The 72089-nt window shown below is 36.3% G+C and overlaps 4 protein-coding genes across 37 annotated transcripts in view; 1 reads left to right on the top strand and 3 right to left on the bottom strand.

Annotated features, from left to right (window-relative positions):
- The window catches only part of dlgap1b (discs, large (Drosophila) homolog-associated protein 1b), a 235535-nt gene extending 231588 nt beyond the window's left edge, over positions 1-3947 (bottom strand). For all 23 annotated transcript variants that reach the window (XR_012399713.1, XM_073941562.1, XM_073941556.1 and 20 more), the window contains exon 1: positions 3740-3947. The gene's annotated coding sequence lies outside the window, so the exon portion shown is untranslated. The remainder of the gene's footprint in view (positions 1-3739) is intronic.
- Positions 3948-23209: 19262 nt separating this feature from the next.
- LOC101886891 (ADP-ribosyl cyclase/cyclic ADP-ribose hydrolase 1) lies at positions 23210-38931 on the bottom strand. 11 transcript variants are annotated; one of them, XM_073941500.1, is made up of 9 exons: positions 38460-38931; positions 33572-33658; positions 33332-33452; positions 30808-30934; positions 28754-28892; positions 28520-28602; positions 27031-27104; positions 24479-24571; positions 23210-24232 (listed from the first exon to the last, which is right to left on the bottom strand). In XM_073941500.1, exons 2-9 carry the CDS (start codon positions 33576-33578, stop codon positions 24136-24138), a joined length of 741 nt encoding a protein of 246 aa, XP_073797601.1. In that variant the 5' UTR covers positions 33579-33658; positions 38460-38931; the 3' UTR covers positions 23210-24135. The 11 variants fall into 11 exon arrangements, with proteins under 11 accessions (XP_073797601.1, XP_073797598.1, XP_073797599.1 ...); XM_073941497.1 differs by having other exon boundaries at positions 33533-33658; positions 38688-38812; XM_073941498.1 differs by having other exon boundaries at positions 33533-33658; positions 38460-38739.
- mppe1 (metallophosphoesterase 1) lies at positions 37696-60282 on the top strand. Of its 2 annotated transcripts, XM_073940380.1 has the most exons (10): positions 37696-37736; positions 37954-38048; positions 39935-40043; positions 43556-43659; positions 43854-43934; positions 47759-47867; positions 50756-50824; positions 50975-51097; positions 55587-55727; positions 59463-60282. In XM_073940380.1, the coding sequence occupies exons 3-10, from the start codon at positions 39945-39947 to the stop codon at positions 59643-59645; spliced, it is 909 nt and encodes a 302-aa protein (XP_073796481.1). In that variant the 5' UTR covers positions 37696-37736; positions 37954-38048; positions 39935-39944; the 3' UTR covers positions 59646-60282.
- A 5727-nt stretch (positions 60283-66009) lies between these two features.
- Positions 66010-72089, bottom strand: part of gnal (guanine nucleotide binding protein (G protein), alpha activating activity polypeptide, olfactory type) — a 69696-nt gene continuing 63616 nt past the window's right edge. Inside the window, 2 exon segments of the mRNA NM_001007339.2 lie at positions 66010-66580; positions 70860-70927. Of these exon segments, the coding sequence (NP_001007340.1) occupies positions 66434-66580; positions 70860-70927 (215 nt within the window). The 3' untranslated portion in view covers positions 66010-66433.

Here is a 72089-nt window from a genome sequence, read left to right as displayed (position 1 = left end):
ATACTATAGGATTTTAATGACCACAGAGATTCAGATCCTTAGTTGGTCCCACTTTATATTAAGTGTCCTTAACTACTATCTACTTACATCAAAAAATAAATACAATGTACTTACTGTGTTTATAATGTATTTAAGAACACTTTTGGTGCTATTGAGTTGGGATAGAGGTTGGGCAATGGACAAGTTTGGTGGCATGGGTAGGTTTAAGGGTGGGTTAAGTATTAGGGATGGTCAACAGTGTATTTACAAATGTAATTACAAAAGTTAATTACAGATGTAATTACATACATGTATTTAATCAAGCATAAGTACACAGTAAATACATGTAACAAACTATTAATTCCTGTGTAAGTACATATTAGTTAAGGCCACTTAATATAAAGTGGGACCCCTTAGTTTAATACCTCAGCGAAAGGATAGTAATAATATGGAAAAAGCATCATCAAACTAAGGCATTAAGACCCAGCCTGACAAAGCAAGCACCACTAGTAGCCTCAAACCGACCTCTTTCAGCAGCAAACTACTGTATAGTGTTCCCAGGAGGTCTCCAATCCAGGTACTGACCAGGCTCAACTTCAGTGAGCAAATCAGTCCTGGCCAGCAGGGTGATAAAAAAATCAATGGGAAGCTTATTTGATGATAGTGAACATGTGTTCTTGTGCTTCTATTTATATCCTTTAGGACCCTCTCATATATTTTATTCATTTACTTCCTCATTCTTTCAGATCCATTTTCCATAACAACCATCTACAAAGGAAAAGACAACGCTACTCCATAAATCTAATTCCCAATCCACATCTTTAAAGCACTATCGGGTACATTTACACAACATACTTTTTCTTCACTATAAAAAAGGCAAATAGTTGGTGATGTCACTTAAAGGGCACCTATTTTACCCCTTATTCAAGATTTAAGATGAGTCTTTTGTGTCTCCAGAATGTGTCTGTAAAGTTTCAGCACAAAACACCCATCAGATACCTTTCAGAGTATTGGATTTTTTTTTTTTTACTCTGAACACAATGTAGTTGTTTTTGTTGCCTGTGCCTTTAATGCTGGTTCTCCCCGCCCACCGTTCCCCATTTGCCTGTCAGAGTGTGCCTCAATCTCCACCTCGGCTACGTCAGATAAACAACACAGTGACAGACATGAAGGAAGCAGATCTCACAAAACATTAAACAAGAAATACTACAGTAAGAACTTTCCCAATGATTATTTGATGTATTTGTTGTGGAGTTAATTCAAGTCTTTCTGCAATGATGAGTCACACACAATGTTGTCACAAAGTTCATGCACATGCGCACACACACACACACACACACACACACACACACACACAGTGTGCACTTTCAACTTTGCACTGTTTTAGCATGGCAAATGTGACAGGATACATGTTAATATCCACAGCTGTATGGATTTACATATACTGTAAGGATATATATGCTGTGAACACAAAACTAACCACAAGGCTATTGGGGCCGACATGCACTGTTTTAAAAACTTGTAAACTTCATTCTTGATTACATTGGATGATGATTGATGATCACAGAGAGATGAACAGTTAATTTTCCTGGTTGCTTTGCGCACGTCATGTCATGTTGATACAATTATAAGTGTGTGTTACTACATAGACATGTTATTACACAGTTGTCAATCAACTCGGTGGGTGGGGAACAACACTCCTATGTCACATTGCAGTCGACCTTGAAATGGGAGGGATTTGGATCCTATTTTAACATCAGGACATAAAAAAGGGACTTATTGTCTTTATATCATATGTCTGTGGACATGCTACAGGGTGGGCCATTTATATGGATACACCTTAATAAAATGGGAATGGTTGGTGATATTAACGTCCTGTTTGTGGCACATTAGTCTACTGTATGTGAGGGGGCTTGTAAATAACTCATGAAAGATAAAGCTACGTTTAAAACCAAGCACACCATTGTTTTTCTTGTGAAATTCCCAATAAGTTTATTAAGGTGTATCCATATAAATAGCTCACCCTGTATATTTCCACAGTTCTGTCTAAACAGCTTACAAAAGATGATTTATGGAGCCCTTTAAAATAAAATAAAAATTGCATGTGCACATCCACTCCACTCCACTAGTTTTGCTATTTTCATTTTTGTCGTATAAACAAAATTTACCCAAAAACTATATTATAAATTGGCCAAAATGCCTAACAATCAATACTCAGGAAGCCCTATTCACTGCCATACATCTATTGTTTACAATAGTAAAAAAAAAAAAATACATATATATATATATATATATATATATATATATATATATATATATATATATATATATATATATATATATATAAAAAATAAAAAATAAAAACCTTAAAGGGAACGTTCACACAAAAATTTACAATTTACTCACCAATGTTTCCAAATCTTCATGAGTTTCCTAGTTCTGCTGAACACAAAAGAAGATATTTTAAAGAAACTAGTAACCACTGACTTCCATGGTAAGAAAAAACACAATGAAAGTCAAAGGTTACCATTTCAACATGTTCAAAATAATTTCTTTTGTGTTCAAAAATAAATTAAAATTAAGTCAAACAGGTCTGTGACAAGTAAAAGGTGAGTAAATGAATTTCCAGTTTTGAGTGAACTATCCCTTTAAAGAATGTTGACTGATAAGACCGCTTAGGTTTCCAATCTCAGTGAGTTCATGCATGCATATTGCACTTTATATTTTTGTAGCTCCTTCACTTAAACACAAACAAAATTATGCTAAAAAATAAACTCAAACAGGTTTGTGACAATTAAAGGATGAGTAAATGATGACAGAATTTCCAGTTCTGAGTTAGCATTTCAAATAATGTTGTCCTAAACTGATAGGACTGGTTTAGATTTTTAATGTTACTGAGTTTATGCATGGATATTGCAGTTTATGTATTTTTAGTAGCTCCTTCAACTAAATCACAGAAATCAATTCCAAACAAAATTGTAAATTATAAAATCCACAAATCATTAAATGTTGACTTATTGAAATGTTATTTGTGGTTTTTAGATTATAACATTTATGGAAAGGATATTTACTATTTAAGCTTACATGTGAAGTTTTGTCCATTGTTTATTTTTATTTGTTTATTTTTTTGAATATATGAATAACAGAACACATGCAGTTTATTATGCATTCACACACGCATCTCTGCGCATTTACGCGCTACAAAACAATACTACGTTACGTCATAATTGACTTGATTAGATGCAGTTCATGTGTTCTAAACAGGACGATTTATTTACCATGACATGTTATGTTTAGTGCACTCGTATCGATCCGTGCGTAATAACATCCATTTGCCTGTATATGCGTGAACTTGTAAAAGCGTAAATGAAACCCGATCACTTCAAAAGTCAATTGTTGTGTTTATTATAACACATCCATGCTGTTCTACGTCTAAAATTAAACGCCAAGACTCAGGCAGCCTCACAATCAACAGTTCACTGTCGCACCTTATGGTCACTTGAGTGCGGTCCAATTCCCCGCAGCCCTAGGATCGATGGCAGTGACATGTTGAGAATTAAAGCGCTTCCCACAAGATAAAACAGTGAGGGATGAGACAATAACACATAATGACACAACTGACACATGCTTTTAATCTACGTTGTGGAAATCATCCTCGCAGTAGCCTACGTTCAAACCGGCGCGCGAGCCAGGCAAAGCACACACCGCGTCCAACAATTGCACATGAAATTAAGCTGTCAATTACGCGCACGCTTCTTACCTTGAGAGTTTTACGGCGCAGATAAACACAGTTTTCTCGGGGAAACAGATTGTTAAATGCATTTAATCCGTAACCGTGCGGGTTGTGTGGATCTCAGCGGTGGACTCCGTTGGGGTCTTGCAGAGAACGGAATTAAAGCCCTGGTTGCGGTGGGTAGGAGGTCCCCCTGCTGCCGAGTCCTCTCACTGCCGCGCGCGCTTCACCGTCTGCGCGCACAGTCCTGCAGTAGCATCAGCGGCGCGGAGGAAAGAGCCGGACACAGACAAACTGCGGAATGGATTCAGGAGGTCCAGTTGGTCCTGCGCGCAGACTACATTCCCACATTTGTCCTCTCGAGAGACTACAGCGTTTTGAATTATGATAATCTTCCACTATGGTGAAAATAATAGAAAATAAAATATTTCAACCCTCATCCCTCAGTTTGTCTGAATGATCTGTACATTATATTTTCCTCACTAAAGTCACACCTCTCGGTGAAAAAAATAATCAACAAGAGCTTTCACAGCTGTTATAATGTATTTAGTATTCTATTATGTAGTATTTTACTGTGCTGTATAAGCTTCACATAACAGATGATTAATATTGTTAATTACCCAGTTCGAAAGTTTATATATCGTGTTTATATACCGTATTACACGTGTTTTGACCTGAATGACCTACAGTTATTATTATGTTTTGTGAATAAAGATGACATTTATTTTTATATATATATATATATATATATATATATATATATATATATATATATATATATATATATATATATATATATATATATATATATATATATATATATATGTATAATTATTTCCTAATTTTCTATCAAGTCATTCATTTTAAAAATAAATAAATAAATAAATAAACAACTTAAGAAATAAAAAATATGCATATTTTCCTTTGGAAATATTGATAACAGCTTACAATAAGAGTACATGGATAGTGATGTAATAATATGTCAACTAAACATTACTTTATAGGGAAATATATGAGTCAAAGCATGTACTAATCAAGAACTAACATGAGTTCATTTGTGAATATAAAGTGTTATGGAAATATCATTGGACAAAATATCTTTCCAATGTCTAGTCCATTGATTTGTGGCTATCGTTTTCAATAATACTTTGAAATACTTTGAAGTGATATTTCACCCAAAATGATAATGTACTCACTATTTATTTACTCTCCCTCAGGTTACAAACTTTTTTGAGTTTCTTTCTTTTGTTGAACACATTTCAAGATATTTTGAAGAAAGATGAAAATCATTGACTTCCGTAGGTAAAATAAATACTACATTATTTATACTACATGCATTTAAAAAAAAAAAAAGAGTTTATTTTGTGTTTAACCGAAGAAAGAAACTCATAAAGGTTTAAAACAAATGGTAAATGCTGACATAATTACATATTTATTTGGATGAACTATCCCTTTAATTTTAAATTCTCACTATTAAGTGGCTTATTTCTGATTATTAAGATCTTGGTTATTTATTGTTAACATTTTCAAATTTTACATATTATTTTTTTTAAATTATGTTTTTATTTCACTCTTTAACAATCAATCATCTATAACAATTTTTTAAAAAGTTGTAAAAACAGTGCAATCACTAAAGAGAATGTTTTCTCTTATAGCTGGAATTAGGAATTTCAAATTTGATTTCATGGTTGCTTGATTCCCAATTTTGGAGACCCACTTCACGTTTTGCATGTCATCTTATTTAATTTTTTTTTAAATCATCGCTCAAAAGAAACACATTAGTTCTTCTGTCAAAGTTTTAAAACCTGCTGCTCTTTTCCTAATCCCGATCCTGAAGATCCGTTTCAGGTCTTGGAGTTTCTACTATGAAATTGGTGTGCTGAATTTGGTGTGTATAGTCAGGGTGCAATTTGCAGATATGTACATATTTTAATATAACTTTATTCTTCATGTTTGTTTGTTTTTAACGCTTGTTAGAATTTTTTTTCTGTGTCTGATTATTTAATAAACCTATATTTAATAATAAATAATAATAATATTATTATTAATTAATATTAGTTAATATTATAATAATATTATTTAATAATAAATAATAATAATAAACCTTATTTAATAAACCTAAAGTTTAAAACCTGCTGCCTCTTTTCCTAATCCTGATCCTGAAGATCCATTTCAGGTCTTGGAGTCTCTACTATGAAATTGGTGTGTTGAATTTGGTGTGTATGGTCAGGGTGCAATTTGCAGATATGTACATATTTTGATATAACTTTATTCTTCATGTTTTTGTTTGTTTTTACGCTTGTTAGAGTTTTTTGTCTGTGTCTAATATTTAATAATAAATAATAATAATAATAATAATAATAATAATAATAATAATATATGTTAATATTATATTAGTTCATATTATTATTTATTAATAAATAATAATAAACAATAAACCCTATTTAATAAACCTAAGGTTTAAAACCTGCTGCTCTTGTCCTAATCCTGATCTGAAGATCCATTTCAGGTTTTGGAGTCTCTACTATGGAATTGGTATGTAGTGTCTGATTATTTAATAAACTTATATTTAATAATATCTAATAATCAATAACAATATTAATTAATATTAGTTAATATTATAATATTAGTTAATATTATAATATTATTATTTATTAATAAATAATAAACCGTATTTAATAAACATGAGGTTTAAAATCTGATGCTCTTGTCCTAATCCTGATCCTGAAGATCCATTTCAGGTCTTGGAGTCTCTACTATGGAATTGGTGTGTTGAATTTGGTGTGTATGGTCAGGGTGCATTTTGCAGATATGTACATATTCTTCATTCTGTGTCTGATTACTCAATTAACCTTCTTCAAATCATTGTTCAAAAGAAACACATTAAAACCATGTCGTTTTTCTGACAAAGTATAAACCCTGCTGCACTTTTCCTAATTCTGAAGATCCATTTCAGGTCTTGTAGTCTCTACAATTTAACTGATATGTTGAATTCGGTGTGTATGGTTAGGGTGCCATTGAAAATATCTACATATTTTATTATTATTTATTCTTTATGTTTTTATGTTTGTCAGGGTTTTTCCTGGGTCTGATGAGGCTTTTAGCAGAGGCTCTTTCAACTAAAAAACTTACCCAGATGGAAGAAAAGTCAAAAAGCCTGGAACTGTATCACTTTAATTTCCTAATCAAACTGAGCGGCGTTAGAAAAGCTGAAATACTGAAATTAAATTATACACACACCTGCGCATATTCATATCGATGCTGCCCTAGATTAAAGTATTGACAGAAAGGTGTAAAATTAACCACACACACACACATGAATGCAGATCTCAAATGCACAATATATTAAAAACATAGCATAATAGCCATTAAAATCAATAAAATAAAACATTTAGCCAATTGTGTCTAGATATTTGACTGCCACTGTATGTATTTCTGCTCCTCACACACACACACACACACACACACACACACACACACACACACACACACACACACACACACACAGATAAATGTGTTAAGGCCACTTCATCATCATTATAAGTGTGTCAAGCTGCCTGGACAGTGTGGGTGTAGCGGTGGCCAGGCTGATTTAAGGGCCAACTGGGGACACAAGAAACATCTTTCCTGGGGGAGATGATAAATGAGCCGGACTCATTTTAGAGAAGGAACAGAAAAGCCCAAGACTCACCCTGTCCAGCACACCAAAAGATTTACTAAAAGCGTACTCTCTAGCCACTTTATTTGTTCAACTGCTTGTTAACGCAAATATCTTACCAACCCATCACATAGCAGCAACTCAGTTAGGGATGCTCAGGGGTGATCTGATAAAGGTCAAACAGCATGAGGAAGTAAGGCATTAAAATTGAAGGATGTGGCATGGTTGTTGCTGTCAGATGGCTAGACTGAGTATTTCAGAATCTCAAACAGTAATACAACAGTAACTCGAATTACCACTTGTCATAAGCAAAGTATTCAGATGAATATCTATGACTGCTCAAGTCATCTAAAATAAAAAGCACACAAGATGACACTCTTGTCAGCTAAGAAAAGAAACCGAGGCAGTGGCGCCTCTAGAAAATATCCTTAGGGGTGGCCATTTGAGGTCTTGGTGTGGCAAACAAAAAAATTATGAATTCATTGTAATGTTATATTTTTGTTTCTGGTAAATGAAATACTGTCGTTTTAATTCATTTAATTAATTATAGGTTAATTTATTAATATGTATTTTAATGTATAACTTTATTATAAACTTATAATGCATTTGTTTTGGATATAACACCTCTCCAATCCAATTCTTCCATAATAAACACACTTATTAATGATTCCTACTTGTCTTCCTCGTGATGAAGAGTACGCAAAATCGGATATAGAGTGGGGGAAAAAAAGAAGAGTGTGTTCATCAGACGCTGGATTTGAACAAGGTTCATGATCGATTGCATCATGTTGCCATGTACTTTACGAGCTACGCCATTCACGCTGCTGTCATTTGTGCTCTTTACTTATGTATGTCACTGTCAATCAAACGGTGATGTGTGTGAATCACTCAGCTAGCTTTTTCCAACGACGTGTGCTATTCGCACTTAGCCTAAATAGACACTCCAAAATTGGCATTTGTTCCCCCCTCGCAGGGGACCCATGTGCGTACTGGCTCCTGGGCCTCTGCCCATAATCCCCATTGGTTAATCCGGCCATGGCCATCCCTTGTGGACGCCCCTGAACTGAGGCTACAATGCTTTAACATACAATGAAGGCTCTATTTAAGTACATGCCTCAGCCTACATTTTTTTGTGAAACCTTGCAAATTATTTTTCTCCAGGTAGGTTGTGTTGCACGTTTCAGATGAAAAATCCACTAGAGGGCGTTGTGTACATTGTTACCAACCTGTAATCTATTACTTACGCTGAGATCACACTGCAAATACACACAAGAAGTTTTACCGAAATAACATGTCTGTGCCTGCAACATGTTGGCGATTCTCTCAGATTAGGTTTTTGATCATTTGCAATGCTTGATTGTGACCTGAGTGAATGAGCATCGATTTACCTTCAATTTCTAGCATTTGTGGTGATTTAAAAAAACTGGGTGGTGAGGCAAAATCAGGGTTAAAATCATGCAGTGAACTCAACGTTAAGCTGCGGTCACAGTAGAGTTTGTGTGTGTGAAATTCTGTCGTACAGCGCTACGAAAAGGGGCGGGATCAAACAAGATTATTAGACATTAAAAAAAGCAAGCGATTGCTCCATGTTTAAAATTTCTGTCCAGAAAGGTCATGTTTTGATCCTCGATTGGTCTCACGCAGTCAAGTGTGATGCGATTTCGCAGGTCAGAGTTCACCAAGCTTGAACTTTGCACCGCAGAGAACTGCAAAACTTAACGCATGACCCTGCGTTTCCGGTCTGATGCATTTGCGTGCGTATGAATGGAAGTCTATGGGGAGAAAAGTTTAGTGTGACCGCAGCTTTAGGGTATTGTTTGCACATTTTAGATGTATGTTTTGTACAGGTCCATGAGAGGGTGGGACATATCATACAGATCCCTTAAGCCTGGTTTATACTTCTGCGTCAAGTGACCGGCGTGACCCACGGCGCATGTAACGCGCGTGGCTGTGCATTTATACTTCTGCGCACTGTCTCTGTTGGTCTGCATTGACACTTCCGAAACGCTAGTTGGCAGTGAGGTGTTTATGTTCCTCTGTGTCGAGTTTTTTCACTGGTGTTTTGCTTTTCCTGAACACTTCCGGGATGTACAGGTGACTCAAACTCGCTCATTTTGAGGCAGGAATCGGCGGACGTGCAACAACTTTAACTATGAGGTAAACACAAAACAAAACTTTCCATCCGGAGCTCCTTCACGGGACTCCACACTTGTAAACAATCGCTCCATCAGGTTAGCACCATTCACGCGGCTCTCGGTCCCGCCCAGACTCGTCAGCGATACCAAGCTGACCAATCACAGAGCTTGCGCTACGCATCGTTGCGACATGTAGTTACTTTTTTTGAGAGGTGCACGTCGGCAATGCCGACGGCCACGGCGAAGGGCTATGCGTCAGCGTCGTAGCATACGCCGGTGTTTGACGCAGAAGTATAAATCAGCCTTTAGTGTGCCACTCACCTAAACCTTTCCCTAAATCCAAACAATAACAAAAGCCAGAGAAAAGTACACTGTGGTCATGTAGTTTCATTTCAATATTACATTGTTTTTATCTCTGAAAGCATGCTTTACCAGACTTGAACAGGGGTCAAAGGTTAAGCAAACATATTAGATTACAAATTCTGGATGTTGTTAGGGTTGTTTGTGCTATTTATTTGGTCTAAAAAGAACTGGAATGTTTTTATCAGCGGTTTGAACTCATTATTTTTTAACCCACTAACAACCAAGAAGCTATTGGTGAATAAGTGATGTAAAGTAATGTATTGCTGATTACCATACCATGACAATAAAATGATTAGTAACATAAGATAATAGGACATTATAAAGCAGCATCAAGTTCAATGTAGAGCCCTAAACTCTTAGATGTATTTAGTTTCATGAAATATCGGTATAGCTATGATTTAGGAATGACAGCCATGCTGAAATAAATCCCATATGACAAGTAACAGTTTGACCATATACTGTGCTTAAATAAATAAAAAATAACTCTTTTTACTATAAAATTTTACTATGGATGTTGATTACTTGTAGGTCTTGTTCACCACAATGGGATGAACTGCCAATTACTCTGGTATTATTTATCAGCAGATCTCCTTCCAGCTGCAACCTATCACTGAGAGTACATTAACTCATGAACCCCCAGTGCTCGGAAAAAAACCATTCATATTTCCCCTTCACACACACACACACACTCATACAATGCCTGACAAATACAATGCCTGACAAAAGTTGATCCCAGTTGTAATAGCAACATATAATAACTTGACTTCTATTTGATCATTTGTAAAAGTGGCAGAAGGTAAAATCATCTGATGAATCGTCTGTTGAACTGCATCCCAATCGTCACAAATACTGCAGAAGACCAACTGGAATCTGCATGGACCCAAGATTCTTGGGCAGAAATCAGTCAAGTTTGATAAAGAAAAATTCATGGTTTGGAGTTACACTCAGTATGGGGGTGTGCGAGAGATCTGTGTGGATGGCAACATCAACAGTCTGAGGTATCAAGACATTTGTGCTGCCTGTTACATTACAAACCACAGGAGAGGGCAAACTCTTCAGCAGCATAGCGCTCCTCTTATACTTCAGCCTCCATATCAAAGTTACTGAAAGCAAAGAAGGTCAAGGTGCTCCAGGATTGACCAGCTCAGTCACCAGACTTAAACATTATTGAACATTTGTGGGGTAAGATGAAGGAGGAGGCATTAAAGATGAATCCAAAGAATCTTGATGAACTCTCTTAGTCCTGCAAGAACGCTTTCTTTGCCATTCCAGATGACTTTATTAATAAGTGATTTGAGTCATTGCAGAGACGTATGGATGCAGTCCTCCAAGCTCATGGGAGTCATACACAATATTAATTCTTTTTTCACTGCACCATGACTTTATATTCTATAATGTACATTATTTCTGTTGAGTGACAAGACTTTTGACTGGCAAAGTCAGATCTTACTGACCTAATTAAATAATTAAAAATCAAGGCATAATCATATTTTAGTTTGGTAAAATAAGCGTAATCTAGAGGCCTTTGCCTTTCATATAAGCCACTTCTGATATCAAATGATCAACTAGAAGTTGTTATTTGTTGTTCCTAAAACCTGAAAAGGCGGTAGTGTATATTAGGGCCAATTTAGTTTTAATTTAGTCAATTTAGTTTTTAAAAATGCCCTATACCACATGTCTACACATGAAACCATTATTTGTAGCAGATCCTTTTTATTTTAAATTATGTGTTTTAAGTGAAGTTTATTTATAAACTAATTTCGAGAGGATCACGCGCTAATGATTGCTTGCAGCCGGCCCCGCATTATTCAATTTATGATTCACCAATCAGACGATTCCTAAGCCACTATAAATACCCTAAGTTCCATATAACAGCCATCTTCATTTTGAAGAATCCCTCCTTCCACCCCTACTCCTCCTTTCCTAGATGGGTGGCACGGTGGTTAGAACATTTGCCTCACAGCAAGAACGTCACTGGTTCTAGTCCTTACCAAGCCAGCTGACGTTTCTGTGCGGAGTTTAAATGTTCTCCCTGTGCTCACATGGGTTTCCTCCGGGTTCCCCAGTTTCCTCCCACCATCCTTAAACATGCAACTTAAGATAATTAACTAATCCAAATCGTCACCATAGACATGCTCCTAGTAAATAGTTATCTCTTAGCAATCACTATCTGTTCATTAGCTACTACAGCAGGGGAGTTCTCGAGATCTACCTGAGCTCAAAGTCCCCTCTTGCCTTGCAAATATGAAGGAGCCCCGGGCTCGAGGATCTTATGAGCTCAGAGCTCTCTCCCGTGACAGCGTGCCAAACAAGCTTTATAAACAATCATCAGCTAAGTGTGAAGTTCTTTTGAATGAAATTCCCCAAACTAGAAATTAATTATGTTGGCTTGAGAAAGCCAACATACTGTTATACTACTCTGTCCTTGAAAACAAACGTATCTCCTCCTAGGCCGTTCATGCCACAAGGCCCAAATTTGGTCAAAATGTGCCTTCTGCATTCAAGATTGTTGCTATATCTCCTCATGCCTGTAAGATTTATACTTTTTTTTATAAAAAATGTTAAAAATTAAATTTTTATAATCCGGGCATATAAAAAAATTATACAAGCCCCAAATTTAGCCAAAAGCTGTATTAAGATGCGGTAGGTTTTGTTGCTATATCTTTAAGGTTTATCAGACTTATAGTTTTCCAATAAATAATTTTTAAGCATTATTTTTCTCAAAATATGGCAAGCCATTTTTGACTTAAACTCCATATTTTTTACTGATATGGCAAGCCATTTTTGCATGTATCACCTTCACACTTAATAAGCATTGTATTTTCCAAAAAATACGGCAAGCCATTTTTACATAATATTCATTCCCTTAGTCCCATTATTAGGGGTCACCACAACGGAATGAACTGTCAACTTATCCAGCATTTGTTTTACACAGCGAATGCCCTTCCAGCCGCAACCCAACACCAGGAATACAAAATGTTCAAGTCCAGTTTTTGACACTCATAAAGACTGTCATAGAAACATCGGGGTTGATTTAGATCACTCATATTGCCAAGAAGCTTTGATGTATCATCACTAACCTGTCAAATGTCCCCATAGCAATAAAACAGTATAACCTAGCAACCATTTACGTAAAAATAGCAATATCTCTACATCAGAACATCGTAGGGACCTGGGCATTGGCTTGTTTGACTCATGCTAGCAAATGGGACTTCCTGTGTACTATGCATGGTAACAATGATAATGGAAGTGCTAATAACGATTAGCTACATGCTATGAATGATTATCAAAATGCAATAACATATGCTAGAAATGCCTACTAAGTATTAGCATTTGATCAAACATGTACACGAGCATTGCCATTTAGCAACTGCTTAGCAACCACCTAACAATGCCATAAACGTTTGACTTTCTCAAGCCAACGCCAAAGTTTATCAATGAACTTTAGGTTCTAGTTCATTAATTGTCCTTCAACTTATCTATTTCAGAGGTTGCCACAGCAGAAAAACCAACACCAAACCAGAAATGAAACCTCTAATTTAAAACAAATATGCACATTCAGAAAAAAGTAGATAATATAACAATATTTATTTATTATTTAAACTCAAGCAATGGTGCAAATATTCTCATATTTTGTCATTTGATGCTGTGCTAAACTAAAAACAGTTTTAGTCTGTCCCCTCCATTAAGTGTAATTGTTCCTTTTTATACAGTAGTTTATTCAACCAACTGCTAAAACTCCTAAAATTTGGTTAATCATCCAATAAGTGATTTAAAAGTGCATGTTCTTTTAAAGAAAGGCAAGAACAATGTCCTTGAGCAATGCAGTAAACAGAAAAATTAAGAGGGACTTTATAATGTCTAATAGCACTGGTTTGACATGGAGCATATTAAATATTAGGACTGACAGTTGATCGGCCACCCTGCTAATGAGAGGCAGCAGCTCAATCACAGATCTTCTCCTTGGTCTGTTCTCCACAGAGACAACCGTTGTGGCACTGGCAAATGTGTGTATGAGTGCACTTTATCCTCCTCATTATGTCTGTAATTGCTTTAACGGTGTGACCAAAAGATGATGAATCCATTCATCTGGCTGTCCACTTGAGGTCATTTTAATCTGCTGTTCTGCCACCTGTCAATCACCAATGAAAGAGAGAAGCTGGAGAGCTTAAACTTTTTAACATGTCTGCGCTATTCTTTATGTAATTCTGCTGTTTGCACAAGAAATCTGGGAAATTTGTGTGTGTTGTTTTACTGTATAGTGAGAAGGAAAGAATTTAGTTACATATCCGTATAAAATATACATTGATGATGATAAACATTTTCACTTTTTTCAAATGCATATATTCATTCATTCCTTTTCTTTCAGCTTATTCCATTTATTCATCAGGGTTAGCCATAGCAGAATATCCGCCAACTTATCTAGCATATGACACAGCGAAAGCCCTTCCAGCTGCTACCCAGTACTGGGAACAGTAGAGGCCAGGACCTTCAGAAGGCTTTTGACACTGTAGACCATCAAATTTTACTATGTAAATTAAAGGCAATTGGATTTGATAAAGTGTCTTTAAAGTGGATTCAGTCATATCTGCATGATAGAAACCAGAGAGTCGATATAAAGGGTATATTATCTGCTCCCTTATCAATCAACTCAGGAGTACCTCAAGGAAGTATTTTAGGTCCATTATTCTTTCTTTTATATATTAATGATTTAAAAATAGCGTGTTCAGAGGAGCTCTATCTTTATGCTGATGATGCCGCAATTTTAGTATCTCATCATGACAAAAGGGCCCTGGAAGAAATTATGAGTTCACAGTTAAAAAGTGTTTACAACTGGTTTTTAGACAACAAACTTTCTTTACACATGGGTAAAACAGAGGCTATTTTATTTGCTTCAAGAGTGAAATTAAAAAAAGATGATAATTTTGTAGTTAAGATTAATGATTGGAAAATTCAGTCAAAAAATGTGATAAACTATTTGGGTTGCTTAATAGATAATAAATTATCAGGAGATGCTATGGCAAAAAAATTATTACGAAGATTTGTGGAAAAATTAGGTTTTTAGCAAGGCAATCTGATCTTTTGGATGTTCATTCTTTACAATTGTTGGCAGGAGCTTTAATTCAACCCCATTTTGATTATGCTACGTCATTTTGGTACAGTAGCTGCTCACAAAATTTGAAGGAGAAATTGCAAAAGGCACAAAATAAATTAGTACGAATAATTTTAAAAATGCATCCTAGAGCACATTTGCACAAAGAGTCTTTTAATAAATTAGGTATGTTAACTGTTAGTAATAGAGTGTGTTTTTTAAAACTGGGATATACGTAAAATGTTTAATTATGTGGTTCCTAGCTATTTGATGAACTGTTTTCAAATGGTGAGGCAACAGCATTCATACAGTACTAGGAGTTGGGATTTTAATATTTGTTTATTTAAATTTAGAAGTTTAGTGGGGAAAAATATGTTTTTATATACAAGTGCAATCATGTGGAACAAACTACCAAAATCAATCAAGAAAATAAAAGATTTAAGGTTGTTCAAAAAAGCTATTAAAAGATGGTTGTTTGATGAGGATAACTAGTTTGCATGGTGGACGAGGATCTTTTAAATTATATGTTACTTGAGTGTGAATAGGTTGGCGGCTGGAGGGACATTGTGCTGGATAGGTTGGCTGTTTGTACCGCTGTGGCGTCTGTTTGTTTTATTCTTCATTAGTATTTTGAAGCCATACATTGTTTTTATTTAACAGAGGACCACAATGGAAATAAGCCCAGGGCTTTATTGTGTTTTTATCCTCGACAGTTTTTTTTAACAAAGTGTATGGAATACTTTTTGTACAGTTTGTCTAAAATCTGTCAAATAAAATTCAATTCAATTCAATTCAATTCAACATATGTATTCATGCATGTGCAATATCAAATGTATATGTACATGTGCTATCATGGTGCTGGAGACCCACCACTCTTTACATGTTGTATGCTGAAGAAAACTATTAAATTCATTAATCAGTGTAGTAGACATGAAATGGTTAACCTGTCACGTGATTGTGGTGGAGGGTCACCGGGGTTACGTAGTTACAAGATTGCAAAGATGCAATTTACAAAAAGAGCCAAAAGAGAAAAGTGCTTATTCAGGTGCAGTGTTGAAAAAAGAAGAGTGGATAGGTGTGGGTACAGCCGCTTGCCAAAGAAGTTTCCAGTGTATGGTCAAACATGCAAAGTGTGTCACAAAGTGTGAAACACAGGGTGTTTCCCCTACCATTATTTAAGGGGGGTGGCCCCGCCCTCCCAACGGCTGTATCCGCCCCCCTTGAAGTCACATTACTTGTATGGGGTATATGCCGAAGCATGTTAATAGGACTTTTAATTTGCCAGTAACCTGGGTTAAAGCTTCCGAACGAATTGAATGCCAATGCAAAATCCGGTGCGTTTAAGGTCTGTTTTCTTTAAAAATCAGCGATCTCCACTAACTGAGTGATATCCGATTTAAAGTGGGTCTCAGATTGTACAATAAGCACTGCATTAAATTACATTTCCCCACCATATCTTTATAAAATGAGCATTTATTTTACCCTAGTATATTCAATGGAGCTTCTGCGTTAGCCTGCCGATTCTGACGGGCGCGTGTGAGTAAACAGCTTTTTGTCTCGTTTTACGCTTGAGCAACTAAATAAATCCTAAAGTTTATTTAACAGAATGTATTTTAATGACATTACAACATCGATGCTGTATAAGGAACCGTAAAAATGGTAAAAAGTTCACAATAACAGGTCATCGGAATTGTATCAGCATGGGAACTGCACTAGCTTGGCATATACCCTATTATCTATTTAGCGCCAGATCACAACTTTTTTTAATATACAAGTTAAATAGCCGTATGTAATATCTTGTAAACACAACTGCATGTCATTTCTGTTCTGCGCTTACGTCACTGCAGCTAAAATATATACAGATGCAGACATCCCAAGTCTCTCGAAAGTTCCGGGAGTCTCCCGCAAATGCATAGAGACTACCCGGATGCCAGCAAATGAATGATAATCTCCCGGAAATCGCACGTCTCCCGCCCAGTCCTCAAATACATCCTGCATCCCTCCCCCCTCTTCAGATACGTCGCGCACATCCTATGCTGTGGTGCGATCTACTGTCTAGTTATGGCTCTTTACATGTTGTATGCTGAAGAAAACTATTAAATTCATTAATCAGTGTAGTAGACATGAAATGGTTAACCTGTCACGTGATTGTGGTGGAGGGTCACCGGGGTTACGTAGTGCGCTTATAGGTGGCACCTATTCATTCCCAACTTAGGAAGGAGAGAGAGGGGGTGATCGGGATACTCTTTGTTGACCAAACAAAACCAAACTTAAGCTCAAACTTTAGCCCAAATCAAATTCTACACTGTCAAAATATCAAGGTATGTTTTATATTGGAAAATAAACGAGTGAAGACATTGGAACGACTTCTTGCCTTGTTTACATTTGATGTTGTTGTGGAAAAAAGATTCTGGTCGGCAAAAATATTCGAAGTCTCTAAGTCAAACTTTCCAAAAAATGACAAAGTCTGAGATCTCCGAAGTCTTTAGACGAAGCAGTTTATTGTTACTGCATTAGTAACAACAGAGACAGGTCGTTCGAGTGTCTGCTGAACATAGGCTTGCACACAGTTTAAATACATTTCTGTGTCTTAATACTCCACCCAAATTCACACATTACACACCTCCATCAGCTTCTCCGCTAATGGGGTCTTAAATCTCTCAGGTGCCCGCCACCAATGAAATCTCAGGGTCTTTCAGGGGTCTTACCCATGTCCAGTTAAGGTCTTTCCTTCCTGTTTCAAAAGTGATGACTCAGCCAAAAAACAATGCTCAACAATATATCTTGTTCACTGTAATGTAAAAATGTAATGTAATGTGTATTTATATAGCGCATTTATTGTGTATGGCCATACACCCAAAGCGCTTCACAATCATGAGGGGGGTCTCTCCACACTACCACCAGTGTGCAGCATCCACTTGGATGATGCGACGGCAGCCACAGGACAACGGCGCCAGTGCGCTCACCACACACCAGCTATAGGTGGAGTGGAGAGACAGTGATCGAGCCAATTCGGTGGAAGGGGATGATTGGGAGGCCATGATCGTAAGGGCCGATAGAGGGACTTTGGCCAGGACACCGGGGTTACACCCCTGCTCTTTCACGAGAAGTGCCATGGGATTTTTAATGACCGCAGAGAGTCAGGACCTCGGTTTAACGTCTCATCCGAAAGACGGCGCTCACTGACAGTATAGTGTCCCCTTCACTTTTACTGGGGCATTAGGACTCACACAGACCACGGGTTGAGCGCCCCCTGCTGGCCTCACTAACACCACTTCCAACAGCAACCTAGTGTTCCCTAGTGGTCTCCCATCCAGGTACTAACCAGGCTCAGCCCTGCTTAGCTTCAGTGAGTAACCGGTCTTGGGCTGCAGGGTGATATGGCTGTGGCACTGTCCACTGGTGATATGGCTATGGCACTGTCCACTGAACTGTCAACTGTAAGTTCAGCTGAAGTTCATAAGTGCTCATAATTCTTTAGATGTCAGTACAAGAGTGTGGGCACACGTGCAGGTGTGCTTTATCATGAGTTACAGAACAGAACGCAGGTGCCCTTATGGCTTTGCTTCCATAAATCAACCCTCATTGTGACATTAATGCTGCTCTTCTAATTTATCTTCTCATCTCTGACTGCATTTACACAGAATGACTTTATTTACCAAAGCACATATACCTGATAATAATGCCACAGGTATGGATAATACTATAATAGATAATAATACTGAAATCACTCAAATAAGCATATAAATGAGAGTAATACATTCATCAGAAATTCATCAAGACACAATGAAATCCCTAACAATGTTTGCGTCACAAATCATGTCTCTGGTTTAGCCTCTCAGCTGTTACGCCACGTAGCCGTTTGTTGAAAAACAATGACATGCAGGGTGCTGGGTCTGTGTGCCCAGGACCAGGATTGAAAACTGCTGATATAGAAACAGCTCAGGATCACTTCCGAATCAAGATACCCAACTCGTTGTGACCACAAACGGCCTTTGCCACCTCAGTTCATTTTTACTACATGAATGCTCGTCCTCCCAAGCCTCTGTCATGACTAAGTCAAGTCAAAGTCAGCTTTATTGTCAATTCAACCACATGTACAGGACATACAGAGAATCTAAACTGCGTTACTCTCATGCCCCAGGTGCCTAACGTATAATATTATTACAAAAAGTTGAAGAAATTACACATATAAAATAATTAAAAAATATGAGTAAAAATATTGTAAACAATACAATTACACTTAAGGGTATATGGCCAGGAGTGTAAAACAACAGAATTACAGTATAATGCAGAACAGTATCTAGATCTGAACAAAGCCATTATTATCTGTAGAGCGAGTGAAGTCACTAAAAGCCAGATAAAAGCTGAAACTGAAGTAACAATAAACAAGATTGCAAAGATGCAATTTACAAAAAGAGCCAAAAGAGAAAAGTGCTTATTCAGGTGCAGTGTTGAAAAAAGAAGAGTGGATAGGTGTGGGTACAGCCGCTTGCCAAAGAAGTTTCCAGTGTATGGTCAAACATGCAAAGTGTGTCACAAAGTGTGAAACACAGGGTGTTTCCCCTACCATTATTTAAGGGGGGTGGCCCCGCCCTCCCAACGGCTGTATCCGCCCCCCTTGAAGTCACATTACTTGTATGTGGTATATGCCGAAGCATGCTAATAGGACTTTTAATTTGCCAGTAACCTGGGTTAAGCGCTTCCGGCGAATTGAATGCCAATGCAAAATCCGGTGCGTTTAAGGTCTGTTTTTTTAAAAAATCAGCGATCTCCACTAACTGAGTGATATCCGATTTAAAGTGGGTCTCAGATTGTACAATAAGCACTGCATTAAATTACATTTCCCCCGCCGTATCTTTATAATATGAGCATTTATTTTACCCCATAATATTCAATGGAGCTTCTGCGTTAGCCTGCCGATTCTGACGGGCGCGTGTGAGTAAACAGCTTTTTGTCTCGTTTTACGCTTGAGCAACTAAATAAATCCTAAAGTTTATTTAACAGAATGTATTTTAATGACATTACAACATCGATGCTGTATAAGAAACCGTATAAAATGGTAAAAAGTTCACAATAACAGGTCACCGGAACTGTATCAGCATGGGAACTGCACTGCTCGGCATATACCCTATTATCTATTTAGCGCCAGATCACAACTTTTTTTAATATACAAGTTAAATAGCTGTATGTAATATCTTGTAAACACAACAGCATGTCATTTCTGTTCTGCGCTTGCGTCACTGCAGCTAAAATATGTACAGATGCAGACATCCCAAGTCTCTCGAAAGTTCCGGGAGTCTCCCGCAAATGCATAGAGACTACCCGGATGCCAGCAAATGAATGATAATCTCCCGGAAATCGCACATCTCCCGCCCCGTCCTCAAACACGTCCCGCATCCCTCCCCCCTCTTCAGATACGTCGCGCACATCCTATGCTGTGGTGCGATCTACTGTCTAGTAATGACATCTCCCGAAAGCTCTGCGTGTTTTCCACAAAATCATACCGTGATCATCATTGAAACATTTGCATTGTTTCCAAACTGCATTGTTTGTCATTTTTTTTGTGGCGGTTCATTCTGCTTTGGTGACCCCTGATAAATAAGGCACTAAGCTGAAGAAAAATGAATGGATGAATTATTTTCTGTAAATCTGCTTCTGGCCATGACATGTTCACATCAAAATTTTTATAAGAGACATGTTAGATAAATGTCTTAATAAATGGGCCAGACATTTCTGATTTTCCATACCAAGAGGCTCAGGAAATGTTCTTCCAGAAGCCCAAAAAGACATTGCAGTGACAAAAGCTGCACAGTTTGTAAATAAAAAAAAGATATAAAATTAAAGTTAATTTATAATTTACAAACGATTGTACAGTTTAAATAGTTTTTCAGTTATTTACTGCTGTCATTAAAAGACCATGACCCCTTGTGTCAGTGTCTGAACAGCCACGCTGCATTGGGCATCGTCACGCCGTGTCACGCCACAGCTCCAATCCAAGGGTTTGTTGTGAAGAAAGTGAATGAGATTGAACAAGAGGATCACACAGACCTGTTTGTGGGTGCTCTTGAAGATAGCTGATGACAGGCTGATAACAGACAAGAGCTGCAAATTAACAAAGTAGCTGAAAAATAGACTGAAATGTTAACAGTTCATAAAAAAGCACTGTCATTTAGATTGGACACAAGGGCAGAGGGCAATGTCATCTCGTACAAAGACTTTCAAGTGATTGTAGGTGAAACTCCATCACTGAGCAAGTCTAACTGCACGTTGCTTGCATATTCTGGCCACAAGATGGAGCAAAAAGATACCATCAAACACCTGCCAGTTTAAAGACAAAGAAGCAGAGATTGAGTTTAAGGTATAGAGAGAAGGACTTACCTGCCATTCTGGGGAAATCTGCATGCATGGATTTACAACCTGTTCAGAGAATCTACAATGCAGTCTTTGACGATGTGTTTAATGGTTTAGGGTGTAAACCAGGTGTGCATCACATCCAGATTGATCCAAGTGTGGCTCCTGTGATCCATCCTCCCAGAAAAGTGCCAATAGCATTAAAAGAAAAAATAAAGTCAGAACTAATGAGAATGGAAATTCTTGGGAGTCATTGAGAAACAGACAGAACCCACAGAATGGGTAAATAGTATGGTGACTGCTGTAAAGCCCAACAAAATTTGCATCTGATATGACCCAAAGGACTTGAATAAAGCCATAGAAGAGAGCATTTTCCACTCAAGACAACTGAAGAAGTAGTGAGCGAGATGCCAAAAATAAATAAATAAATATCTCAGTACTAGATGCAAACCATGGGTTTTGGCAAATACAAATAGATAAAGAAAGTTTAAAGCTTTGCACGTTCAATACACCTTCTGGAAGATTCCGTTTCAAGAGGTTACCTTTTGGACTATCTTCAGCTCCAGAAGTCTTCCAGAAGTGCATTGTTTAAAGACTTCAGGATCTGGATGTAGTGGTGAATGTCATGGATGATATACTCGTGTGGGGAGAAAATGTGAAACAACATGATGTGAGAATGCGAAGTCTTCTTGAAACAGTGAGTATTAATCTGAAACTGATTCAGGAAAAGTACTAATTCAGATGGAGGAAGTAACGTACAATGGTCATGTACTAACTGGAGAAGGTTTGAAGCCAGACCAGGAGAAGATTAAAACCATTGTGAAAATTCCCAAGCCACAAGACAAATCTTCTTTATTGAGGTTTCTTGGAATGGTTCGATACCTCGAAACATTTGTTCCGAATCTCTCTGAGACCAGTGCGCCATTGAGCAAACTTCTGGAAACTGAGATGGGTAGTGGCACCGGGATAAGTAACAGCAAGGGAGTTTTAAGAAACTAAAGGCACAGCTGAGCGACACACCAGTTCTCAAATATTATGACGTCAACAAGAAAGTGACTCTTTCTGTTGATGCTAGTTCAGAGGGTCAGGGAGCAGTCATCCTCCAAGAAGGACATCCTCTGGCATATGGTTCAAGAGCTTTAACTGACTGCCAGAAAAGGTAAGCTCAGATAGAAAAAGAGCTGTTAGCCATCGTATATAGTTGTGAAAAATTCAGCCAGTACCTATATTGAAAGACAATAAAGGTGCAGTCAGACAACAAGTCATTAGAGAAAGTCTTCAAAAAGCCTCTACAGAAAACTTGCCAGCAGAGGATGTGGTTGAAGCTCCAGCCATATGATCTACAGGTGTACAACAAACCTGGGAAGGAACTGAAAATATCAGATACACTGAGCAGAGCCTATCTAGATGAAGAGACAGAAGTGTTAGATAAAGACCTAGAGCTGCATCAGCTGACAGAATGTCTGCCTATTTCAGAAGAGAAATAAAGAGAAGTCAAGGAAGCTACTGCAGGGGACGAAGCACTACAAATACTGATGTCAGTAATCAAATCTGGATGGCCCAAACATGTCACAAAAGTACCTCCTGCAGTAAAGAAATATTGGACTTTTAAAGAAGAGTATGCTCTGCATGTCACGTGTTGCAGTGCCCTCTTTTGGACACTTGAGGGTATTAGCTTGTTTTGTAGTTTAACTTCATTTCCTATAATCCTTTGCACTTCTGATTGTATTCTGTTACTGCTGTCTCTTGTTTGTTAATTCAGCCCTGTCTTTATAAACCCTTATGTCTTGTGTTTTAGTTGCCTTAGGATTTTGTTTGCCCCTTATGTTTGGAATGTTTGTTTGGTTATCTAGTTTTTTATTGGCTTATTCTTGGATTCTTGTTTGTTTTTTTTTAGCATTTATACCCAGTTTAGTATTTACAGATTTTTGGATTCTTGATTGTTTTTGTTAGCATTCCTACCCTGTTTTTGTATTTGCTAATTTTTGGATTATTTTTGTCAGTTCTTTTGTCTGGACTCATTTCTAGATTTTTGTATCTTGCTTGAAGTTCCTTTGCAAGATTAGGAAACTCCTTTGTTTTTTTCAATAATTTGCTGCTGTTGGCGCAGCCATTTTCGTGTATGGTAACCGGTATATAATCTTAATTACACGGAGGTAAAATAACTCACGTCTCTCCTCGGTTTTCTGCTGAACCGGAATACATTTATTTGCATATGTCCAAATATGGGAAGCAGGTAACACATGACATGACAGTCTGAGGGCACATCCAATAGTAACGCTAACAGCTGCACCTGGATTTTTGTGTTTTGTGATTCTCCATCTCGTGACACTGGAGCATTTGTTTATTGAAAATTAATTTCCACAAGTTCCTGACTTTACCGCTGATCACTACACAAGTCAGATTTAGTTCAGTCAGATTTACTCGGGCCAATTTTGGAACATTATTCACTCCTGAAATAACTGGGCCCAGTTATTTCTTCTGGTTTGCTGGATTTTAATTCAGAATGAGTAAACATCACACAAAGAACTAAAAGACAGACCCATTCAAAAAATATACAGCTGAATGTGACGCATGTGAATCCAATAAAACTAATAATACCTAGGGGGGAAATGATAAGATTATTCACCTAGATGCTAAAATACTACATAAACTTTATAGTATTTGAGCCTGACTTTGGAACCTTCAGCCAGTTTAAACATAACATCAAGCCTCTGCCAACTTGCTAGTTCTTTCTCCATGATTACAATTAAACATTTTCATGTGGTTATTGCTGTTACAGCTGCTTGTCTTAACAATTCAAATACTTTGAAAAAGTAATTCAAACATTAAAGTCACTGTCTGTGCAGGTCCAGTGAAACCCTCGTTGTTTTAAAACTTCTATAAGTCCCATAATTGATCCCTGCGTGCACGATTCCCTAGACAGACAAAAAGAAGAATATCAGATGTGTGTCATATAAAAATACAACTGAATCATATTTACACAATGTACAGTGTTGTTAAACATTGCCAGATAAAATATGAAACATTTAAAAAAAGGTCTTCATTAAATTTAGACAAATTTCAAATAAAATTAATGTTGTAAAGGGGGGAAAAAAATGTTTGGTACATTAACTACTTCGTGAGTACTTTAGACTGTTAAAAAGAAATGTACTCTTTCTTACATAAAGGGTCCCTCCAGGTTGTACACGACTTTAATGTGAACATGGGTTACCATCCTTGGATTTAGATTGTCCAGTTCTACACTGCCAAACATGCTGAGGAATAAACATGTATGCAGGTAATAAACAAGTAAATCAGATGTTGTATGTTAGTACATACCCTACTTGTCGCCCAATTTTTAACCACACATTGTTTGAGGTAAAATCCAAACAATGTTCTAAATACTTCAATGTCTAGGGGTATTCCAGAAAGCAGGTTATGTGACATACTCAGATAAGTTTAAAGGGTCACAAAACACCAAGACAGATTTTTTGAACTGTTGACAGTCATGTATGTGTCCCACGCTGCTGAAAACACTATTAGGACACATATATTTCACAAAAAAAAAAGTGAAAACTGGTTGTTGTTGCATTGTTTCGAGCTAATTTGTTTTTCCGGTTTGATAACATTTTTTAAGCTGCGTCATGCCAATTAGATCCTTGCGTGTATTCCAGTGTGGAGACTGGCTGTTTGTATCTGGGAGTGCATAAATCTAATCAAGATTAGGTTATCTCAAGCTCATTCTGTAAACGTAGTCTCCTGGACGTTTCTGGAGACCGCGAAACACGTCCGGGGAGGAACGTATTTTTGCAGTTTTTGTTTTTCGCGAATCCATGAGAGGCCGTATGTGTGCACTTTTTCACATCTTAAGTGTCTCTCGCAAGTACCGTTCACACCCACGCTGTTCTCGTGAACACACCAGAGGCTGCTGTTGACTGGTTGAATGACTAAATGATTGACTGGGCGACAAGCCAATCGACTGACCCACACTCCTCCTTCCCTTAACCCAACCAATTTTAAAGATAGCCCCGCCAGCTTACTTTCGTAAACACAACCAAGGGTTTACAAAAGACGTCCAGAAAAAGAAAAGCCCTGGTCTGATTTTTACCACATTTTTGGATTTTTCACATTCTCACCCCTTTGTTCACGCGCTCATTTTATTTTTGGATTCTGTTTTTGTCTTACCTGATTTCTGTAACTGCTCTTCTTTATACATTAAAATACCTTTAATCAAATATTCACATGTCCTGTAAAAAGAATTGAGGAGGCAGTGGGATGTGAATTGATAAATTAATAAATACTACTTTCATTTTACTACAGTAAACTGTGGTGAATTGTTTTACCATAGCAACAAAAGATTCACCAGATTAATTCTGTTAACAGAGTAATTCACTATAGTATGGTTCAAAAATACAAGTATTTTCTATAAATTACTGTAGTATTGTTTCATGAGGTAGTAAAGGCCAAAATTTTAGAAAGTTAGTTTTTTCACCAGCTGTAATTATTTGTAAAAGTCTGTAATTTCTATTCTTTGGTGTAGTGCAGGGGTCACCAATCTCTGCCCAGGAGGGTCGGTGTCCCTGCAAGGTTTAGCTCCAACTTGCCTGAACACACCTGCCTGGATGTTTCAAGTATACCTAGTAAGACTTTGATTAGCTTGTTCAGGTGTGTTTGATTAGGGTTGGAGCGAAAATCTGCAGGACACCGGCCCTCCAGGAGCAAGTTTGGTGACCCCTGGTGTAGTGTATCATTAGAAAATAACATTTTACATTTTACTTTGCCATTAATTGTAATAATACAGTGTGATTTTTGTTTGCAAAAGGAGTTTTACAGCAGCCAATCCTCCACACAGAGATAAGATAATACAGAAGATTATCTCTAAGATATTTCAACAAACCTGCCTGCAAAGCCCCACTACTGGAAACTGGAAAATTAGAGATTCATGTGAAATTGCTGTAACAGTGAGGTTGCTTTCAAAAATAAATAAATACATAAAATTTTAATTGGCATCTGCGCTTATGTTAGTCTGTTTTTATTATTTCATAATCCTGGACCAGGCCGTATCCTGAGCAGCTGCTATGGCGTTCATGGAGGAGTAAAGAGCATGCGACTGATTCCTTTAAGACCCCAGTTACAGACAAGTTTTCGCATTGATCCTGAAGCCGAGAAATGATGTGAAATCATATCTCATGATAACTGTTGATAAGAAACTGCATATAAACTGTGGGTTTCGAACTTTGGAAGGGAGAGAGCTCGATCAACCATTTCTGCTTTATAAATAAACTGCTTTAACTTGAGAGCTTCGAAGACCTCACTTTTTTTTTTTTTTTTTTAAACTTAAAAGATGTTTGTTGAGATCCAGCACAACTTTCCAATGCACTACCAATATAATACTAATTGCATGGTAGTATGTAATTCAAATGCAGCTTGTGTTCTGATTTAGGTTATATTTAGCAGATTCTGGAAAATATAGTAGGACTTCTAGATATTCCATGCATAAAAATGTGCATACCATGCACAGCATGGATACTACAGAAACAGTAAGTGTAATATGATAATATGGCATTTCGAACACAGCCAGAGTTTTCATTTAACATGCTTTCAGAATCAACCACATAACATATTCTGACACACAGATTTTTACAGATTTTAAACTGTGAAATTAATTTTCATTTATTAAGTCAAAACCATGCTCATGATCTACTATTATAGCATGCAAAATAAGCATACACACCTTTTTTTGTTGAAAGCATGATGAATTGATCCATTTAGCAAGACTGTAATATTTCCACATGCTGCCACGGCAAACTGTAAAGACATTTCCAAGCAAATGTTTATTTAAATTCTCATTGTATATATATATATATATATATATATATATATATATATATATATATATATATATATATATATATATATATATATATATATATATATATATATATATATATATATATATATATATACAGTTGAAGTCAGAATTATTAGCCCCTTTTGATTTTTTTCTCTTTTTTTAATATTTCCCAAATGATGTTTAACAGAGCAAGGAAATTTTCACAGTATGTCTGATAATATTTTTTCTTCTGGAAAAAGTCTTATTTGTTTTATTTTGGATAGAGTAAAAGCAGTTTTTAATTTTTTAAAATATAATTTTGGGACAAAATTATTAGCTCCTTTAAGCTAATTAATTTTTTCGTTAGTCTACAGAACAAACCATCGTTATACAATAACTTGCCTAATTACCCTAACCAGCCTAGTTCACCTTATTAACCTAGTTAAGCCTTTATATGTCACTTTAAGCTGTACAGAAGTGTATTGAAAAATATCTAGTCAAATATTATTTACTGTCATCATGACAAAGATGAAATAAATCAGTTATTAGAAATAGGTTTCTAAAACTATTATGCTTAGAAATGTGCTGAAACAATCTTCCCTAAAAAATAAACAGGGGCGCTAATAAGTCAGGGGGGCTAATAATTCTGACTTCAACTGTTTATATATATATATATATATATATATATATATATATATATATATATATATATATATATATATATATATATATATATATATATATATACGTGTGTGTGTGTGTGTGTGTGTGTGTGTGTATACAATGAGCATATTCATAATAAATAAAAGCATAAATAAATAAATAATAAATAAATGCGCAAATCAAAAAAAGTCAAACTTCATTTTAGCATTTTCTTATTCCCCCAACATTCATGTAATTTATTTAATTATTTATTTAATAAATCATTTCTGTGGCTCTGCAATATATGTATTTAATTTTGTTTTGTATCTTGTAATCACTATGCACGGCTAGTACTGATTCTCTCTGGTTAACTCTTCATAGGGCTATTCATAGCTCTTCATAGTGAGTCTAAAACATGGTGGTCCTCATCTCATGCTGAATGCAGTTGGCCTATTACAACAGACTGGGTCATCAGACCAATCACCAAAGATTAGCATCATGCAAAGGAGGCGTTTGGAAAAAAAAAAATTACTGAACACTGAATTATGCACAAATAAATCCATATTATATGACAATAAAATAGTTTTTTGACCTTGCATGCATATTAGTCTGTTGCTGAAGACCCGCACCAAAACACGACCTTTTATAATGCATAATAGGGGCTCTTTAACAAGTTACATTTATGTCCCATATATAAATGATGCATGTGTATGTGTCTGTGTTTGTGCATTAAATAGACAAGACTTACATTTTGAGAAGCTTGCTTCCATAGCGAGTACACAGGATGGTTCAAACAGGCTGACCATTTTGGACATGACTGATAGTCAAAACCTTTTACGAAAACAAACAAACAAACAAACAAAAAACTGTTAGGAATAAAAAAGCAGCATTAATTGTGTTTTAGAAAAAAAGCACCATCTATTTTCTGTCTTTTATTGCAAGTGCTTTATATTTTTCTAAAACCGAAATCATTGTGTTGTACCTCTATCTTCTGCCAGCTGTCGACACCAGATCAGATCATTGAACACAAATCCCACCAGTGTGTCTTCTAATGTCCAGAAGGGCTCTGTGATTGCTGCATACCTTTCCAAGAAGCCTCTTGTCTTACTCCAGAAGAGCAGCTTTAAAATGAATCAAAATAATCAAACATAGCAAACAAGCACACATTTTTTTTTATTCACCAGTCAAAAAACAATTTGTAATCATTTAATTTGTTGCAAATAGTGTCACAATATCAAAATGTTGTTTTTGATATAAAACCTAAATTAAACATAATAATATCAATACCATATAAAAAAACAGGAAAAGTATTATTTTATTATAAAGTATTATATATTATAAAGAAATATTTTGAAATGTAGCTGCAAGCAGCAATTATCGGGGTCAGCAGCCCGGCGGCCACACGGCAACAAGCTACAAAGCAACTGGAAAATTCTATTACTTTTTGGCAGCATGGTCTGAGCCAAATTTGGTGGTAATTGGGATTAATGATCTACGGAGAGTTCCATACAACAATTTTTCAAACTAATTCAAGATGGTGGACAGGAAGTCATGTCAATTGGGGATAGGAAGTCATATCCATTAGGTCTGAAAGACCAGTCTCATGACTATAGACAAAACTATTCTAAACTCATTTGATCAAATTTGTATGGTTTCAATTGATAGGGTCTGGATCACGCACATTAAGTTTGGTTTAAATTATAGGTGGGCAAAGATTATCTTTTAATCTAGACTAATCTCACTGTAATCTTGAAATTAATCTAGATTCAAATGGCTCATTTAAATTCTGCTGAAGGCATTCAGAATATGAGTGCTACCCGAATAATTACTAAAAGTAAGCCTTTAAGAATGGGTGTTGTTAAATAAAATAAATACTTACTTGTGATAAATAAATACTGGTAATAAATACTTGTGTATAAATGTTCGTTACTAACCTTTCTATGAACATGATTTAATTATAACTGCACATCAATGATGTGCGAATTAGCCTACTGTAATGTCAGCGATTATATAAAATAAATATATAAATGCAACATATATGAACACATAAAGACCCTTATAGTCTCTGATAAGTTACCAATTACAGCAAAACAACACACAGCTTACATTTAGTCCTTATTTAGGTTCAAAAACAACACACAACATATAGCCCACAGTAACCTTTTAACTGTATCTTTAATCTTCAGCACATGTAACCTCTTGTTAGAACGTAATTCCACCATTCCAAGTTGATAATAGTCTAAAAGAAGATGATAATAGTTAAACATGTCAGTTTGTTCATGCTTTAGGTTGATAAAAAAATTATTTGCGCCTTTGTTTTTTGGGGTCTCTCCTTGTTCTCCTTGTTTTATCACTCTCATGTTTATCGGTTTCTGAAAGGATCGGATGTAAGAAGCGCTTCATAAATCACGCGCACGTTATCATCAGCTCAAGAATTTCGTCATTTCAAATACAGACGTGCACATGAGCTCTGTCGAGAAAGTGAAATCGCTCACACTTTAGATGGCATTGTAGACAACAAGGGGGCATAGGGTTGATTCTGCTCTTCTTCTTGGCTTTGTGTTCATCAAGACGAAGACAGGGATTGTTTACCATGGCTCGTTATTATATACATATACAGTGAGAGAGAGGGAGATCTGATTGCCTGTATAATGTCTTATCCACAGTAAATAAATAAATAATTATATATATATATATATATATATATATATATATATATATATATATATATATATATATATATATATATATATATATATATATATACAGTCAAAAAAAAAAAAATATATATATATATATATATATTTGTATTTATTTTACTGTAAACTGCTTTAAATTGGAGGTCTAAATACAGGGGAATCACATTACCTCATCAACTATATGGATATTTCTCAAAATTTAATAGTCTAACTTTGGTATGTGATCTATTACAGCATGTGGCAGTGGGTTTGCATATAGCAAAAGTTAATGAATATGGAAAAAAAAAATTTTACTCTACTTTTGTCGACGTTGTGAAAAAAACATGCATGAAATCACCTTGTCACATGGTAAAATCTGAGGGATGGCCTGGAACATTTTTTTGTAATCTTTAACTTGAACATTGCAGGGTGATCTTCTAAACACAGCCTTTTCGAACTCCTGCCATACAGCCTCACAAGTATACCTGTTAGGATGAATATTGCAGCAACAATAAAACCAATTATTACTATTTTTCAAGGAATCAATGTAATATTAGGTAATGAAAGTGACAGTAATGTACAGTTGAAACCAGAAATTTACATACAGTCTAAACAAAGGAACATAACCATTTAAAAAAAAAAAGTCTGATGGTAAATTATACTAAATGTTTACTGTTTTAGGTCCGTTAGGATTACCTAAATGATTTACATTTGCTAAATGCCAGAATAATGAGAGAATTTTTTTTTTGAGAATTTTTTATTTCTTTTTTTTATACAGTCAAAAGTTTACATACATTTCTTTGGTAACTGAGTCAGATTTGTAGGCTGTCTTGCTCGCAAAAACTTTTTCAACTAAAATTTTGAGGATTGAGATCAGGGCTTTGTGATGGCCACTTCAAAACATTCACTCTGTTGTCCTTAAAGCACATTTGACCTAGTTTGGCAGTATGCTTAGGGTCATGGTCCGTTTGGAAGACCCATTTGTGGCCAAGTTTTAATATCCTGGCTGATGTCTTAAAATGTTGCCTCAGTATTTCTACATAATGTTTTTTCTTCACGATGCCATATGCTGTGAAGTGGATCAGTCCCTCCCGCAACAAAACAGCCTCATAACATGAAGCTGAAGCCCCCATACTTCACAGCTGGGATGGTGTTCCTAGGCTTGTAAGCTTTTCTTTTTGTCCTCCAAGTGTAACACTGGTCATTACGGCCAAACAGTTCAATCTTAGGCCCCGTTTACACTAGTGCGTTTTAGTTTTAATACAGCGTTTTAGAATGAAAACGATCCGCGTCCACACTAGCGTATCACCTAGCATTTCTGAACTTCTCCGTCCACACCAAACTGAAACGCACATCTCATGACCACACACACTCTGGCATGCGCTGCAGCATTTCTACCCAGATGAGAACTGTGCTGGTCGGACTGCTCATTAAGCATCTCCTGCTGGATCTAATCTCACTATATTTGCTAAACGTGATATTCAATTTATCTTGTTGTCTTAACGACATGTTCCCCGACTTTGGTCTTTTGAATCTATTACTTTTTCTCAGGTAACATGTTTTGGCTGAGCGCAAAGATAAGTTAATAATTAATGGAACCACGTACATTCTGTATATTGACTGATCGCTTGCCTTTATTTCCTATAATGTATAAACTTATTGTGCGTTAAACTTTCATAATGGCTATTATTGATTATTAAAACTGACATTCAGCAAAGCAACGGATACGTTTCGTATTTTCAATGAAAATGAAAGGAGGCAGTGATGTTATAGGCTCTGTTTTATTATAAACATGCATACAGTGAAGATGCAGCATGACGCCTCAGCATTTCTGCTGTCTGTTAAGTTGTTAATATCAAAATAAAAATAGGCAGTTTCTTAAATCGTGGTTTCATTTTAGTGTTGAGAAAGTTAAACAACGTATCCAGGGTGATGTGAATGAAGTTATAAAGTACACTGTTCCCTTTGAAGATTTACCCAACATGTCCTCGAGAGTCTGTTTTCATATCAAACTTGCAAAGTCCGAACTTACAAGGAGAGGATGCGAGACTGAACTGTGTGTGTAAGCTACTTAATATTGAGCATAAGCCCCAATCAGATAGACGAATGTCTGCAGCCCTGCCTCCATTTTCAGATGTCCCCATTTTCCCCCATCCACACTGAGACGGAGCAGCAGCGTTTTATAATGTAAACGGCCTCTCCAGCATTTTCGAAACGTTCTGTTTTCGGCGCTTGAGAACTCCAGCGTAGTGTGGACGGATGGCCCATCTGTAGCAAAACTTATACATTTTAAAACAAAAACGCATTAGTGTAAACGGGGCCTTAGTTCCATCAGACCACAGGACATGTTTCCAAAAATTATTCTTTTTCACAGTGTTATTTAGCAAATTGTAATCTGCCTTTTTTGTTGATTCTGGCTTGTTGATTTTCCCATGTTGTCACACAAGGAAGCAGTGTCAATACTATACTTCAATACTATTTTACAGTTGTGCCTCACATTAAGTCAAATGTTGTCAATTAGCCAATCAGAAACTTCCAAAACCTTGACATCATCATTTGAGCTTTTTCAGTAGCATAATAATCTTATTGTACGAAAACTTGACTTTCAAGAAAAGTTATTACAATTTCTCAAAAACATCTCTCGATATTCTGCTATTAAGCATAACAGAAACGAATTTGATAATCCTAAAAAAAAAAAAAAACAGTTTCAACTGTAAGTGCAGATCTGAAGTTTCTTCAGGCTAATACCACAAATATTTATGAATTTAAACTAAAGACCAAATACATAAAATAAAATAACGATCTATTGTCCAATCCTGTTCAGAGATTTTAAGTAGGTAAAAATTCACGGATATTTGTGTGCAAAATATTTTAAATCTTACTTGGGGTTGGGATTAACCAGGGTTACATATCGATGGCACCGTTCAATGGCAATCTGTTTAATATTTGGGGTGGTCCCAAATTCTGCTGTTACATCCATGAGAAAAAACAGCATAACAGATCCTAAAGAATATATACAAGTGAAGCAAAAATTAGTAAGAGATACTTGTGTGTCTAATATGCATCTTATCACAAATTCCCACCTAAAATCATCCTAAAAACAATGCCTTCTTTTCTCGCACCTAACATTCTACATTAATGTGTAATAGGAGGACAGATAGATTGCCTCATGAGTAGAACACAGCATCTGGAGGAGAGACATAAATTTCCTGATAGAGACAAAAATAAAAAATAATTAGATCAGTGTGTTCTAAAACAACCAAATTATTTGTTCCTATACACACTACTATAATTGAATCTCTGCAAAAATGTACTTTACTCATGCTTCTTCAAGTCTATGTCTTATGATGTTACAGTAAGATCATGCAGTAGAAATATAATTAGAATTGAAGTTAACACATTTATACACTATGCATCATTTATTAAGCATTAGCAAGTAGTGAGTTCATTATTTGTTATTTGAATTCATAACTCCACATTAATAGACATTAGTAGGCAGTTTATTAATACAGCTAAAACTGCTGTATTCTTGACTCACAAGCACACAATGTGCTCACTGATTGTATTTTTTATAGTTTGTTAATGACTGACTTTTCATATCTAAAATAAGTAATGCATTATTTACAAAGCAGCTATTTAAGAATAGTTGGTGTTTATTTTTAATATTATTCCGAATGTAAGTAAATGATTAATAAACTATTCTAATTAGCATTTATTTATTTTATTAGTCAGGTACAGTTGAAGTCAGAATTATTAGCCCCACTGAATTATTAGTGTTTATTTTTTTCCCATTTTCCATTTAACAGAGAGAACATTTTTTCAGCACATTTCTAAACATAATAGTTTTAATAACTCATTTATAAACTGATTTATTTGATCTTTGTCATGATGACAGTAAATAATATTTGACTAAAAAATATATTTTTTCAAGACACTTCTATACAGCTTAAAGTGACATTTAAAGGCTTAACTAGGTTAATAATATTACTAGGCAGGTTAGGGTAATTAGGCAAGTTATTGTATAAAGATGGTTTGTTCTGTAGACTATCGACAAAAAAAGCTTAAAGAGGCTAATAATTTTGTTCTTAAAATGGTGTTTAAAAAATTAATAACTGCTTTTATTCTAGATAAAATAAAACAAATAAGACTTTCTCTAGAAGAAGAAATATAATCAGACATACTGTGAAAAATTCCTTGCTCTATTAAACATCATTTGGGAAAATAAAAAAAAGGAAAAGAAAATCAAAGGGGGGCTAATAATTCTGAAGTTAACTGTATATATTAATAGCTATTTTGTTTGTTAATAAATGCTTTATTAACTCAACTTCATCCAGTTTTAATCTAAAGTGAGGACTAGTTAAGCTTTGTAAATCCTTTAAAAATGACAATTAAAGGCTCAGTATCAAATAAACAATAAATCTTTGCATTTTTGTCTAAAATATAAAGTTACTGTAAAGTTTAAACATTGCCGAATAACAGGAGAGTCAAAATACAGCATAAATAGAATAAAACAACAACAATATAATAATTTAACAATACAATATGATTTAGCTGTTTAAACTGTACAGTAGTTTTATATTTAGATAAGATTGCAAAGATTTATTTTTATTTGATACAGTTTCATTTGTGTATCTTAAAATGAATAAAGTCATTTATTTATTTTTTTCCTGTTTAGAATATAACAGCCTTGAACCATCATTTATAAGGGATTTAAGCATAGTTCTCACTTTAGATTAGGTCATAAAGTTGAGTTAATAAAGAACTTAATAACATACAAAGAAACTATGACTATATGACTGATAATTTTAAAGTTTATTAATCATTTACTTACACATTCTGGATGATCATAATAAAACATACTTAATAAAAAATACTAAACATACTTTTAGTAATGAAAATTAAATTATTCACATACAAACATTAAGCACATTTTACATGTGCTTTTAGGTCAAGAATACAGCATTTGTTGCTGTATTAAGAAACTGCTTACTAACATGTATTAATGTAGAGTTAATGCTTAACAGATAATGAATTCACTATTTGATAATGCTTAATAAATGATTCATAGTGTGTAGTTATTAACGTGATACCAACTTTGCCACAGTAGTATTCTATCCACAGTAAAATAAATTCAGTTTGCAAAACACTTACCTTATTTCAGGCTTCAAAGATTATATGAATATATCACTATATATGTGTTAATACATATTTATATTAAATATATTTCTTATAAAATGAGAGACTAAACAAGACTTGGAGATAAACCATCCACCATTTTAGTTTTGCCCATAGACTGGAAAAATCCCTGACACAAACCATTCAGTGTACTATTTCAATAACCAGGTTCTCCTGATTCCAATTATGATGTAAGCATGTTCACTGAGGGAGGAGAGAGAGAGAGTGATCATGTAGACCAGTGGTTCTCAAACTGTGGTACGTGTACCACTAGTGGTATGCGGGCTTCCTTCTAGTGGTACACGGAGGAATGAAATATGTCATGTACATGCTACATATAATTCAAAATTTATTAAAAATGATGTATATAATATGCCATATATTAAATATAGGCTATATTTCGGAGGTAATCTGCCAGGTTTTTTAACTGTGCAGAGTTGTAGCTGCTTTACTGGGCCTACTACACTACTGTATTTCAATGCTGCTCATTTTGGTGGTACTTGGAGAGACAATTTTTTTTAAGGTGGTACGTGATGAAAAAAGTTTGAGAACCACTGATGTAGACGATTGAATAAACCTTTATATGAGAAGATTGTCTCTAATCACTGCATCTCAAATATGAATCATAATGTGTTTTATCTTAAAATTAACTGTAAACAGGCAACCAGAGGTCAATAAACTAGCCAAAAACTTTTCTCAAGTACCAGTAAAATTACTCTCATTACTGGGTTGTGGCTGAAAGGGCATCCGCTGCATAAAACATATGCTGGAATAGTTGGAGGTTCATTCCGCTGTGGCGAACTGTGATAAATCAGAGACTAAGCTAAAAGAAAATGAATGAATGGATGAAAGTAAAATTACATATAATTACTCAGATAAAAGTAATAGCATTAAAAGTTACTTAAGTAAGAGAAATGAAGTAATCAGTGACTCTATAGCCCTGTCGCAATATCTAAATTGGTTGTGTGATATACTGAACTAAAATGTATTGCAATAAACAATATTATTGTCATTTAAGACCAATTTATTCAATCCATTATATAATGTCAGTAAGACATTATAATAGTACGCAGGTATTCTTTTAAAGACATTGGAATGAGGATGTGAAAATATATACCCTAAACAAAAAAATTGCAAGTTACAAAAAAAAAAAAAACATAAGTGCCAAATCTATGCCCCCTACCCACCCACCCCCACCCCCCCACCCCACATTCGAATGCTATCAGGGATTGCCTATGTCAATGAATTCATTCAATCCACAAAGAAAACACTGGGCTCTTATATTATTTTAAGATTTTAGATATAATATACATGTAATACATTAATTATATTCTGTAAACATATTATAAAAGAGGTTATAGTATGGTTTTTTGCTATATAACATTAGAAACAGAAAAGCTAAAAAAAAAGAGGATAAATTATCATGTTTTAGGGTGATGCAGTGGCGCAGTAGGTAGTGCTGTCGCCTCACAGCAAGAAGGTGGCTGGTTCGAGCCTTGGCTGGGTCAGTTTGGCATTTCTCTGTGGAGTTTGCATGTTTTCCCTGCATTCGCGTGGGTTTTCCTCCAGGTGCTTTGGTTTCCACTACAGACCAAAGACATGCGGCACAGGTGAATTGGGTAAGTTTATAGTGTATGAGTGTGAATGAGTGTGTGTGGGTGTTTCCCAAAGATGGGTTGCGACTGGAAGGGCATCCACTGCGTAAAAATGTGCTGGATAAAAAAAAAAGAGACTAAGACGAAAAGAAATTCAATGAATGAATAATGTATTATAATTTGGCTAATTAAATGTTTACATTATTATAAATGACATTTATTTATTTGTTTATTTTTACCCCTAGATTTCCTTTGATTGTATACTGTTAATTTATTTTATTTTTTACAATTTATGTTGTGAGATGTGTATGTTTGTACTAAAATTGCACATATTTCATATAAAGGAAATACATTGCATTATGCCTATGCTTGATGGTCTGCGATTCATTACTCGCTGTAGATGGCAGTGATGATCTATTTGAGACTGCGAACCGCCAGTAAAACAACAAGAAGAAGAGGCTGCTCCAAATTCAGTCATCACTAGTATTTATGTTGAACGATGTGGCTGTTTGACTAGGTAGTTGAGTACAATTCTTTTTACTCACTTCTAACATGTTTACTTGCGTTTATCGTTCTTTCGCAGTGAAGATCGTTTGCGCGTAATGACTTTAGTGTTTGGATCGAGCAGTAGATTAGCTGTGACACTGATTTTCGCTTTTGTTAGTGTATTTGTGTTTTGTGAATATGTGATTTATTATCTTGTTATTCTGCGTTGCTCATGGCCTCTCCTTGAGATTGAAGATTCGCATTCACCTTTGCGGGCTTTATTTCTCTCTGATACTCACTTATTGGGGGCCATCAGAGGACACTGGCTCGACAAACTCAGAAGGTATTAATTAATCTGGTTTTTCAGAATCTTAAAATATGATTATGGACATAGATAAACGTAACACTGTAAACGTTTACTTCTTATTTCAGACATGCTTTAAGTACATCGATGTGAACAATGTTCGTTTGTTCAAAAATAAAAGGCTTCTCTATCGAATGCATCACGTCTTATTTATTATCATCACATTTTCCCATTTAACATTGTTGGTTTCCAGAATGTTAATGCTGGGTCCCAATTCGCATATTTATACTACGCCCTAAAAGTATGTACTTTTTTTGTGAAGGAAAAGTTTATACTTTTGAGTATGCAAAATTGGGACATATTACTTCCTCTTTAACATCGTTGTGTTGCTTATGCCCCCTGTCAATCATCCACTTACCATCCACATTTCTGTGGTATTTAATTTTCTACCTTATTAGAGAAGCAGCAGCAAGTTAATTTCCCATTCATGAGTCTTTCATGCACATGCAGAGAAATCTCCTCAGGTCTTTGGATAATGCATTTAGACGTTCAGACGTCCAAACGCATCTTTATATAAGTTCAGTATTGTTGTTGCAGATGAAATATAACACAGATAATACGATTTAAATGTTTTCCAGTGGGCTAGATATTGACTAACATTAATTCAAACATCTTTACCGAAGCCTCTCTGTACTTGACGGTTGGTCTCGCGCGTCCATGTTTGTAGTCTATTTACACTTTTCAAACGCGTTTGTAGTTCTAATTGAATTCACGTCCAGCGGTTAGATTATGGACGCTTCTACACTTAAATTTCTTATCGGAAGAAATAGCAAACCATCCGGGAACCTGTCATACTCTTTTCAACATACTGGTTTGGGACATAGTAATTCTATTTTCAAATACTATTTAGGATGGATAGTATGAGGATTGGGACGCAGCATGAGTTGCTTCCCAAAACATTCTGTTGGTTATTTAGGAAGTTAGGTAAACCCATATTTTTTTTTCTTTAAGTTGTTTAAAATTATAATAAACTCCCTAAAATTATCTGGCAATGTTTTTGTTATCAAAAATAACCTAGATAATTTCCCCAAAGCATTCTTATTTGGTGTCTAAATAAATTAAATAAACTAATAATAATAAAAAAAAACATTACAATAATCAATCGTGAACTAAACAAAAACCAAAGGATTTTTAATTTGTTTTTGGAAATAGCCTCATTTTACAAATCCACTAGTCCACAGTTTTTGAATCCATTCATCCAATCTCCGAATCTGGTGAAACATGTTTAGCTTAGTTGACATAAATCATTAAATCGGATCGGACCATAAGCATCTTGCTAATATTCATTCATACATTTTTTTTTCAGCTTAGTTCCTTTATTAATCAAGAGTTGCCACCGTGGAATGAACCGCCAACTTATCCAACATGTTTCATGCAGCGGATGCTCTTCCAGCTGCAACCCATCACTAGGAAACACCCATACACTCTCATTCACACACATACACTATGGACAATTTCATACCCAAAAACCGGAGCACCGAAGATGAACCACGGGGTGAACATGTAGACTCTACACAGAAATGCTAACTGATCCAGCCAAGGCTTGAACCAGCGACCTTCATGCTAGATCATTTCCCTATTTAAAGCTTGACACTTCTGTAAGATGCCTCTGACATTCTCTTGCTTCCCTTTGCTGACCAGCTTTCTGGAGGTGCTGATTTGTATTGCCAAAAAAGTATGCATGTTGCGTAGGGCCGGCTTGAACTCCAGATGGGGGCACCATCTTAGTTGCTGGAAAAATATATAGATTTATAGTCAAAAAGGAAATGAATGAATGAATCACTTATACAGTTTAATTACAATTTTAAAATTACAATTGTAAATTCTGCACATAATTATTGTGTTATTGTTTTTTTTTTTAACAGAGAATGGCAAATGGAAAGAGCGTTTCAGACATCCATGTGGCTTCTAAACCCAGAAGTTGTCTTCATTTTAGGAGACGTATTTGATGAGGGCAAGTGGAGCACCAGTCAGGTACAGACTTACAAACTCCAAATACAAAGCTGCAGATTGTTTTAAAAAATAGAAAGTGAGAAAAAATAGTGAGATAATAGCACTTCATGAGGATTATGTAACTTTTCATTTGTTTGATGTCTCACATTGCTTTAGTTTTTTTCATTTGAATAATTAATCATTAACAAAGTATGAAAATAAAATCATTAAAGGGTCACGAAACCCCCTTTTTTAGTTCAAGTCTACCTTAGAACTTTTTCAAAAAATGCTTCATGATGGGCATGGAGTAGAGCTGCACGATTCTGGCTAAAATGAGAATCACATTTATTTATTTTTTTGCCTAAAATAAAGATCACGATTTTCTCATGATTCTGTAGATTTAAAATGAAGGTGATTATGAGGGGGCTTTTATTATTGTTATTCTCAAACATATGGTAAAACAGCAATAGGCTTTTTAATTTTGTATAGACTTGGAATGGTGGACATGAACAGACTTCAGATTTGTCCTGGGCATTAATGCTGATGATAATTCAGATGTTGAAGTATTGTGTTTGAGACATGTGCTTACAATCTGTAATTTTCCTGCTTAAAATCTGTCACTGACGTGATTTTCGTGAATACAGAAGACTGGGTTGGTATTTTTGCATTTCAGCGGGTTTTGGTCCATGGTTTTGGAGTCAGTCAGCTACATCTGGCAACACAGTGTGCCCTTTCGGTTTCATTTTCACTACTAAGAGCGGTTCTCTTCCCGTGGGCTCCCTTACGATCACTCTGTGCCACAAACTGAATGTTATTTACAACATTATTACCTGTAATAGCCTATGCAGGTTCTGTTCACTAATGTAAACTTCATTCATGATTTTGCAGTCGTAAATACATCACATGAAGACAGAAATTACACTTTTGAGGTGAATTATATCTTATAAATACAGCATGTGACTTCTTCAACACCATTTGGAGGTGTCCACGTTGCTGAACAACGTATACAGTATAAAACAATGTGAAGACTTGTGCGGCCACCATTGCTTCTCTCCTGAACTTGAAAATATGATTGACAGAATCGTAGAAATGCTGGATTAAGATCGTCTAGGGAGTCGAATCGAGATCGCGATCTTTTTACGATTAATTGTGCAGCCCTAGCGTGGAGCTGTTGTGAGCAGAGCAGGGGAAAAAGAGGGGCTTTTGTCACCAGATCAAGATAAAAAGAAAGCCAATACAAAATGTGAGGAGACCCATGATTTTTTAGATTACAAAGTTGAAATGCAAATAAATAAACAGTAAGCAATTTAATGCAGTGACACAGGGTTTCCGCAGGGTCTTAAGAAGTCTAAAATTAAAAAAAACTAAATTTAAGGCCTTAATAAGTCTTAAATTCGCTGTTCTAGGTCTTAAATATTTTTGCACAGGTCTTTATTTTTCCCATGTTCATGTAACGCTACATCTAATGCTCATTTAAATAATTTTTTGTTGTTGTTGCTTGGTTTTCCTGGTGTTGTTGTTTCTTTATTTCACTAGTCCAAATTTAATTTGCGGTATTACAACTACAAATGAGACCAATGTTGCAATATCCAATAAGCTTACTGTAATTGCTCTACGAATGTGACGTCATCGCTCTGTTTGTGGAGGTTCGCTTTGGGTGCACGTGACAGGATTTCCACTGGCGGAGCACACAACATTCTTTGAGACTCGAGCGAAAAGTTCACATGACGCCACATTTCATTTAAGTTGAATATGAATCACTTTGAAGAGATTTTGTCTGAAATGGGTATGTCTGTACAGATATCTTTATGATCCGTCCATGCGTGATCATAGGGGTGACATATATAAATAATTCTTGGCTAGAAATTGCAACAGCTGTGAAAAAGTTTTTGTTAAAAAGTTTGGAAAAAACTGAGGGATAAGTTTGTTAAACCAAAAGAGGTAATTTTTAAAGTGACCGAGGTACACAATTACAGAGTTTCCACTATTTATAGGTTTTACACTGATGTGTTTTTTACAGTTTTGGATTTAAAACTTGTTAATTGTTAAAAAACTATAGTTAAGAAACCAATTACTTATTTGATAACTGGAAAAGAATATTTCAACTTATCAGTTTATACTGATGCCCTGTTTTCTAGGCTTTATTGGGGATAATGGTCAGGAATGATGGATCATTATTGCCTTTTTAGCATACAGTATCAGTAGAGGACAAAAACTAACCAGCCAGTAATGTGTGAATTGTTTGAGTGGGCAAAATAAAAATAAAGTCAGTATTTTTTAGTAAGTGTACTTTTTTTGCTTTTATTCTTCAAGTAATACAAAAATATAATTGTAGTCTTTAATATTTAACTATAATATATATAATATAATATATTTAACTTTAATTTAACTTTTTTCTTTATAAGCATGCGTGTTTTTGATATTGTGATATAGGTTTTCAATTTAATACTTAATGGTCTTAAATTTGACATTATGATATCTGCAGAAACCCTGTGACATCTATGAGAGGCTGTTCATAATTTCATATAATAAATAACCACATTTTGTTATATCATTGTCATATCAAACATAAAAGATAGTCATGTTTATATAAAAACAAAATGAAGACTTCTCTCTTCCTGAATCCCCGGGTCAAAATGCAGACACAGTGGATAGCAGTACAGCAGGGGCCTCATGTATCAACGTACGTCAGGTTTAACTCTCACATTTAGGTTTACTAACGATAAAATTAACGTGAGAATGTGCGTTGGTCCACGACAACTTCATGTCTGGTGTACGCGCATTTCTTGTGTGTGTTTGTTTTATCTCCATTGGCAACTCCTAGAGGCAATTGTGTTAAATTGCACACTACAAAGTATCTTTGAGCCATGCAATGCCAGCTGCAGCGGACGGGATCATCCGCATGTATAGCAGGTATATAAGGTTTCCATACCATGCAGTTGACTAGCCAAACATTAAAGAGCAAGTTGCAGCGATCGCCGGTTTTTCCCGGTATAATCGGAGCGACGACTACACACACATTGCTATAATGGCACCATCTGAAGACGAATTTGCATACGCGAATCAGAAACATTTCCATTCGATAAATGTGCAAATAATATGTGATGCTCAAATGTGCTTAACATAATACAATACACACACTTATTAATGGTAATGATAGTTGAGGAACGATTTCTGAGGGGGAAAGGACTTTCATTGACTTGACTTTTTGCAACAAACCAAGTTGCTGAACTTTAATACATAAAGTAATAACAGCCTTTACATTAAATCTGTGGCTCGCATCAATAGAATGATAACAATATACATATAATAATAACAATAAACAAAACAAAAAATAACAGGTTTAGCGTTTAACACCTTTTCCATCACACTGTTTCTTTTCATATGGTATCTGGTTAATATGGTTTGAATAATTGTAGCTTTATGTGAATGGCTTACAAATTCATTAAATGGCATTATTAATACTAATTATACTAATATTAATCAATAATCTTTATGTAAAACTATTTAACTGAGTTACATCAGCCATTTAACCTCTGTAATTCCTAATTCAGGACTGGGAAGATGATGTCAGACGTTTTAAACGGATCTTTCGTCATCCTGTTGACACAAAGCTTGTGGTTCTTGTTGGAAATCACGACATTGGCTTCCATCATGAGTGAGTTTTTACTATATTGTACAGTCTTTATGAAATGTTGAATTCCTTTTTTAAAAAAATGTATTCTAAATATTTGCAGTGTTTAAATATTTTGAAAACTTGTTTTTGTATTTAATAGAATTTTAGTATATTTTTTGCAAATGTCTGATTTGACTAATGTACATTTGTTTATAATTTGTCTCTCCTTTTATTAGAATGACTAAGCAGAAGTTAGAGCGGTTTGAGCAGGTATTTAATGTTACATCAGCAAGGATTCTCACCATTAAAGGAGTCAAGTAAGCACATCTGCTTAAAGTTCTTATTAAAGTAAACTATGTGTTTTCATACATGTATACAGGGGTGATAGCGTTCCGGCACCACGCCGGATTTCCGGCGTACTGTGGCTGCGGGGAAAAAAAATCAGGTTCACGGATATTGATCTGTCATTTCTCTAGATTAACAGAATTCACTCACTGCTGAAAGCGCCGGGTTGGTTTTTATTAAGTGCCATTTTGTGTGCTCGTGAATCATCTTTTGAGTGTAGACGCCATGTAAATAAAAGATTAATTGTGTAATTTAGAGAGCTTTATAAATTATAACGGATCTTTGTGAGATCTCTATGAACTAAGATTAGTGACGCTTTTTAGTGATAATAAGAGGAGCGTGCTTTGCACTTTCCAGGCTATAATCCATTCAGAATTTGTATGAAACTTTCGTTTTCGGCACATATACGCTGATATGTTTTGGGAATGACATCTGCATATTTACGCTGGGTTTAATCTCGAAATAACGGTGAAGCAATAGACGGAACAAAAAGATATTTCCCCCTTCTCCTTAAACAACTTAGTGTTTCAGCTATGAAATAGTTCAGTTTTGTATGTAATGGCAAAGTGTTTATATTTAGTTTCGTTTTTTATTCGGCTTCTTTAGAAAAACGTTTGGAGCATTTTTTATTCGTTAAAAATACGTTTTTTTTTAACGAACAGCGCCCAGCGGAAGACCATCATTGTCTGTTTGATCAGTTTGCCTTCTCAGATCATCACGACTTGCCTAAAATAAAAGATATAAAACAGTTCAAGTATAAAACAATGGTAGCTTAAACGTTAAAGAATGTGTGCTATTAGGCGCATAGTTTGCTTATGAAAAGCTTGCAGGACATCGAGGCGCTAGAGCAATCACTTGCATTTTTTCAGTGGGAGCAATTTAAAGTTATCCTTCATTTTTGCTCACAAAGTACGAGTAATACATCAAAAAACGTTTTTATAAAATAAAGAAAACCAAAATTATGCGCTTTCTGTCGTCTGGTTTTTAAACAGGAGCGCTTAACAAAATGAAGCAAAATGTATATGCCTCACAGACATAATAAATATATTTATAGAAAGCTTTAAATTATTACTTAACGAAATTAAACAAATCGAAAACAAAAAAACTCCTTCATGTAATCCGTAAAGATGAATTTCACTCTAAAGGCGAGTCCAAGAGGAGATTGCCAGTCAGGATCTTTGCGACACTGACTCAGAATAAATAATTAAGATATGTCCTTACTCTTTCCTCGACACATTCATTGTTATTTGTTTTTGCCGGTGCTTGGGGCGAGTTTTAGCTTATTGTGTGCGCTTGAACGCGGATTCACAGTAGCAGTTTTAACATGGAGTGACACGACATCTGACGTACAGATGACACTGCACATGCCACTGAGTGTAGTGACACTTCCGGTGGCACGTCCGGTTTTCCACTGTCATGTGTCACTCGCTAGTGGCATGTGTAGTGACCTGTGTCAATCAGAGTGTCGCGCTGCATGTCACTGCAGTGACATCGACACCCGGCGAAGCTTATGACATTAATTAACACGAGCAAAACCATATTTAATCATTACGCGACTTTTAACCTAATTTATCGCGTCGCAAGTTAGTTTATTTGCTGAGCTACTCCACGATGTTTTAATTTAAACGCATTTATTTTATGTATTCGTAGTCATACTTCCGTACGTAATATAGTCATTTGACAGTACATGTCAGTCAAATTTATTGTGGCATGCTTATGTATGGGAGGGGTTACACTTATCTGTTGTACTGTATATTATTGCATCCTGGCAGTTCCTTTGTTCCCTACAATATGGACTTCTCTATGTTTTTAATTCATTCATTTATTTTATTATTTTAATTTATTTTCATTTTAAGGTATTTTAAATAATATCCTTTAAAAAGTTATAATAAAATGCATGTTGAAAACTCATAACATATATGCATGTAAGATAACAGGTGTCATTTGCCTAATGATTTTTAAATATTAAAGCAAAGAGACTTATAAGATTAATGTGCTTATAACGTGCTTATACTGACACCTACTGGCACATGTCACAAGATCACTGACACTGGCATGTGTCACTGACATTACTGGCATGTGTCTAAAAAGAGCCACTTGACAATAATGATGATCAGGGTTGCACATCGGCTGTTAATATATTTGGGCCCAGGGGCCCAAAAGTTATGTGTTAAAAGTGCGTTGCATACATAGTACCCCCACCCCTACTCACCTCAGGGGCAAGGAAAAAAAGTTCAGGCTCAGGAATTTTTTCCACTATCACCCCTGTGTATATTGAATTAGCTGTTTATTGCTGAAGGACTATTGAGCCCTACCAGAGTCATATTGTCTCCAAACTTAGTTGGAGATGTCAATCACTGAAATATGATAAAGGTCTGATAGCTTTCCTCAACTATTAATGTTTGCACTTTCCTTGACAGATATTTTTATCCTGAAATAAATCGTATAATTTTAGTATGTTTAATATTTTTCATGTTTGATTTTAAATGATGATCTTTGATTTTTTTTTTTTTTTGTATAATCTAACAGAAGTTGCAATATTCAACTACAATATCACATATTGAAGATTTTCCTAATATCTGGGACCTTTCAGAAACAGTAAAGATACAGTACAGAACTGAATTTTACTGACAACTCCAATCTGTTCTGGAATCAAAGACAATTGACAGCTGTTATACGTCTGTTTATCGTTACTGATAAAAGTATCGCCGTTAGTAACACCGTGTATTTATTATGCCGTTATTCCCATCACTGCTGACAATGAGGGGAAAATGACTTGCAGCAGTTGTTTTCCATTCCCATTAAATTGCATTTTTTAAATAGTCCAGGAGGTAATGCTAATCAACAGCAGTATTAGTTCAAATACATTAAAAGCAAGTACAATAAAGTCTGAGCAATATGTTATTTTGAAAAATCTGTTATTTTAAAAAATGACCGTATTCTCTCGCTTTATATCTCGGCAACTTGAGCGCCCAATTTTAACTCACAAGCAGCAAAACGAGTAAGAAACAGACATTTTTGTAAAGTTTTTTTGCTAAGGGGAAGAGACCCAGTGGAGTGATCTGCTAACTGCCAAGGAATAGATCTGCAACCTATTTGTCAACAAATCAGGCGAATCCACCATGTGTGTGAAAAAAGATCAATTGCTGGAGATCGCAAATGACGGCAGCCTTTTCGGGGCCGTTCACATATTGTGTATTTTCGCAGTTCGTGCAAGTTCGTTTTTTCCAATGGAGGTGTGCGGCTTGTGTGTGCAAGTGGCATGACGCACTCATGCCTACCAGATGCACCCAGTTGAATGAATGCTGCGAGCGCACTACGAGTCACGTGACAAGAACTGACTGACAAGCTTAATACTTCGTATGGAATATACATATTTTGGTAGACTAATTATCTCAGACAAACACTGCAGTGCTTTATAATTTTCTCAATAAATAAAACTTGTATCAGAGTGTTGGTAATGTTGTCAGATTGTCATTCTCTGAGTAAACTGTTGATGGTCACTTAGCAACCTACAAAACACTTCTCAGTAATCCCAGTAAAATCGACTGGTCCGAGGTGATAAAGTTGGGGACCTTTGGTCTAAAGGGTTCATGTATAAAAGACCGCTTACATAGATGACAGTTTCAAACAAAGCACCTTTTCTGTCAGCACAATGGGAATTTGCATAACCAAACTGAACACAAGTAATATCTGCTTGTTGTTGTCATCATGCAAATTAGAATGATAGAGTTTTACCCATGGATTGTGATAACTCTTTTGCTTTCCTCCTCCCTCTCTCCCACCACCTCCACAGTTTCTTGCTGGTGAACAGTGTTGCATTACATGGTGATCATTGCCCCATCTGCCAACACGTGGAGGAGGAGTTACAGAAGCTCTCACATGCTCTTAATTGCTCCATTCAGGTAATTCGTATAATAGTTTCACCTTTAATTGTAACTATACATTTTTCTTCTTTACTTTGACCCTATGATATTTTGGACATTTTCTATCAGTAGAACCAAGAATCTAACACATGTAGATGAAACAAAGAAATTAAACTATTGTTGCTTTTCCTCCAGCATGAACCAGGGTGCTACTTCGGAGCTAGTACTACTGTCAGTTAGGAGTTGAATTAAATTTGTGAGCCTTCAAAAGTTTAGTGATGCAATTTCCATGGCTGATTCAGATTTCTTTTAGTAGCAAATTTGCCAATATGATACAGATTTGGTTGATAAGAATGCACATCTTTTCTTGTGCAGTCCTCCAATTTGTCTTGTGCAGTGCCACAATGGCTTTTTTATTTGGATTTTAAAAAATGGGTTGTGCGTCTCATAATATCCACCATATACAGGAACACAACATACTGTATCTCTTGACTTACCTGGAAAACATATTGTGCTCCAAAATCTCTATGTACTTCTCAGCATTAATAGTGCCTTTACACAAGTGCCAGTCTGAAGCGTGAGCGGTTTCACTTTCTTGCTTGCGCTCACTGCGCGTCTATATCTGAAATAACAATCTTCTTGAGCACATAATAATACGCGCGCTTGATTATTGACGTGCTTTTGAAACCCGATCCTGTCAGAAACTGACAACGCGAGAGTGAAGCGCGAAAACAAAAGAAAAGGCGGAAAAAAGGAGCACGTTATTTTTTCAGCAAACATGAACTGCCATGTTTAACTCTTATCCTCACCTTTCGGATTAATGTGAACTATGAATGATGGAATTACTCTCTAACAGAGGCTACATGTGCTGCTGAAGATTACAGACACAGATGAGAGGTTTGCTCTGACTGTAGGCTATATTTTGCGTTGTTTTTGAACCTAAATAAGCACTAAGGGCTCTATTTTGACGGTCCATGCGCTGAGCGCAAAACGCAGGGCGCAAACGCTTTCAGGGCGTGTCAGAACGCGTTTTTACTAATTTAAGGACGGGAAATCTGCCTTGCGCCGCGGCGCATGTTCTAAAAGGGTTGAGTTTATTTTCTTAATGAGTTATAGGTGTGTTTTGAGAATAAACCAATTAGAGTCTCATCTCCCATTCCCTTTAAGAGTCAGCTGTGTCGCGCCAAGAGAGCATTCGCTATTTACAGGACGCAAAGTAAGTCTAAGTGGAAAAAATTAGCATTTCACAAGCAAACAGTTCACAGTTAACAGTTTTTTAACAGAAAACTGGTAAACAGAGCATCTACTGCGTGAGAATGAGAGATAATGGAACTACTTTCACTTTCGCTCTTGGATAGGGAAACCTTTGCACAGACATCAATTAGTCTATAAATAAATACTTTTGTTTGTTAAGCGCAAATATTCGTTTCAAAACTATTTCTAAATTCAGTTCTAATTTCCAGCAATAAATGAATAATAATAAATGAATAATAATAGCAAAATGTGCTCAAAAACCTGAGTTATATCCTAAAACACATGCTGTGCCCCATATGGTCTAAAACCTGACAGATGGGCAAATCTAAGCTTGTTTTTAATAAAACAAATATAAATATGGATATAATAAATAATACTGCTAATAATAATAACATTATACAAAAGCAAATTGTTATGAATGAACTGAAAAAGCCTCCCGAGATGAAGAAGACATAAAAGCAGTGATTTTTCATATTTATGTAGGCTAGAAAATAATATGTTTTGTAATATTTTATTCCTTTATATTTATATTCTATATCTTTTCTAATTATATAGCCCTACTATATATATCCTTAATATTTAAATTTTTTCATATGTAAAGATATTTTTGCCTATTGCTCTCTTGTGCGTATTAAGCAGTGCATAAGCGAGGCGCAACTTTGCGCCGGAGTTTAGACCGGGTTAGTTTTGATCTAATGAAAAATCTATTATAGATTCTCAAAATAGCAACGCGCCAGCGGTCCGCCTCAGAACGCCTCCCTTTTTAGACCAGAACGCTTATGGATGCAAAAATGAGCGCCAATGCATTTGCTATTTAAAGAGCGTAGCGCAACGCCTCAAAACGATTCTTGCGCCAAGCTGAAACTACCAAAAGACTACTGCGCCACGCCTTGCGCCACACTGCGCAGGGTGTATGATAGGGCCCTAAATGTCTGCTGTGTGTAGTTTTTTTTGTAGTTGCTAACATATCGGAGACTGCAAGGGTCTGTGTGTGTTCATATATGTTGCATTTATTTATTTAATATAATTACAGACATTACAGTAAGCTATTTTCGTCATTGATCTGCAGTTGATCTGCTGTTCGTAGAAAAGTTTGTCATTAACATTTATACAGAAGTATTTATGTGTATAAAGCATCTGTTTTGTGAGTAGTGCTTCTCATATGATATGTAAACGACCTGTGCATCTTTACTGTAGACATTTTCTCGAGCAAAAATGACGTCGACTGAAACTTTCTGTCGTACACCACGCCCACCAAAAGGGTACCCTTGGTAGTGGAAACACAAACCTGATAAAGGTCAACCATACCGAAGCGTACCGCACTGGACCAGTCAGTGGAAACGAGCTTTAAGTGTTAACTCTGCAACATTTGTTCATATTGGAAATTAATCTCCACTTTCCACAAGTTTCTGACTTTACCGCTGATCACTACAAACCATTTATGTTTCATTCAGTTAGTTGTATTGTAAAAATGTTCACTTTAGCGATGGCAATGTTTCATTGGAATGGCACAAGGGAATTTTTCCCTTTGGAAAAGTAGCTGTCCCTTTTTGTCACCAGAATGCACCTCTTTTTTATTCTTTGCACTGTAATGTTGGAATATAGTTTTTTTTAGGTTTTACTTTTTTTTTTCGGCTCTCATGTGTATATATACATTTTTTACCCACTTTTAGGGTGCACAGCATAATGGCCAGTGCAAGAACGCCCCACGTTTTTCCCCAGCAGCACCTGTTCTACTACAGGTGAGTTTATGTGGTTGGCTTTATCAGTCATAACTAATTATTTTATTTATTAATGATGCACATTTATCTTATAGTCATATCTGATTAATATATTTCTTTGAGAACTGCAGCATATATCTTCCCTGCAATAATGATATCGATGTTTCCCAGCATTACCCTCTATATAGAGTAAGTGATGCTATGTGTACAGGTGTAGACACAGCCCCTCTGGATGAACAGTACCTGCTGTTCCAGGAGCGGTATGATGTTATATCCAAGAATGCCTCTAAAAAGGTGAAACAAGAAGAAACTGACTGCACTTCACAATGCATATTTATTGTGTCCACACTTGGTTTTATAGAGAGTGTTGAACTTACGCCTGTTTTAACCATACTCTGTCTGCAGTGCGTGTAGAGTCTAGATGTACGTATGCAACACTGATACAGGAATTAGCTATTGTGCTTTCACACATCATACGTTTGCAGTGTGCTTACTGTCACCCATTTGATCCACTGTTTATGTAAAATAATACAGTGCATCCAGAACGTATTCAAAGCGCTTCACTTTTTCCACATTTATGTGACAGCCTTCTTCCAAAATGGATTTAATTCATTTATATTCTCAAAATTCTACCCACAATACCCCATAATGACAATGTATTTTTTTTAATTGTTGCAAATTTATTAAAAATAAAAAAACCTGAAAAATCAGTTGTACACCAGTATTCACAGCCTTTGCTTAATACTTTGTTGATGCACCTTTGGCAGCAATTACAGCCTCAAGTCTTTTTGAATATGATGCCACAAGCTTGGCACATCTGTCTTTGGGAATTTTTGCCCATTTCTCTTTGCAGTACCTCTCAAGCTCTATCTGGTTTGATGGGAAGCGACGGTGTACAGCCATTTTTAGATCACTCCTGAGATGTTCAATAGGATTGAGGTCTGGGCTCTGGCTGAGCCACTCAAGGACATTCACCGAGTGTTGTAAAGCAACTTCATTTATATTTTGGCAGTGTGCTTTGGGTCATTGTCCTGCTTGAAGATGAACCGTCGCCCCAGTCTGAGTTCACGTGCACTCTAAAGCAGGATTTCATTCAGGATGTTTCTGTACATTGCTGAATTCATCTTTCCTTCTATCTTGACTAGCCTTCCAGTTGCTGCTGCTGAAAAACATCCCCACAGCATGATGCTGCCACCACCATGCTACACTGCAGGGATGGTATTAGCCTGGTGATGAGTGGTGCCTGGTTTTCTCCAAACGGCAACGCCTGGCATTTACTCCGAAGAGTTTGATTTTAATCTCATCAGACCAGAGAATTTAGTTTCTTATGGTCTGAGAGTCCTTCAGATGCCTTTTGGCAATTTACAGGCAGGGAGTGGCTTCCATCTGGTCACTCTACCATGCAGGCCTGTATGGTGATATGCTGGAGCTCAGACAGATTGACCCTCGGCTTATTGATCACCTCCCTGACTAAGGCCCTTCCTCCCCGATCACTCAGCTTATATGGCCGGCCAGCTCTAGGAAGAGCTCTGGCGATTCCAAACATCTTCCACTTATGGATGATGGAGGCCACTGTGCTCATTGGAACTATCAGAGCAGCAGACATGTTTCTGCAACCTTCCCCAGTCTTGTGCCTCAAGACAATCCTGTCTCGTAGGTCTACAGACAATTCCTTTGTCTTCATGCTTGGTTTGTGCTTTGACATGCACTATCAACCCTGGGACCTTATACAGACAGTTGTATGCCTTTTCAAATCATGCCCAATCAACTGAATTTACCACAGGTGAACTCCAATTAACATGTTGAAACATCTCAAGAATGATCAGTGGAAACAGAATGTACCTGAGCTCAATTTAGAGCTTCAAGGCGAAGGCTGTGAATACTTATGTACATGTGATTTTTCAGGTTTTTTATTTTTAATAAATTTGCAACAATTTCAACATTTTTTTGAGGAAATAAATCAGTTTAATCCATTTTAAAATAAGGCTGTATAATAAAAAAAATGTGTAAAAAGTGAAGCGCTATGACTACTTTCGGGATGCACTGTATACAATTTAATACATATAAACATTGTACTTCAAATACAAACATTGTAAATCTTACTTATGCCACCAACAGCAGAGGAAACTGCTTCCCAGCCACCGAACTATATAATGACTATTAATGATCAGTGTTCACACATTTCTACAAGAGGCAAGACAATCCACAGGTCATACAGAATGTATCTGCAGGTCATAATGTGATCCCTTGCTGTATGCTCCCATGTTGTCTAGCTTCCATTTGAAACTTGAGCCCTGCATGTGTTTGGGTAATGTTCTGTTTGCTCCCAAAAGTTATTTTCTTTTCAATAACACTGTGGACAGCATTTGTTGTTTGTGAAGAACCGTTGAACTAAATAAATAAGAGTCTTCTTGATCTCTTTCTGGTATGAAGGCCATCCTAGTATCCATCATTAATGTAAATGTAGAATGTTTACAATCAATGTTCATTTGGCCATATCCAGCACAGCAAAAATAGCCTCGGTGTGGAAACGATCGGTGGATGGCTACAGTTGCACCGCAATTACAACAGACTGCCAGAATGCAACTGCATGCAGTATGAAAGCTGTGACCTGTTAACATGGGTACAGAAATAATTCAGAACCGCAAATGCACTGCAGACAGAGTACATGTAAAACAGGCATTAATCAGTGAGCTGGTACTAAAAATGAATCTACATTTTACAAAGTCTGTGATGTTCATGGCAGAGGGCGCGTTAGACTTTTTCATTGTCCGTCATTTTGACGGAGAGGGTTGTAAAAATTCAGTCATAACCTGTTATTGACCGTCATTTAATCTGCATATTTTCTAATTGCTTTTTTCATTTATGTTTTAATAATGAACTTGCATGACGAGCATATAGGCTAAATTATTCACTTATTTATTTGACAAAGGAACAAAAACTCCTATCTGCCTTAACTCATATCTTTCTCCTGCGTCAACCTGAACTGGGTGCTTGCCTGTGTGTAATCAAGCGCATCAAGGGAGACTGATGCAGAGGCAATTGTCATTAAAATCTGTGCCTTTACCTCAGAAAGTCGACTTCTCCTGACAGTTTTAATTTTGTTCTGGTGGCTGAAGCCGCGTTCTGCTGTAACACTGGAGACTGGAATTACTAGAGCCACTTCAGCCAGCGTTTATAGTTAGGAAACATTTCTCCTAAGAAAGTGATCAGAAGTTGATCTGGATTCTCTGAATGTGGTATTTACCGATCCTGCAAGCACTCGTTTCACCAGGAAAAAATGCTGCAGCATGCGCTCCTTCTGCACCTGCGTTCGGTGGTGCTCATAGATATATACACTAGATGTCGCCTGGCCTATTGTTGTCTATTGGACGGAATGCGTCAATAGTGCCGCCATCTTGCTACAGGGTAGCGCTCCTTTAAAATGAATGCGGGACCAAGGTACAGAGGAGGACTGTGGCCATCCAAAGCCAGAGATATACACATATACACATATATCTATGATCGGGAGTTTTCCTGGATGTTAGTATGTAATTTTTTTTCTAATTACGAAAATTTAAATTTTACATCACTTTTCTACATTGATGGATCAGTGACCGCACGGGCATTACTGACAAAAAGCTTGTGTTTGTGTGTACAGAAATGTACTATCCACCCTCCCTGTTAAATTTGATCTAATCATGTCCTGAAACACAGCTTCTCTCCTGCTTTCACTTCTCATACTGACGGAGGGAGCGATTCATTTGTGAATGAATCCCCCGAACGACTCTTTCACTAACGTTAGCCGACAATAATACAAGTTTCTGGCAGTGCAGCATCTCGTTGTCATATTTCTTTTGCATTGTTTGCTGATTTTATTCAACAAAACTAGCATAAGCCGAGTGTTTAGTGTGAGTTGGAGCTGCTTTGCCTTATGGTGAATGCAGTAAGTGACTGTTATCATCAATAACGTTACCTGATTAGCACAAAAGTTCAGAACATACAAAAACAGAAAAACACTTAATAATACCTATGAAATGTTCTGCCTTTGTGCATTGTTTTCTTTGTTTGCTCTCTACTACACCTGTAGACAGCGCTAAAGTCCCGCATCTTCACGTAATAACACTGTCTTGACAAGTGCAGTTGAATGACACTTGTCATGGGAGCACTGTACCAATGTGGCGGCGCTATTGACGCATGCTCAGGGTCCCTATGCGATATCTAGTGTATTTATCTATGGGTGGTGCTTAGCTCACAACGCACTCCAAAGCACCTGACCTTGCTGCCACTTGGTTGGCCTGTAACAGCAGCTGTCGGCAACTGAGGATTTTTGTCTGTTTGTTCTTCATCGTCCACTGCATCACTTCCACATTTTTAACTTTTATTATTAATATCACAACTATTTGGCCATATAAAGAATCTTCTCACACTTAGCTGCTGTGACATTTTTGCTACGCAGCGGTGACAAGAGGAGACAAAACAAGGACTATCGGCATCAGCTAGACAGGAGTGGGAATTACAGTTAGCAACAAATTACAATATATCCCCCTCAGCATAATTCGTCAAAATGATGGATCACCTTCAGATTTTTTCGTCACTGCTGAAAAAAATCCATCAATGACGTAAAATATTCAGTTAACGCGACCTCTGGTTCATGGCATCAGTTCTTTACAAGATATTTAGACTTCTGTCGATTTTACGGACTTAGCATTACATACACTGTATACCAAAATGTTCTTGAAAAGAATAATCGAAAATATGCAATATATGAATATTAAAAGCACACTTATTGTCTTCTCCACAGCTCTTGTGGTGGTTCAAGCCCCGCCTCATTCTGAGTGGACACACTCACAATGGCTGTGAGGTATTGCATGAGAACCTCTACCCTGAGATCAGTGTTCCATCCTTCAGCTGGAGGAACCGCAATAACCCCAGCTTCATCCTGGTAATTAAAGCATGAGTGTAAAGTTGTTGTTTTTTTCCAATCCATATGTGTGAAGCCATATGTAACCCTTTAACAGGTCATGTTACGTCCAGGTAGACTATCTGTTGTAGACTACAACAACAAAAAAGCCTATTTCGTCCCTGATACCACCTTACATATTTGTCAATTCTTTAAGGCTACGTTCACACTGCGAGGCTTAGTCCTCAAATCTGATTTGTCCTCAGATCTGATTTTTTTTTTTGATGGCTGTTCACAATGCTCTCATAAATGTGGCCAGTATCAGATTTCCAGTGTGAACAGAACATGGTCCTAAACTGACCCGCATGCGCAAAAGTACATTACGGAGAGCACAAAATGTCTAATTTTGCACACAGTGTGTATACTGCATGGGGTAAGCACATAGTCAGATCATGCTTATATGATTATTACCCTTTTCACAGACAACCGTGTTGTATTTCATGAACTGTAAAGGGCTGTTCTGCTACTATTAATGTGTATTTCCAACGCAATCTCACAGCAATTCGTAACTTTTTGATTTAGTGGCTAATTCGTATGATTTCGTACGATCTTATTTGTACAATTTAGTACGATTTGCTCGTCCCCCAATGACAGCTGGGTTTAGGGGTGGGGTTAGTTGCCACGCCTCCTTTTTAAAATCGTACAATTTCGTACGACTGAACTCGCACAAATTCGTACAAATTAGCCACTAAACTGGCAAGACGTAAAATACTTATGGTTTCTCATGAGATCAGGCTGGTATTTTGGCATTTGAGACCTAAAGTAAGTCTCTTGTGATTGAAAACACTGATCATTATTGATTTATGACAACCATGGCACGTGGTGCTCTGACCACTGGTGTAGAGAACTCTTCAAGGGTTAATGAGCAGCTGCAGACTAAACTGTGAAGGTGGAGTTGTTTCATCTTCGTATGCAAAGTTATTTAATTTTACTTCGTTATTAACAACAGACACGTGAAGAAGGGGGGTTTGGGTGCTCAAACACCTGCCCTTTTCTCTCTCTAAGAGAAAGTTCCCACTTCTTTGCACACGGATCCCTTATCCGGAACACCCACGACGCTCTTCGGCTTCGCGATTAACCCGTGCCCCAATCGTTAACCAGATTAGTTAACAAGCAACATAAACAACCAACTTTGTGGTACAGTAATCGCCCTGTGTGCCGTTCTACTGTGCTGCTGAGTATTAGATGATGTCTGCAGCACATAATGATGACGCATGTCGCTCGAAGATTATGTTAAAGTCACATGAAATCCGACATAGCCGTTCACACTGGTAGCATTGCAAAACATCAGGGGCCTCATGTACGAAGACTTGCGTGGAAATCTTACTAAAACATTGCGTACGCACAAAGCTGTAAATGTGCGTACGCAGAAAAAATTTCAGATGTATGAAACACTGCGTACGCCAAATCTCACGCATATTCTTTTGTACATCTGAATGAACGTGAAACTGAGCGCAACATGCACGAGCACAAAACCCCTCCCTGCCTCCTCCCCCGTATGAATATGCTAATGACTATGCTAATGGCAAAACCCAACGAAAAAGCAACGGCAAAATCAAGCAAAAAGAGAAACTTTGAACAGAATGTGAAATGGAGGTGCTGCTTTCGGAGGTAGACCGGAGAAAATCGGTGTTATTTGCAAGTTTGTTCTCCGGAATTAACAACAAAAGAAAAAAATAGAGTGGGAGTTTAGCTGATACGGTTAACACAGTTGGGTCTGAACATCGCACTGAGTGCATTTAAAAAAGAAATAGTGTGGTTTATATCTGTAAAATGTTGCAGCACCCTAAGCGGTCTCAGTGGCGCACCTCATAAGAAGCATGAGATCATGTACAGACATATTCGAGCGTCAACTCGGCTCGAATCCAGCGTCTGATAAATTCTTTATTCTTTTTTCCCCGCTACATATCAGATTTTGCCCACTATTTATCAAGAGAAAGACAAGTAGGAATCATCAATAAGTTTGTGCATCATATTTTATTTGCACATTTATTGAATGGAAATGTTTCTGATTCACGCATGCAAATTCATCTTCAGAGAGTGTCTTTATAGCAATGTGTGTGCGGTAGATTGCTCAGATTACATTGCGACTGCTGCAATTTGCGCTTTAATGTTTAGCTGGTCAACTGTATGGTATGGAAATCTTACATACCTACTATATGAACCCGTCTCATACAGCTGCCATTGCAAGGCTCAGACACTTTGTAGAGAAGAATTTAACACAACTGCCTCTAGGAGTCGCCAATGGAAATAAAACAGACACGCACAAAAAATGTGCGTACGCCTGCCAGAAAGCTGCCGTGAACCTGCGCACATTCCCACGTTCAGTTCATTGTTAGTAAATCCAAACGTGAGCGATTCTGAGCGTGAAACCTGGCGTACGCAAAGTTTTTGTGCGTACGCAGCGTTGATACATGAGGCCCCAGATCTGTGTCTGATTTAATACTACATCTGAAAGTAGCACAAATATGAAGTGAAAAGATCAGATTCCATGCGGTTTGGGCTGTTTACTCTGTCAATTTTGTGAATGTAGCCTAAGTGGCATATGTTATTTTCTATTATACACACAGACACACACACACACATTACGCTGACTCCATTAACAGGTGCAAAATATGGCAGTGAATCCCAATAGTGACAGTAGCAATGAACATCACAATTTTTCAAGTCATTCAGTTGGTCTTAGCATAACCGTTTAAACATCCACATGAAATAGTTCCACTAAATGCAGCAAACAGAGAGCCAACAGACACTTTTCCTAGATAGCATAACTTGTCTGACAGTAATCTGGAATTCAGTTGAAAAAACCAAGCATCATCAGGTGTTTATGTATGTGCACAGTGAAAAACATTCTCTATAATGAGTCTCTTCAGTAAACTTCATTGCTTCAGAACCAAAGAAAATGTATTCTGTAAAATACAGTAACATTTTGCTGTAAATAGTGAAAACAATATGTTCTGTATATATATATATATATATATATAGCGGAGGTAGCGAAAACTACAATTCCCATCAGCCCATGCTTGACCATCATCCCTTGCGGTCTGTTGTCGCTACAGATCCAGTAATGCGGAAATGGAGTGTGCTGCTAGAAGCGGGGATGAAAAAGAGCTGGAAAACTCTAAACTCTTGTCGCGCGAGTTCTTATCAGCTGTGTTGTCGCAAACAGAAACCTCAGTCCCAAATGAGAGGGTTTTTTTCTGTTGCAGGGGACATTGTAAATGCCCAGAGATACCAGCTTTTACCAGATTATATTTATATGATAATTTTCCTTTAAACCCATCTCTATCTAAGTGAGTGAGTGATTAAATGTTGAATGTGATGAGTTTTCAACAATACTAAATTGTAACTTTATTTTTTTTACATGGTTTAATATTTTTTTGTTATTAAAATTGAAGTTCCTGTTTCAAAGCTTACAGATAGATGGCTAATTTGTATGTCATTGACACTTTTGACACTTTTTTGGAGTATTTTCATAAGTTTTGTTTTTCACTGTAAATGATTCAATAAATACCGTTTTATATTATATATTATAATATTACCGTACCGTGAAATTCTGATACCGTTACATCCCTTATATATATATATATATATATATATATATATATATATATATATATATATATATAGATAGATAGATAGATAGATAGATAGATAGTAAATATTCCATTTGTAATTCACTAATTAATGTCGTATCTTCGTTTTTACTTCTTTTAGGGCACATTTTCCCAATCTGAATTTCAGTTGTCAAAGTGTTTTTTGCCGGAGGAGAGGACTGTGCTTGTGGTTTACTGCAGTAGCTGTCTAATCATTGCACTGATAACACTCATCCATCTCAAGATGTTCAGAAACTCGCTCCAATTCACCAACAACCTTATAGGAAAACACAAGACTTTGTAACATACATGAAGGTTATGTCTATTTGTAACAGGAGATTTAAATTAATGTTCGTAAAAATAGATAATGTAGAAGTAAATGTTCAATGTCTTATACCTGAATTTTACTGTTTTCTATGCATTGTCATTTAAACTGTTGTTGTTTTTTTATAATGCTAAATTGAAACTTGTGAAGCACCTGTCAACTTTGTTTACACTGTATTCTTTGTTAAATGAAGTGGGTCTATTTGGACTAAACCTAGAGTAACTTTCATTGCTTTCACATGAAACGTATGAACTGACCAGACTTTTTAGGAATTCTTTATACCTGTCCAAACTCAAACCTCTTATCTGTTGTGACTACCATGATCCACCTAAAGTCGCTCGAAGTCCAGAGAGTCATGCGTTGTGAGGTGGAGGCGTGTAGATAAATGTTTAGTGTGTGTAAATGACAGGATGAATGTAAATGGAACAAGCTCACGTGCATGTGGATTACGGGCTGTACATTGCATGAAGCAGCAAGCTGTGGATTGTCTATTGCGTGCTACCCAAGTACCTAATGAAAATTGCTGCTACCCAATTATCTTCTCCATCCACTTGTGTGAGTGTCTGTAAATTATTACCTCTAATAAACTTGAATTTCTGTATAAATTTCACAAAAACATGTTCTGATTTCTATTTTCACAACAATAGGAAAAAGGTCTACTTTAATACCCTACAACAGTGCTATGTTTTTATGGTGTAGGGCCTCGCACAAGTAATACACAATTATGTTGTGCGTTAACTTTAAATTCTGTTATGTTACCTTTGAGATAATTTAAAGCGGCTTCAAAAGAATCAACTCTTTTGAACTGAACAAACGAATCATCCAGTGTTTGAACAGACAGGGCTGTTGATTTAAAAACGAATATTGCTATTCGAAATTCGACTGTTGGGTGTTTGAAACCATTACGGTCATCACACAGTAAACAACTGCCATCTTTTCATCAGTGACATGCATCTAAACAATCTGGGTCAATGCCTGTAAAGATTTTGAACATCTTCTTGGACACTTTTACCTTCTATGTGTGATTTGATTAGACAGAAATCACAGAACTGATTTTTCTAATCCCCATAGACAGGAAATAATAAAGTAGTGACTGCAGGTTGAAGGAAAGTAGTGGAGTAAAAGTACAAATACAGCATTAAAAATGTACAAGGCAGAGTAAAAGTACACATTTTTAAAACGAGTAAATTACAATTCCTGAGAAAAAACTACTCAGTTACAGTAATTTGAGTATTTGTAATTAGTTACTTTACGCCACTGATCATACCCCTTTTTTGAGTCTTGAACAATCCACAAAGCGGCACAAATGGATTTACTATTTAAACAACGTGGCAGCGGTGGCACAAAACGTGAAAATTAGTTTTGCGCTGGTGTGGAAATAGCAACAAACCGCACCATACACATCTTGCACCTTATTGCGCAGGGTGTATGATAGGACCTCATGTTAGTTTTTCTCAGTCGCTTTGGTGCGTTTCTTACAACACCAGTGCATTTCTGCACAACATTTAATGCATTTCTCAAAACAATTAGTACGAACTGCAAAACCTAGCTGATAACCTCCAAAAGTGCGTCACATGCTCAAAATGGATAGTTCATTCCTCAAAAGCAAGTATTGATGTCAATGAAAGCGTCAGTATCATCAAAATGAAAAGTTCAGACACCATTGTTCATGAACAAGATAGTCAAATGGCTGTCATGTTTCTATTATGAGTTTACTCTGGACATTTTGTCAATAAAAAAAAAGTCTGATGTTGGTGACACTTCCTGAAAATGCTCAAGACAGCACTGTGTACTATTTGCAGAGCCATTTGAAAACTACAGCAAAGTTAGACATCACTGCATTTAGTGAGGTATCTGAGTACAAGACACTGAATATGTATGTTTCACATTTTACTGTATATGCTCATTGCAATTCTAATTTATTCACAGCATCGTGCAAAAGAATAAATACACCCTTATTTACAACAAACATAAGCTTCCTTTGGGTAAAGCTGGGCACAACTGTAAACTATATTGCAGAACATATTGGAACTGAACCTACAACATACACAGGTCTGTAAATCATTCATGAAATTGTTCAATTTAGAAGACATTTCCAGAAAAATAAAGATTTACATTTTTTTTAATATAAAATTCGCTTGACAGATTTTGACAATTAGTTCAACATTTTTGTATGTGAAATGAGGACTGTTAGTTTTATATGCAATGACTATTCCGCATTTACAAGTTTAGTTAATTTTGACTGACATGACATAAGCAAATGATAATGTTCTAAACAGCAGAGAGTTGTACGAAAGCAATTGGTGCATGTCCAAAAGCATTTGCAATTTGTTAGAAGGAATGAGAAACTGCTACTAGGATGTGCACAAATGACTAATTGTTTTGAGAAATGCATTAACTGTTGTGCAAATGTAAATAGTGTCGTGAGAAATGCACCAAAGCGACTGAGAAAAACTGTAATGCATCTCTTTCAATATATGTCTTTAGGAGTGATTCATATTAACTGAAGGAACAATGTAAAGTACTGTAAATCACGACTGCAAACAGACGATTCCAATGCAAATTACTTTTATTAAATACTACTATTTATTTAAAATATAATTTCTTAAACAACATTTAACAAATAACAATATAAAGGTGTTAAGCAAATCAGTGAAAAGGACAATGGCCATTTTTTTTTCGATATAACATTTATTTATACAAAGTTACAAAACTCAGTCAAATCTATTTTCTCAGGAACAAATGACAGAAAATCGAGACCAAATATTGCTGTTAGATATACCCATAACAAATTATATTTCATGTTTAACCACCATAAAGACATACATTGGATTCCACAAGAACAGTGTCCATGATAAGGCTCCTTTCGACAGGGTGAGCGATGAACGGCTGCTGATGCACTGGAAGACACTTCTCAAAGAGTCAAATAGGCACTACGCTTCAAATAATCTGCATCTTTTAATTCTAACCAAATTCATTCTCCCCCTAAACTCTATTTGACACAACAACTGCAAACTATAGGGACTTTATAGTTTGTGAAGCAGTTAGAGGAGTGATGTTATCACAAGAATATCCCTACTGGAAAAGACCCTCAAATTTGAGAAACAGAAAATCAAGTTAGGCAAATCAAAAGGCTTCAGAAAGGATTAAATCTGTGATAAATGGATCCTGGCATCCCTATTCCTACCCTAAAAAGAAGCATGAAGGGGAAAGTGAGTACAAAATGACGACTAAACTTTGAATGAGGTCAAAAGGCATCTTGATTGAATCAATAATAGAAAAAAACGATCAAATCAAGTCATTTTCCCCTACTTATTCTAGTGGAAAGTGTGTTGAGTTACTGTTTTAATGCTTATTTGCAGATGTTTGCTAGCTATGGGAAAAAATACATACATATTATAACAGCATTCAACTTTCCGAGCGTTCATTTTCCACATGTAACTTAATTCAAAGTCAAACTCACATTGCTTTTAAAGGTATTTTATTTTCAAAATTACACTTCCCACATCGCCGTTCTAAACAAAGACCAAAGTTTTCTAATGTGCCCGATTAACAAAATAAATAAATAAAAAAAAGAAGAATCTTAAACCCTTGAAGGCCAGACACAAACATATTTTATAATAAAGTTGTCTCCATCGTCACATGTATTTTTAGCTTCTGAAGCAAATTGAAACATCTAAAAGCTGCAGAGTAAAGAGAATAAAGCCTATCTACCAGTGTTACAGTCACTCACAGCCAAAAGTGACATTACACACTGTCGAGAAGTGAACTGCAAGAGTACACAGTCAACAATCCTGATCAACAACTTATGGGGCAAGGTAAATAAACAAGAGTGTACATTTTCAGTATTAGTAATGGAGGCAGTCACTTGCTTAATGTATTTAAAGAGCAAGTTCTTTAATTTACTCAGCCTCATGTTGTTTCAAATCCGCATGCTGTTTATATATCTTTTGAAAAATGAACAATTTCCATGCAATTATTTCTGTATAGTTCCCAACAAAGCATGAAATAAAAAGAATTATTGGATGCAATATTTCTTTGACTTAGAATCATTTCCTCACTGGTGAATTGCTCACAATTCCAGCACAGTCAGCGCATGAACATGATGGCCAGTCTAAAGGGGGTCACACACAAGAAGCGCCGCTCATCTTAGAATTCCAAGCACAGGTTTCTATCAGGGTACACACACCGGCGCCGCAAGTCAGCAGTGCCCAGCCACGACTCAGGACACTGTTCATATTTCTGCCGCACCACAGAGCGCCACCTGATTAGTTCATACCTGTCAACCCTCCCGTTTTTCCAAGGATTCTCCAGTAGTTTACAGTTCTATCCTACTATCATCCCGTAAAGGTATTTTCCCGTATTTTTAGTCTTTCTCTGAAGGGTGGCAAATAAACATTAAAGAGCCAAGCCTCCCTATACGCAACCCATACCGCCGAACCACCAGGGGCCGCCCCTTGCTCTTAAATGTGAGTCTGTTCTGTGCTTTCGCTTTGTTTAGGCATGAAATCACTTTGAAATAAATATAAAAACGTCGCAATTCCCCTTCCTTTTCATACAGGTGCCGTAACCCCTCCTATGCAATCCTCAAAACAGTCATATAGCAGTGCGTGACTGTCAGCTGACGCGCTCCATAGTAATAAACAGATGCTGTTTCCCAAATGGATTCTGTACGCGATTTGAAGTGGAGTGGAAGTCTGGGTTTTGGGTGCGTGTTTAAAGACATATACACATAATTAATAATAATAATATCTAAAAATGCCGATCTTAGTGTTTTTTTTTTTTTCAAACACAACTAATTTCGTCTTGAATGAGGATAAAAAGTTAGGAAAGCAATTGAATGCTTTGATTATAATGTTAGATGTGTGCATTTTTAAAGTGACACCTCTGTTATTTAATGTAATCAAACGAAAAAATATCTAAATATATTTGTTTTTTCTTTTTAAATAATAACAATAAAAACATATTCCTGACCATTTAACCGTTTATTTACGACGAAACAGCTCCATATGAACATATTTAGTAATTTGGGGAATTTTGGGAGGGGTGGTCCCTTATTACGGTAGGCATATCCCTTATTTTCACATCCCAATGTTGACAGGTATGGATTAGTTTCATTTTAAATTGCATGCGAATGTGCGCATCTGGCGTGCGATACTTTCAGCTGTCATGTGCGCGCCGTGTCATGGCACCAATCAGCGCATCCAGTGTGTGACGCCCTTAACCTCATCATCCTTTCTGTTTTTTTTTAATTTATTTTTTGCTTTTTATGCATATCTATGCATACAACCTCGCTAAACATTCAAGAATATGTATACATATAGGCACACATATTATTATGAACAATTGTACATATATATTTATAGAATTCTTTCTCATTGTTTTTATAAATGTATATGTACACATAGAACGCAGATGTACAGTGTGTCTGCACATGTACGCGCAATCCCACATATCTACAGCCTTCCCTAGCACAACCCTGTGTACAGCCAGCATATACAAGGCTTTCTAAAAGTCCCCCAAAGACAAACAACAGCAGGTCAAAATGTTGGAAATTAAAAAAAAAAAGAAGATTTCCAATGTTTTTAAAGCTGAATCTGTCAAATGGCAAAAAAATAAATTTCAACACATACTGTATTTGCAGTTTCTGAACAAAGTGGTTATTTTTGCATATTTTAAAAAATTATTATTTTTTTTTTTTGCCAAAGATTTCTTCGTTTTATAGTAAAAGACATTTTTTAAGCAGTTTTAGAAACCAGAAAAACTCAATCTAAAAACAGATTTTCTGTCAGCACTCTGTGCTGCATGTAAGATTTGACATCAAGCTGTACAGCACTGTCCAATCACAAATATTTGATCCTCATTTACAGGTACAGCCATATCCAAAGGCACAATGAGCTTCTACAAGTCAAAGATTTGTCTTTCTTGTTGAAGTTATACAAAATAACATTTTGCAGTCCTGTACAAGATTGGGTGATCTTGCAGTTAAGTTAGGATTAACATAACAACCCCACCCACCCTAAAAATATATTGTTAATCTTCATATCTGTATTTGGATGACCTCCCAAATAGGTGGGGGGCCCTAAGCTAAATGAGGCACTGGCTGGCCCGTGGCATTTCTCCCAAAGATGGTAAGAAGCTTCCACCCGCTGAAGAAAAATGCAAATCCCACAAGACCCAGCCCCTAACCAAGCACTGTGCTCTATAGTCGATTAAAAACTCTATCTAGCCCTAAAGTCCTCTTTGCATGTTTTACAGAAACAAAAAAAAAAAAAGATAAATAAAGAGGTGCTACATTGTTAATTTTGCCTCTTGTCTCCGTTTAGGAAACAAATGCAAAGTGCTTCATTAAACCTTTAATTAAACCCTCTTTGTCAAGTACTCTAACATCCCCTTCATTCGACGAAGGGGAAAAAAGTCAACGATTAGACCACACTGGCACAAGTCAGAGGTTACCAGAGGTTTACGCTATGTCAGCCGGTCTAATCAGATCTAATACATCTAATCTAAAGCCAGGCATTGCTGAAAAACAACAAAATACATTTGAAAAGAATGAACAACCTGGATGTTATACGAACATAAAACAACATGTTTCTTCTTATACACACATTCATTCCCCTCCTCGGATAAAGACTACATGTGGACTAAATAAATAAATAAAAAGCGAATAAGTGAAAAAAGGGGGGAAAAACAAGACAAAGTCACTCTTCAGTAGTTTTCAAAGAGCCCGTGTGATGTACGACTGGAAAAGCGTTGGTTTTGGCCAGTCACAGCAGTTCATACTGGCGTAGGTGCATCCTCTGAATAATGTCACGACAGTCATTGAATACGCGGCGAATGTTTTCAGTGTCCACAGCGCAGGTGAAGTGAGGATAGCAGTAGTGCTTGTCTGTGCCACTCGCTGTGCTGATTTTCTGTTCGTGCAAACACACACAACAACCCAGCAGTTACGGTGGTATGGAAACAATATAAATTGAAAACATTTCCAAAACAATTTTTAGAAATAATGACCAACTAATTACAGAAAGGGTGACTAGATGGAGACTAAGGCCCAGTCCCAATTCAACGTGCCCGTGAAGGGGTAGTGGTGTCCCAATAGGGTATATGCCGTGCTAGTGTGTTTCCCATACTGATAAACTTCCGGTGACCTGTTATTGTGAGTTTTTTTCTATTTTATACGGTTCCTTTTAAAGCATTGATGTTGTAATGTCATTAAAATACAATCTGTTAAATAAACTTTGGCATTCATTTAGTTGCTCAAGCTCAAAACGAGACAAAAAGCCGTTTACTCGCATGCGCCCGTTAGAATCGGCAGACTAGCGCAGAAGCTCCATTGAATATACTGGGGTAAAATAAATGCTCATATTATGAAGACATGGCGGGGGAAAATGTAATTTAATGCAATGCTTCTTGTACATTCTGAGACCCACTTTATATCGGATATCACTTAGCTAGTGGAGATAGCTGATTTTTAAAGAAAACAGACTTTTAATGCGACGTTTTTTGCATTGGCATACAGTTTGCCGAAAGTGCTTAACCCAGGTTACTGGCAAATTAAAAGTCCCACGAGCATGCTTCAGCATATACCCTATTCTCTTTAGCTTAAAGGTGTAGGGCTAAGGGCAATGGGTATACACCCCTTCAAACGAAGATTTTTCAGGACCACACTCGAAACCAAGGAGTAGGAAAAATTTCCAGCTGCACCCGGAAGTAAGGAGATCCACTAATTAGTATTTTTTGTCATTATTACGAATTTTTACAACAAACAAGCACATGTTTTAATATATTCATAACCGCATTTGTGTTTTACCATCATGCTTTTAAAAAAAAAAAAAACGCTAAAATAAAAACCGCTAAATTTCGCAATCTATTCCCCATCTATAATCCCTAATAATAACTTTTGTACAGTAGTCCCACAACATTCTGACACTCGGTGACACTGGAATACCATGTCAGAAAAGTCTACTGGCTGTCAATTGGCTTTTTACAGTGTCTGCTATAATGTTAATGCTGTTTTTGGTGTGTTTACATTAATGAATATGGCCACTGTGTAAATACACAGTACAGTTAAGATCATATTGCCACATTAGATCGTTTTGATAACATAACACGTGGCTTCAGTGATTTCCTGAAGATAAATACCAAAAAATAACACAACTGGAATCACTTTAGTAGTCTCCATCATCTGAACTCATATGAAGCAAGAGATTGCGAGGACATACGAGGACGTGTGCAGGTGCTGTAGTGCTGTCCCAAATCTTAGGAGTACATTTTGAAGGGGTAGGGGTACAAAAATAGAATTGGGATTGGGCCTAATTATACAAGGCAGACATAAACAGATGGTTTATTAGAAATGTGAATTAATAAGCCCCTGTCACACTACATGTGGATTCCAGAAAACTGTCTGAGAACTGTGGAAGTGCCTTTTGTGTGAACGCAAAGTAGAGCTGCTTGAGTCTGGCTATAATAGGAACCGCAATTTTCTGCTTAAAAAAAAAAAGATCATGATTTTCTCACGATTCTGTAGATGTCAAATAAAGGTTAAAGGTGCAGCAGGTGATTGTCTTCAGAAGCATTTTTTATTGTGCTGGTTGAAAGTCTCTTCACAGTCCAATAGTACTAATTACAGTAAATGATTTAAATGTGTTTATATGTATTTTTATATTCTGGGTAAAGCATAAAACTAAAAAATGTTCATCCAATTAAATATTATCAGACCGACATCTCCCATAATTCCGATAAGCAGCTCAGACTGTCTGTCAGCAAATGTAGATTCGGACTTCTGCGCATCGGTTCACGCAGATCCGCCATTTGCGCGTACAATGTCTGCGCCGAAGCGCAGCACGGTCACGAGACAGACCGGGAGAACTCAAATGCTGCTAAAACCTGAATCAATATTGGAGTTACTTTAGCACGCTGGAGGAAGGACGACACCATGGCTGAAGTATTACTGTTAGACAGGTAATGTTCTGTTTTAAAACTATTTTAGTTAGGCTAAGCTTATGTTAGATTGTGTTGTGTTATGAATGACTTGTATGCACAGACGTGTTGTTCAGCTACTGAAATCTCCCGGTGAATGATTGACGTGATTATTTTCAGTTTTATAAAGTCCTTTTACAGCATTGATAATGTAGATTTATATTTAGTGTAACAACAAAACATCAGTAAATAGCGCTGTTCCACCTAGCCTGCTTTATTGAGCTGAAGTTGCTTTTATATTCACATTGGGTCATTTTTGAACAATGACAGCCTTTCTATACTGTTTACCATGCTACTCTGAATATTCGCTCTAAAATAGCATGTGACTAAGTAATAAATGTAATTTCTGCACGCCGCTGGCTAAACACTAACTAACTGGCGATTGACATGAACTAGTGGGTTGTCTGTCGGCTGTTGTGACGCGGTGCGTGCGCTCGCAATTTTAGGGGGTGTGGCTTTGAATCACAGCCCCTATCGCCGTCCAAAGATAATATGCTAAGCGGTTAGCCTTTTGGCAGATCACCTACTGCACCTTTAATGTAAGACGGCTATTATTATTGTTATTCTCAAACATGATGAAACAACAATATTATATATAGGTCTACTGTTGGTTAAATGCTAAACTTTGATAAGACTTTGAATGGAAAACAACAGGGTAGGCGACATCTACTGTAAGTATCTGTGACATCATTACATGAAGACAAAAATGTCATTTTTGGGTGAATTATATCTTATAAGTACAGTGTGTGTACTGTTTCAACATCATTTGGTGGTGTCCATGTCACTGAGCAACGTATGTGAAACAATGTACAGCCTCCTTTGCTTCTCTCCTGAACTTAAAAATAGGATTGGCAGAATCGCAGAAATGCTGGATTAAGATGACCTAGGGCAGGGTTCGGGAACCTTTTTTCAGCAAAGAGCCATTTCTGATTTTTTTAGTAAATGCAATTTTTTGAAGAGCCATTTAAATGTATATGTTTATTTTTATAAATGCATTTGCTACTGTATTACTATAAATTAAACAAATATTATAGCATTACTGCTAATACTATATTATATATAAATAATACAGGTTTAACTAAAACCTTAATTTCTGCACAACTCAAAAATGAACAAATATGTAGCATCACATCTTAAGTCCGTGAATGAAAAAGAACAGTTTAGAGTATTTTTACTTTCACCATGTTTGAATTTAAGTTTTCATAGAAATATTAGTTGTTTACCCTTTATTTGTGTCTCAATTCAAGTTTATCCACATTGCCACAAACTCACATTGCTCGAAATCATTGTTAACTGAGTTCTTATTCATTTTGTTTCGATAGGAGCCTGATTTCCAGAGATGAATATATATTTTTAAACGGTTGAATATTATGGAAGGAAGACAGCTGGAAAGCCACGTATTTTTGGTCAAAGAGCCACATGTGGCTCGAGAGCCATAGGTTCCCTACCCCTGACCTAGGGGGTCGCATCGAGATTGCAATCTTTTTTCGATTAATCGTGCAGCTCTAATGCAAAGATGTCCCAAGATTTATCCTGGCAATGAATCCAGGTGGGGGTCCAAGTAATATTGCTGAGATAATTCCTGGATTAATCGATGTGTGAAAAAATGGCAGAACCAACGCTGTAGGTGATGTATTGTAGTGAAGATGTAGGTATTTGTGGAGGCATTTTATAAGGGAGATCACATGATATATTTATACGCATACAGAAATTTGTTTCCATTGTAGTTTATGTGCATCTTATCGAATGAAAAGTTTATCCTACTCAGTCAGGCGCATCCATTTCTAATGTGCATTTTCAAAATTTATGCATATCTTGGCATTTCCATCGACCGATTTTTTAAGCGCATGTCTAAAATGCACATAAAAATAGGTGGAAGAAAACAAAGCTAGTGTGAATGAACAAAATCAAATGATCCCAAGGCAAAACACATTATCTATGTATTTTCTGGAACTTCTGTGTGAAAGGGGCTATGGTGTCTAAACATTTAGAACAGGGGTCACCAAACTTGTTCCTGGAGGGCCGGTGTACAGCAGATTTTATGTCCAACCCTAATGAAACACACCTGAAAAAGCTAATCAGGGTCTTACTAGGTATACTTGAAACTTCCAGGCAGGTGTGTTGAGGTAAGTTGGAGCTAAACCCTGCAGGGACACCGGCCCTCCAGGTTCGAGATTGATGACCCCTGATTTAGAAAATAAGAAAATATCATACCAAGAATTCATCTCGGATAAAAAACTTTGCCCTGGACACTTTCGGATCTTCTCCTGGGTCAGGGGTCGCTATGCATACAGAGAAAAGACAATGGTGTGTTACATTTTGCAAAGCCATTAAAGCAATCACAGTCATATTAAGGGATTGGTGAGTTTGACTCTAATAAATAATAAAATAACAATATCCACAATAACTGTCAAGGAATACTTATTGTCAAGTCATTCATTTTCATGTATTGTCTTTTACTTTTTCTTTCATTTATAGAAACACAATCCAGTCAAATCTATAGCCTGATGTAAGCTATGCTTAGAAACACACACAACGGAACAGAACTCTACTTTGTTTGCATTTCTGATAAAATAGTTTAGTCTAAATTTATAACTTTAATAAAAGATTATATGACTTGTATGACAAAAAATACCTGACATACTGGTCTCAAATAACATCATTAAGAGATTTTTTAGGAATACAAACAAAGGTTGAAACTCTTGAGACCCTAAGAAGTTATTAATTCAGTTTTACTTTATAATTAAATTGAACTAAAACAAGAATACCTCAATATTCTGGCTTCCTTGTGCAGGTTAACATTGCCCCTTATATAAAGTTAAAATGTAATTAAAAACTATCAAAAAAAAAAAAAAGTTCAGCAATTGTTGAACTTTTGTTCAAGATTGGTTACACCACATTGCCATATAACCATATACGTCCCTGCTAAACTGCCCAGAAATTTAAAGCAGTGACTGACATCTTATGGGAAGCTCAAGAAGAAAGTGCAAACCTGATGTAATTAATGCATCTTAGGACAACAGTCCAATTTCAGCCATTACCTGTCAGCAGTGGTTATGCAAATCAGCATGTTCAATCGCCTCACACAGCTGCTGAAATAATAAATCTTTGGCTTTTGTGTGTTTGATTGTTCATTAGACACACACTCAGTCATTATTCCACAGAGTATAAGGGTTGAAATGTCTAGATTTTGTTTCTAGTACATATTGAAGGGGTAGATTAAATTGCTATGGAAGAACTACAAATAATAGGCCAATTTAATAGCTATTTTTCTGTCCTAAAGAATTGAATTGAGGGGGAAGATTTACTATGTTTAGATTTACTTTACCACGGTCATATCAACCAGCTTGCCCTTAAAACTTTGCCAATGTTTTCTTTATAAAAATCTGTACTAATCTTCTGGAATCTATTAAATACAGTATTTTTTAAAAGTGTGAACCTACA

The sequence above is a fragment of the Danio rerio genome, chromosome 24 (genome assembly GCF_049306965.1).
Source record: "Danio rerio strain Tuebingen ecotype United States chromosome 24, GRCz12tu, whole genome shotgun sequence".
NCBI classification, from domain to species: Eukaryota; Metazoa; Chordata; class Actinopteri; order Cypriniformes; family Danionidae; genus Danio; species Danio rerio.
This window is presented reverse-complemented; position numbering and strand designations above follow the sequence as displayed.

Bases quoted from the DNA above. Each gene is read 5' to 3' on its own strand.
- LOC101886891 (XM_073941497.1), bottom strand. From the start codon at position 33,578: ATGTTAGGTGCGAGAAAAGAAGGCATTGTTTTTAGGATGATTTTAG. The intron at 28,603-28,753 runs GTACAACACAAT...TTTTCGTAAAAG, and splicing joins ACAGCTGGCAGAAGATAGAG to GTTTTGACTATCAGTCATGT. The intron at 27,105-28,519 runs GTAAGTCTTGTC...ATGTCTTTACAG, and splicing joins GGAAGCAAGCTTCTCAAAAT to TTTGCCGTGGCAGCATGTGG.
- mppe1 (XM_073940380.1), top strand. From the start codon at position 39,945: ATGGAAAGAGCGTTTCAGACATCCATGTGGCTTCTAAACCCAGAAGTT. The intron at 47,868-50,755 runs GTAATTCGTATA...ACCCACTTTTAG, and splicing joins CTCTTAATTGCTCCATTCAG to GGTGCACAGCATAATGGCCA. The intron at 55,728-59,462 runs GTAATTAAAGCA...TACTTCTTTTAG, and splicing joins ATAACCCCAGCTTCATCCTG to GGCACATTTTCCCAATCTGA.